Source organism: Strongylocentrotus purpuratus, unplaced genomic scaffold (genome assembly GCF_000002235.5).
Source record: "Strongylocentrotus purpuratus isolate Spur 01 unplaced genomic scaffold, Spur_5.0 spur5_scaffold_5, whole genome shotgun sequence".
NCBI lineage: Eukaryota > Metazoa > Echinodermata > Echinoidea > Camarodonta > Strongylocentrotidae > Strongylocentrotus > Strongylocentrotus purpuratus.
Genome location: NW_022145611.1, coordinates 39,692,907 through 39,753,854, shown reverse-complemented (window position 1 = coordinate 39,753,854; position 60,948 = coordinate 39,692,907). Strand labels below are relative to the sequence as shown.

The 60,948-nt window shown below is 36.7% G+C and overlaps 2 protein-coding genes across 2 annotated transcripts; both read right to left on the bottom strand.

The window, feature by feature from the left end:
• Positions 1-2,648: 2,648 nt before the first annotated feature.
• Positions 2,649-17,707, bottom strand: LOC115929660 (DNA mismatch repair protein Mlh3-like). The gene is made up of 9 exons (XM_030999381.1): positions 17,648-17,707; positions 12,269-16,089; positions 11,590-11,793; positions 10,829-11,013; positions 10,157-10,301; positions 9,338-9,615; positions 8,737-8,839; positions 8,419-8,576; positions 2,649-3,113 (listed from the first exon to the last, which is right to left on the bottom strand). Exons 2-9 carry the CDS (start codon positions 16,077-16,079, stop codon positions 3,060-3,062), a joined length of 4,938 nt encoding a protein of 1,645 aa, XP_030855241.1. The 5' UTR covers positions 16,080-16,089; positions 17,648-17,707; the 3' UTR covers positions 2,649-3,059.
• Positions 17,708-21,189: 3,482 nt separating this feature from the next.
• LOC115929585 (signal recognition particle 54 kDa protein) lies at positions 21,190-36,888 on the bottom strand. The gene is made up of 15 exons (XM_030999080.1): positions 36,774-36,888; positions 31,003-31,195; positions 30,345-30,521; positions 29,786-29,890; positions 29,212-29,278; positions 28,699-28,756; positions 28,129-28,279; positions 27,008-27,156; positions 26,661-26,761; positions 25,957-26,043; positions 25,366-25,439; positions 23,606-23,714; positions 22,936-23,106; positions 21,850-21,945; positions 21,190-21,338 (listed from the first exon to the last, which is right to left on the bottom strand). The coding sequence occupies exons 2-15, from the start codon at positions 31,078-31,080 to the stop codon at positions 21,229-21,231; spliced, it is 1,533 nt and encodes a 510-aa protein (XP_030854940.1). The 5' UTR covers positions 31,081-31,195; positions 36,774-36,888; the 3' UTR covers positions 21,190-21,228.
• Between the last annotated feature and the right edge of the window lie 24,060 nt (positions 36,889-60,948).

Genomic DNA, 60,948 nt, shown 5'->3' with positions numbered 1-60,948 from the left:
GACCACGTCTGTGGACAGTTGAACCTAACCATTCCAAGTTCTGTCGAAGTTCAAGGTTGGTTATTGAAGTGTTTATATGAAGATGTAAACAGTGTCTACCAAACTTCGTTTTCTTAACCCAAATATCATTAATTTAATTCATGGCTGTCCGTAAACTATGGACAGAGGTGAAGGACGGGTGTCCCAAACCAGAAGTTCCTGGCTTAATTGCCGGGCAAGATTCTTTCAGGCGAGAAATATGAACTAATCACACTTGACCAAGACATGCTCGTTCAAAAGGTGATTTATGCACGTCTTCATGTATATGCCCCTGCCCTGCTACCAATTAGTTTTTATCTCCTTTCTCTATGAGATGTCACCTCTCCTTGCTCATTGGGCACTATACTGTTCTTTTCTCTTGGCTGCTTCAAGAAAAGTTGTCTCTCACACTTCTGTTTCTATCTCCCTTTGTCTCTTCACCTTCAATTCCAAAACCTTCTTCCCCCACCCCCCCCCCCCCCCTCTCTCTCTCTCTCTCTCTCTTCGATTACCTATGTCTACCTTAATTCCTGCTCTCTCTGTCTACGTTCACCTATCTCTTTGCATACTGTTGTGTATTTTAATACCCTTTTTCATAGTGTATCATAGTAATAATCAACTATATCGACTCCCTCTCTGAATTTGAGAGAACAACGGAAAGAAAAAATAGTTATTTACGAGTATAACATATACATTCCAAGTGTGCAAAAAGTAGATAAACTACAATAAAATACAATTGACTCACAATAAGACAGAAAAGGAGAAAAATTAGGCATTATTATTTGCGAAACCATAAATATCTTTGCTTTATTTCATTCCACAACCCTGAGGCTTTAATAATTCATGCATAAATTCTGAGCAAAATAAAATAGCATATCTATAATTTTCTTTCCATTTTGAACAATAAATAAACAAAAATAATCATTATTTCAGTAGTCTAGTATGATCTGGCAAGATATGCATACATACACACTAAATTGAGTTTTACCTGACAACACTTCTATTGCAAATCAATAAATGTTTTAACTGTTTTATACTGTCACATTAACATTAGCAAACAAAAGCATAGCATATTTTAATACACAAGACATGAAGCTGTCACAAATGAGTATCTTGGATATTATATCAGTACTTATGTATCATTACCTTGCACTATATGTTCTCCACACAGCAAAGCCAACTACAAAGTACTGCACCTAGATGTCACTACTATTTGAAACACATGTTATACATTACTCACATCCATACCTTAGAAATTCAGCATTTTAGACCAAATGATGATGTTACTGTCTTAGCTAAATCCATTTCACAAACATCCGAATATGTATGACAAGAACATTCAGTTTCTTTCTTTTTTTCTTCTAGTTCTTTCAAAAATTAGAGTTCTAGACACTGAACATTTTTACATTTTCATTTTCTTTAAATGGAAGACATATACATGTATATACAAGTAGATAGCACTACCATGAGGCACACCTGATACAATATAACGGTAGTACAAATCATTTTACTATTGCCCATGAAATGATTTACATGTAAGTAGAACTAGAAGTTTTTCCTTCGTGTAAATTGTATGTCTCTTTAAACTCAGAAATGCACAGGTAACATGAGATAATACATTTAAAGGAAACCTCACCCTGGAAAACAGGTGTAGGTATGCTAAAAGATGAGATTTATTCCTTCCTATTTATGTACAACATTCCTTACGAAAATGTACAAGAGATATATAAATGAAGATATTCTTGGCATGATTTAATGATGTTTAGCATGACATGGACACAGCCATTTTCTTGATAATGTGACATACCAGGCAAACTTGTACATGTTTCATGCACCAAGCTTTAGTTAAGAAGACTTTTTAATTAATAAAATAAAACCCTTACTTTTCAATGAGGATTCTCATAGGTGAGAACATAGAAATTAGACTTGGTGTGAAATATATAACAGGGGAACAATTACAACTCATTTATTCAAGATACCGGTATGAGAAATATAGCTGTTGACAAATCTATTTCATTAATGTGAAACCTTCTCCCCAGAAGAGCGACAACTTTTGCAAACAAGTTTGCGTTCTGATAATTATAGTACATATTGCATAAGATAATAGCAGGTGAATGAAACACATCATTACCATACACACGTGGGAAGGAAGCATCGAGAAATTTGAACACTTTTCAAGAAAATTGTGATGAACATTTCGTGCTGAGAAACTGTACATTATGATAATACAATAAATATCTCAGAATAACTAAAGTAATTTCATGGGGTGAGGTGTCCATTAAGCTAAACTCTGTTCATATATTTCCTGCTACAATATAATTTCCAAAATGCTTTCCCAAGGAGCATGTCTTAATATTAACTTTATGATAATAATGATAATAATAATAATGATAATAATAATAATATAATAATCACACATATTTCTACTGCACACTTTCTGGTATAATACCACTCATGGGGATACAATGCAATTTGATAACAATACTTTAGTGTTATCTTAACCCCTCCCCCCCCCAAAAAAAAAAAAAAAATAATAACAATATCAGACATGTGATTTTAAGTTCCTAATAACTCTGGGTGAAAATGAGCTGCTTGATTCTCCTTTGAAAAAAAAGAACATGTATGCATTTGATACTTTAACATCACTCCAAGAAATAATGGGGGGGGGGGGCTACAAGTGATTGTGTAGTAAGTCAATGAATCTACAGCATTTAAAAGTGAGATTTATCAAACAATTTAAATGAGTAAAAAAAAATTCAAAAACTTTTTTTTTCTCACAACCCTACCCTTTCCCCACCCCCTTGCCTCTAATTTAGGCACATGTTGGTTGTTTAATTGGGCAACCCATTATTTGATTTAGTGTAAAGCCATGTTTTATGGAAAACAATACTGATATTTACCATTTTCTTAAGCTTCTTTTGGTGTTCCAGATAGTCAACACCTACATTGTTAAAACCCTTCATGCTTCATTGAACATTCATATATCATTTCCTTTGGTATCAGGTATACGTTCTTTAATCTGAGATGATATCAAATCATGCTTATGTAGTTGTACCTGATGAGAGATACTTCAGCTTCCAAACTTGTGGTGTAACCTGCACAGAAATGGGAGAATATCCAGAAGAAGAAAAAAAAAAACAGAGTTGTTACATATTCTCTAAGAAGGTAGACAAATGTTGATTTGATAGAGGATTTGTGAATCTAAATTTAGTTTTAGAATAAAAGAGACAAATTTTGGAATGTGACATTTGGATTTTTGTTATATTTTTGACAAATACGATCATCTATCAGACTATTTGTTCTATTTCTTTTTATTTTCCCCTTTTAAATTACATTTCTAATTAAACTCCTGATCTTTGCTTTGCATGCTCTAGTTATCTTTCATCCTTGCACTTGAAACATTAATCCCTAATTTAACTGAAGAGTATGATCATGTACTATTGTGACCAACTGGTATGAAAGCTTTGCTTGAGCTGCTGGATACTGGTACAGACGACTGTATTTTACTTTATTTCTACAGTTTGCTACGACCTTCTCCTGTAAGTTTATATACTCTTAGAGTATAACGGACAGTTACCCGATACAAAGTACCTCGCTTGAGAAAAAATGGATTCAAACTCCCTAATGGTCTTTATCTCTGCTTTTTAGCCTCATGGCAAGAAATTGATACAAAAATAGATAAATTAGGGTTTGATTAGATGCGTATCTCTCCTAATACCATGGGAAAGATATAGAAACATTAAGAGTGAATGAAGATGAACACCCATTTTCCCATCAGTATGATCTCTGGTCGGTTTATCTTCTTTGATGTGTCATTGATTAGTTCAATCTCCTGGACAGATGGATGATATTAATCTAGATGTTAATCTAGATTAGTATCACACTCACAATCTCATTTTCTCACACACCATATGAATTCAAGCAAGGGTTGTGATAAGAGCTTTGGAGGACTGAAGGCTTTTACATCTTTCTCCATAAAGCTACACTCTCCAATTGGCAAGGCAACTATTTACTACAAAAACACTGTAGCCTTGATGACTATGAATGAAATATTTCAATCTATCATTCAAGGTTGTCATTTTCTCACAGTTTGTGCCAATCTGTGAACACAAGGTGTTTCTTTTATGAGAAGTAGCTAGCCTTCAGGGTCGGGATATGCTGTTCTGCACATTATATTCTGTAAGCAGGCGGCAAGCACACAGGGATTGCGATGAATGTAAGTGTATTGAGAAAGACAAGATCCTTATCTTTCAAACTGATGCGCCATTTTTAGGCAGCATGCGCGAGTCTAGGCACCGATTGTCAACAGAAGTGGGTCAAATGACAATAATGAGGGGGAGAAGAGAAAAGAAAATGACACAAGGAATAAGAGATCACAACCAAAGAATAATACTTGTGGTATCATCACATATGGCAGGGAGCAATTCACACACGCACACATCTGCGGTGAGACACGCATGGCTGCTCATCCAAGCCCTTGTCATGCAAATGAAAGGTTAATAAGAGAGAAGAGTAGAGTGGTATGGGGGTAGCTTTGAGGGGCGTTGGGGTGTGGAGGGTGGTAGTCAGGTTCAATGACAGGTGGGTTTAAAGGATCAGTTCTGCTACATTAATCAATGACAAACTATGAGACACTGGAGCCAGAGGGATAAGGAACCCACAAAACCCACAGCTGTGTCAGGCAAATTAAATCATTTCCTGAAGCAACAGACCTCAAATTCATTGCAGAAATAACAATTTGCTTAATCACAGATAATGAATGGAAATTGACTTTTTACTGCAAATAAGTATATTTAGAATCCATAACAGTTATATACAAATAAAATGCAGAATCATTATTAAGGCAGTTTTTCTCTTTCAATTCAGTGATACAACTACAGTACTATGATAATGATACATCACATGTGTCCTTGGATTCAAAGCATTTTTATGATAATGAATATTTTTTTCTTCTTCAAATCTCAAGTTATCCACTTTACATCTTTTGATCAAGTTTTGGTCAGGTGTCTGTATTCTATCCTGGTATTAAGAAGAGTTTTTTGTATCTTCCCTATCACAACAACAGCTTTGAAAGGAGATGGGGAACTACAAGATTTGCACTTATATATCTGACTGGGCATTTCCTTTCCTGATAATTGCAGTATCCTTCTTGGTAATTCCCAATTGTATTGTATTTTTTTGATGCACCACTGCATGGACGTAACCTTTCCTGTGTATTGTACCCTCAAAAAAAAAATCCTTGAGACAATAAAGCAAATAAGCACTGACAAATGACTATTACCATATGGAGCCTCCACTATTAGTCATAAATATAATCAAACAATGCAACTTTCTCCACTGCAGGTGTTCCAATGTGAACTATTTTAGGTTGAACTAACCTCAAAGGTTAATCAAATACTAAATATATAAAGCAAATAAAACGTCTTCTGGTCACTTATGACCTTTACTCCGAATTTGGATAAACTTTACTCATTTACCATGATTTTAATTTTCCTCATCCCTTTCGTATGTTTTCTATTGCTATTTCTAATTTTATTTCTACTCTTATTTCTACCCATGTATTGGCTATCTTTCTCTAAAGTCGTTGAGGAAATCAACCAGCAAGTTTCTTTTCACAATGGTGAATCTCAAAATGAAAAGAATAATTAATTTTAATTTTGAATTGATTTAAATAATTCATTTAAAATTTGAATTTTTGTTGATACAATTTCATCTGCTATAAAACTCTGATTTTTTCCTCTCAAAAGATTAACCTTCATACCCCATTTTTTAAACAGAATATTAATAAACATGCAAATACAGGCATCTAATTTGCATAAATCATAATGAAGCAATAAATAAGCAATTTTTATGAGCAGTATTTTGTATATGCGTGTCATTGGGCCTTCCATGGCCCAGATCTTGGGGGGGGGGGGGGTAAAATTGACCCCCATCCCCACAGTCAAAACTAGCTCTCAGAAAGCCCAGTCAGAATAGAGACCAGTCTAGTCTGAAGAACAGTACCTCTGGTCATCAATTTGGAGGAGTATCAAATACCATGAGGGTTAAAAATGCATGACAATTACTAGAATAATCCCTACCTAAGGAAAGAAATATTCATAAATATGAACCTCAAAATGACGGATTGCATTGAATTCCTAAGTTTCTACACAATCCTTTATCAATTCGGTTCCTACTGCATCTATCTGAATAATAATGACATGATTAATAGTGCTTCATTACTTTTCAATACACTTCAAGAAGTATATCACTGATGGATAACAATCATATATCACTTTATCATCTCTCATTTGACCTTCATTGTAATGTTAGAGGTCATTCATCTACAGTCAAGTGTGAATTCCATTTGACCATTCACAAATCAAACTTATTCTGGACACTGGCGCTGGGGCTGGTGCCACAGCCAGCCTGAAGGTTGTCTTTCTTTATTTTCATTCACAGTACTGGAGGGTCTATTGATAAAGGTGATATACAGGTCAGCCTAGTAAGAGGGGAATCAAAATTGGGGGTTGAAGTTCATTGGTGTGAAAAAGTCAAGAAAATCTCCAAACTAACACATGTGTATAATCTGCTGTCAAGAATGAGGGCACTTTCCAAAATGAGAACCTATTCATAAATGTTCAGTATCTCATGGTATTTCATGGTTGTTGTAATGTCCAAAAATCTATCCCCAGACAATAGCTTTGAGTCATAATCAAAGATGGAGAAGAAAAATTATTTACATACACTAACTCAAATCTTGAAAAGTTCATGCTCTGATGAGAAAAAAAAAAAAAAAATTATAAGCAAGATTTACGTTAGCTAATGTATGAAAAAAATTAATCTGATTCCTATTGTAAATAGAAGAAATCTGTCAATTTTGTTACTCTCATTTCCAGCTCTTTTAAACAATTTTGCACAAGTTTGTAATTTCTAAAGGTAATGACAAATCCTTACCTCTTGTAAGCATACAGTAATATTATTAACATTTTGATAAAGGCTTGGAGCAGAATCTTAAGAAGCATGTACAGGTCATCCCTCCACCCAACAGCTGTTATTTCTTTTATTGTTACTGCTTGTATTTTCATCAATTGTTTTCATTAAAGGTAGTCTGTCTCTTTTACAGACTGAAAATATAAAATCATGCAAATTCTACAATAAACAAGAGATTATACCAACTTCAATTCTCCTCTTAAAAGATTTAAATTGGTAATTACCTCTATGTGGAATTAAATTGATCGTTAGGAATTTTAAAAACAAGTTGAAAAAAAAATATGCCTAGAAGGTAGTCTGATTTTTCAGACCCTTGTACGGCCAGTTGTACCGCATATTTTGTGCTGAGTAAAGACTCAATAAGTTTAATTTTGGTCATTATAAGAAGCGGGTCCCTTTACAGCAAAATTTATCTATGTAATTAACAAATTTTAAAAGGTCAGTTAGTCGCCCAACAGTGTCTGACAGTGAAGTCCAGAGAGTAAGCGGTTTCCCTTGTAACTAGGTCCCTAGGTCACTGCTAACCTTTTAATTTCACAGATATGACATACTCATGATTCCTGCAAAGTTCTTCAGAATTCGATGTTGGCTGCAAAAGGGATACACTACCTTTAAGATATACAACAAAGTCTTTAAAAAGATATATAAAATCACACGGTCAAAAAAAGGTTACACCCAAAAATAGATTATTCAAAAATAGATCATAAAAAAAAAAAAAATATTTAGGGGTAAACTTTTTAGGAGTATTAAGAGATTAAGCTATTAGATACCTATAATTGTTACTACTTCTTGTCTACTTCTATATCAATGTATTACCTTGAATTCTACACAAAACGTTACTCTATTATAAAATGTTCAATGCCTAATGTACATGTCTATTGAAAGGTTGGCCCATGATAAAAACTGTTACCATGTCATCATAACGCAAAGCAACATAGTTTTCATAAACCTTCAGCAATTTTGTGTCATAAAATGATTATGCTTACTATCTAAAGGTCAGATATTTTACATTTAATTTTCCATCAAATGCTATAAAAACAACAAGAAAAGCAGTGTTATGCAAGCGTTTTTTATTCTCTCTTTCCCTTACCTACCGTACATTTCTGTCTTTTCTTGCTCAGCTTCCTTCATTCCTTTTCTCATCTTACTCTGCTATCTCCTCTTACCTTTGTCAGAATGTATTCAACTGTTTGTTAATCTAGTTGATATATTTGTTTTGTGCACATTTATATGTTCTTATGTTATTCATTGTTATCTCCTGCCAGTGGAGGCCAAATTTCTGTGTTTTTTAACATGGACAATAAAATCTGAAATCTGCATCTGAAATCAACAAACAACAGAATTTAATTTAGACTCTCTGCAGTTAACTTTTTTATATTTTTCAAATAGGACAATTTTCACATGTATGATAAAGTTTAATCAACATACCTTCTCACTGACTCCATGCTTTATTTTTTTAAAGTCAAGAATAGGCATAAGTGCTGGACGGCCATGAGCACATTGAAAAGGCAAGTCACATGATGACAGCTGACCTATCAGAGTCTTGCATTCATCACTGTCCAGAGTGTCTCCAAACTTAATAGCACCTGTCACAACAAGAAATCAAAGACAAATTACTTCATAGAGGGGTTGTAGCCAAGAAATTAGTTCACCTACAATAACATTTAAATGATAACAAATAACAAATTAATCGGTTTGGAGATTTGTCAATATGAAAGAGAGAAAAGAAGGAAGTATGATACTTACCATGACAAGCTTGAGAATTGAGAATCCTTGTGATTGTCTTCGGTAGAGATGACATAGCTCCAGATTGATGCTGTATTGAGTCCAATACTTCCTTGATCAACGTCTGGATAAGAGCCAAGAGAAACAAAAAGAATTTGAAATATGCAATAAATAAATAAACATGTTTATAGTGGACTTGAGAGATTAAAGTATGAGGTATTCCCTTATCTTCATATATTTTTCTTGTTAAGTTTCAGAATATAAAATACTACTGCAACTAAATGTATCAAATGGCATCGATTAATCTCATTTGTTTGTTTTCTAGATCATCAAATTTTTAAAAAAATTAAAAAGATGAAGAGAAACATTTTGATAACATTTTTAAAATCACGTACTGCATACCGTCACCTATTAAAAGCTGCTTTATTTTCATGAACATACTTTATCCTGAATATTTTGGGCTTAGGCATCCAACTACATGTACAATCCACACCATAATATCCAATCCCATAGATAGGGTAGGTCGTAATAACAAAATCTTCATACCTGCTTACAAATAATTCATTTGCATCACTAAATAATTTGACTGGTTAACTCATTCATAAGTGATAGCCAATCTCACCTCAGCCATACTGGTAGCTATGGTCTGGCGCCCTCTCTTGAGCTCATTTGCTTCTTTCTCTACCACACATGCTGGTAGATGGGTCACCATGGCTGCACTGTCTCCAGACAATGTGTATTCTATACCAATCCTCTTCATCTTGTGACTGTATGCCTCCAATAATCTGAGCTCAGATGGTGACAGGCCGATACGGAGGGCTGGAGTCACTTCAGAACTACGGATACATCTCGTTTTGTCATTGTCAATATCATCAGTATCAACGCGTGGTGTATACGCATCTAAAAAAATGATTTTGAATCGAGTGTTAACATCGTTTCTATTTAATAAGCAATTTAAAATTGATGTTTTGGGCTTTGATCATCCAATTCAATTAGTGTAAAACACAGAAAATAACAGTGAGTATTCTAAGATTAATATGTATCACCGACATAGCCCACACATTCTGAACCATTTCAATTCTTATAATCGAACATTTCTCTGAACACATATGGAAACCCTTTATAATTCTTTTATTAGTCATGAATCAATAGATGAATAGGATATAAATAATTTGTGAGAAAAATGTTTCAAACACTTTTCTTCAAATTGTCATCCAATGTTCATTCATTTCTTTTCTGCATTTTGCAGTAACGATTTGGAACCTACACATAAATTAAAACTTTCAAAGAAAAGTATAGAAATATTTTCTGTACATATATGATTTTCATAACTGTGTAGTATACTCTGCTAAAATTCAAAGGCCAACATGAAAAAAATTGATCATAAAATCACAAAAAGTTTGGCTGATAGACTTTATATCAGGATAAATCTCACTCTTACCTTGAATAAGCATTTCAAGTCTGATGCGCTCATGTGCAGCATGTTGATCAACCAGAATGAGAAGGTTAGATTCTCCTGCTGGGTTCTTGTCATAATCACTGTTCACCAGACATGCTATGAACTTAGTATCCACCTGGCCAAGGACCTGATTTATCATAGTCACAAATGAAAGGGAAAGAAAGAAAAATATAAGCAATCAATGAGAATCTACAGGCTTTCAGGATTCAATATTTACATGAACTACGGTATTTATACTCATGAAGGGTTAGTATTTTTTTTCTTCTTTTTCTTATTGTCTCTTCATTAAAGGGAATTACATGCTGTAAATATTAAAACATGTCTGAGCATCTTTCCAAGTCACTTCTCCAAATTAAATAAAAAGCCAACTTTCAACAATCCTGAAACAAAAAAGCTGTCAATCTCTTTGGGGTCTTTAGGATTCATATTGTCTTACCCGGTATGTATCCTCTCTGGTATCTGTTGATTTATAAAATCTCCATGAAGTTAGAAACAACTATCTAAAATTTAAAAAATATGGTAATGATAAGAACTTCCAATAAACCTTAAGTGCACTGCCTGTAGACATCTCCTCTTTATAAAGAAAAATACAACCAAACCTGTAAAACCTATCTAAACATACATAAATATTATTTTGTTTGATTAGCTCCTCACCTTAATACTGTTGAACATGGCCTTGGTGAACTGACATGGATTGAGTGAGGATAAAACCTTGGCCTGAAACTTTGCATCAACACTGGATAAACCCTCACTCACATTAGATGTTAAAAATCTACATCCCGTCTCCGCTTGATCGGATTTTAAGAAATGAGGAGCTTCATCGGTTGCACAGCCCTTTCCTATAAAATAGGTATATGATTTGTACTAAGTTTGTAAAACAAAAAATTAATATATATATTAAAGTAACTAAATTTGCATGAGACATAAACATGTTCGGTATCTACAAATAAACTAAATCCCCTAAATCTTAAAGTAGAGAACTGTGAACTAATTATACAAAAATGATATGTCAATTTGATTCAGAAGGATTAAAGGAAAATAACCTTGTGCATTGTACAGTGCTTATTATACAGTAGTGAAACATGCATTTTCAGAAAGACAATCATCTTTAACCCCAAAAATTAGCACAACCAGTTTTATCTTCCGTATGGAATTATCCAAGGATCAATACTAATGATCGTATGAATGTAAGCACAGAAAGTAAAATTAATGGAAGCCATACAGGGCAATAATGCTGTAACTGATCTGTTTCATCATTGTGAATTGTCCCAATTTTAAATATCTTATCTAAAGTATTCTCCAAAAAATTCATAATATTTCACAAAGCACATATGTGCTTTTAGTTGCAGACCAATAAACATTTAAATTTCATTATTTTTCTAATCGCAATTCAGCATGAAAAGCAGACAGCCTACCTGAAATCTGACTCGAATTTCCCCACTTGACCATGGATAACTCATCATCTTCTTCTTGGCTCTCTTCCATCGCAGCATCAATGGTTGCCATGGTAGCATGTGTGACTGGAGGATCACGGGAATGGGATGATTCCTTTTTATCTCGTAGGCTGGTCACAAATGGTGCCGCACTGTGTGGCAGATGCGGATGTGCCAATGTATCACCTGTGTGATTGGATTGCAGATCAGTTAAATCAAATAGAATAGTTTACAAAGATTTCTAAATGTTATGTATGTCTCTTACTACAGTGATTACTAATAACAGTCATAAAATTTACGAGCTGCGTCATGTTTGCCTAGCATAGCAACTTGCATTTTTCTATATTGTAATTCAGTATATGTAGCTGAATAGCTCATATTAAGTGAATTTAATAGCTGGGTTTTGAGAAAGAAGCATCCATAACTTTCAATACACTTGTGAATTAGTCAACTCAAAATTACATACCGTATTCATAACACTGACTTATACAAATCTGATAGTTTTAGACATGTCATACTGAGAGAATCAAAACAGTGAATTTTTGTCCTTTTCTCCTGTGGAAATTGGTAAAACTTATTAATGTCAATTTCAATTTGAGCTCTTTGACCTTCTACATGTATTTCATTTACTAAAGCAAAAATTGTTTATACATTAACTTACTTTTTGTTACCATGCTAAATTGAGTGTCTTCACTGGTCTGCCTTGCTTCATGGTTCTTTCCTGGACCTTCCTCAGGTTTTTCCATAGAGCAGTTTCCATTAAAGCGATTGATAAAGACTTTCATACCCCTTGAAACATCATACACACTGTACCATTCTCTGCTCTCTATCACAAACTCTCCATCAGTGTTTCCTGCAGATGTTATACTGGCATCCATGATTTCCTTTTCAGTTGGTTGGAAGGACTCACATACTTTAGATGATTGTGAAGATTGCTTATTACAGCTAGATATCTCTACTTCATCGTCTCCCACACAGTGTCTGACGTGAGTGGAAGTAACGTCTAGGTCACCAGTGACATCCAGATCATCATTATTCTGGTGTGTAACGGACGGTGATAGTGAAGATGCTACCAGCGCAGTTGACACTTCTGTGCATCGAACATCAGTGCTAATAACTCTTTCTTCACCAGGTTGTTCTGATAAACTGATTGATTCATGAAATGATGTTGAACTGTTACACAGACCTTCATCTTGGTGAGGTATGTAAAGTAACGAAATTGATTCATCTGCATCGATGGTATCCAGAAGATCCATATTTTCACTCACAGTATCAGGCTCAGTAGTCAGGTCTACAATGCTTCCCTTTAACTCATTTTCATTAACGTCTAGCAGCAAGCTTTTCATAGCACCTTGATCATCATCTACAACTGTATCCTCTTCATTCATTAGTTGGATCCCTGGTGCTACAATTAATGTTATGTCTCCTTCCATCGATGGGCATGATGTGCCATCATCTAATGTTTGATCATCAATGTTATTCCTATACAGACCTTCTGCACCCTCAGCAAATTCATATTCATTATGAACACTAAATGGTTCTGTTGCATTGCAGGGAGGTACAGCAACAGGTCTCTGCTGATTTGGCTGTGTCATTACATGTACATCATCTGGTTCTCTAGCACTCTGGTTGACTGCCTGTTTAAGTTCAGCAATGTTGATTTTTGTGCAACCATCAGTTTGACTGGAGGTTTGTGATGGTTCTCTGTCAAAGACCTCACATGCACTTACCATGAATGAAGTGGAGGTCAAGAATTTTCTTGGCATTTCAGCTGAAGCTGAAAAGTTCAATGTACTGCTTTGTGATGTACTGTTTGCGCAAGGTACCACTTTCTTCTGTTCCTTAGCATTGATTAGACAATTGGGATAATCTGCTACCCTCTTCTTTGTGTGTGTCGATTCTAAAATAGAACTTGTTGGAATACCTGGGGCATTACCACTAATTCTTTCTCTTACACAGTACTCTCCTGTAGTGACTTCTGTACATTTATCTCTGCCTGCATCAATTGTGATTTGCCCTTCTGAGTCTTGAACAAGGTGTTCTTTGTGTTTAGCTGGATTACCTTCCTTTTCATCCACACTGACAGTGGAAACATGCTGATCAGCAACATCGTTTTCAAGTATTTCTGCCACATGAAGACATTTTTTATGATGAACTGGTTTGCTATTCTCATCAGTACTTGTATGCTGATGGTTTTGACATACTTTCTTCCTAGAGCTGCTACTTGGTGAACTAGAAGCACCCAAATCATTGTTTGGTTGGTTGGGTCCACTAGATGATGACAGTCTTTGAAGTACATCCATTATTGGGTTCATTTTCTGTTCCTGCCTGTCCTGACATTTGATGTTCAGATTCTCCAATCTGCTTCGGAATCCTGGACTCCTATGCCATCTCAATGCAATTATTTTGTGTTCACTGGCTGAAACAAATTGCAGATGCTTATTGACTTTCTGTTCAGATTTCTTAGATGACTCATCCTTCGCTGCCTTTGTTAATCTCTTCTTCTTTACTGATCTCCTGAACATTGATAGAGAGTTCCTTGCCTTTACAGCAAGCTTGGTTCTAGGGGAAAGAAGATCAGCAACTTTTAGTCCAGAGTCAGTGTCATCTCTTCGTAACGACCTACAGCGAGCATCACAGCACTGGTGTACATCTGACTCAGGTGTTCTTATTTCCACTTCACTGCTGGTTAGTGTCTCCTCACTAGACCCTATATCAAGTTCTGAAGATGATGATGTCAAGAGGGCTTCGCTAATGGTTGTATTTTCTCCTCCATTACAAGATAAGACTTTTGCAGTCACTGACTGCATCTCCAGAGGACTATCACCTGCCTTCCTCTCCATACCAGGTGTTGTTGGCTCAGGTTTAGTTGCCAAGATCCCTCCACAGGGCTGACAATGTGCATCTACAACAGGATCTGTATGGCTACTTGCACAAGCTGGAAGAATCTTTTCCATGTCAGCATGAGTGTTAAGCTCACACTGAGATACTGTTGTTTCCCTTGCATCTGATTGTATGATTTCAGATTCATCCATCCTTTCGGTAGCATCTCCGAATGCATCTGGTGTCTTGTCAGGATTATTCAAAGACACATCTATGCATGCCCCATCACCTTCCCTGTTACTGTCAGCTATTGTCTCTACATCACAAGAGTTCTGGTCATTCACCATGGGGCTAACTTGTGGCCCAGGGATGGTTTGTCTTCTTACACATGTTGATTGTACTGCATTAGTACAATCAGTTGTACTGATGGCATTGACACACACATCTGTCTCCTTTGATGCCACATTATCACTTGATAATGAACCCCTCTCCTGAAGTCCTGTTTCACTTCCTCTCTGTGTTACAGTTAGTTTCATTGTAAGGTGTTCTCTGTGGAGAAAAGATGTAACCAGCTCATGCACACAGGTTACTGCTCCTTCCCAGTCCCTAAACTCTATCAAGGTTTTGGATGGGTCTAACGTGATGTCATACTCACTGCGAGGGCAAGTGATGTTCAACACAAAGATGCCATACTCCACTTGGTTCCCTCCAGGGCTAGGTTGGCAGGTTGAACTTGCAGCGTTGGACTTCATAGTGTATCCTAGCGCTGTGTCTTGATTCTTTCCTTTACTCTTTGTAACAAGTGAGTTACTGAGAAGCTCATTTATGAGTTTGTGAATTTTCGTCTTCAGCACTAATCTGCCATTCACATAAACAAACTGCAAGGACTTGTTACGAAAACTTGTTGTTCCAATAAATCCTGAAACGTTGAAGATTGTGCGAATGTGATTCACCTCTTTCAAGCAATCTGCTACATCCTTGCCGAAGAGATACCCAAATGTTTGAACAATGGATGAAGAGTTGTGTGTTTGTATTGATTTGACTCCTGTGCTGTCATTTCGAAGAGTAAGTGAGATTTGAGGATGGATCAAGGATATCGCCTGGAGTCGCTTGCAGATTTGTTCATACACCAGAGGACTGCAGAGCACCTTGCGCCTCACAGGCAAGTTATAGAAAACATTATGAGCTGCAACTGTTGTCCCTCCACTTGGCCTCACTTTGGAATGCTTTGAGATACCTTGATCTTTTCCATGTCGATACAGTTTGCTGTATGTGACTTCAGACCCTCTGGCTCGTGAACTGATCTCCAGCACTGAAGAAATCTCCTTAATACTTGCCAGAGCTTCCCCTCTATACCCATAATGGGATATGTTTTCAAGATCTTTTGTGTCATGACACTTACTAGTAGCATATCTCTCACCAACATAGAGCATATCATCTTTAGTGATTCCCCTTCCATTGTCTACAACCTGAACTTTACAGTCTGGCAGATCTACACGTACAGCAATACACGAAGCTCCAGCATCAATACTATTCACAACTAATTCCTCTACACATTGGACAACTGATGGCGTGGCTATACCAGATCTCAGCTGATTTTTAACGTCCTGTGATAAGTACTGAATTGGAGCAAGTTGATCAAGGGACATCATGCAGAATCTAAAACATAAAATAAACAGAATAAACAAAATTGAATTTTCAAAGATTTAGAAACATGGGGGAGAAAATATTTTGTACAAGATGTTGTACCATTCTTAATAAACTTTGACACTTAATACCCCAAAATAAAAATAATCAAATTGTTTTGATTGGGCCTGTATAAGACAAAAAGGGAGTTGGTTGCACAATGCTGCACCTTCATGAGAAAAAGCTCCTTTACCCATCTTTGTTCGTGACAAAGGTAATGCTAGTCCAAAATTGGTTGCATCGCGGGTGTTGTGGTTGTGGAGAGTCTGTGATCTTGTAATTAGGGCCAAAGTTATTCAGTACATGATATACCATTTTACATTTATGAAACGTCCACCTCCGTTCTACCGATACCCCAAGAATAATTCTGGCGATCCTTTTATGTTGGTTTATGTATATGACTTTTGTATTGTGTGGACAGTTTGACTAAGCAGTGGAGCAGTAATCACACAGAGGCCTTATCAATGAGTTCGCAAGTAGCTTCAAACTGTCTAGAGGCAAAAATCTTTTAGCGCGACTAAGAAGTACAATCCTTGGTGCAATCTACTTGCTTGGATGTCTAACATGTTCTTTTTAACTTAAAGTTGGGTCTAACCAGACATCCAAATATTTTCTAGGTATCTACTTGAGAAAGTTGTTAATTGTCTGAAAATAATTTGATCGGGTTGCAAATTTTTAACCTCTGTTTTCTTTTGCTGATATTATGGTGAGGTTAAAACTTTGAGAAAAAACAAGTATTATACACTGTAGTTGTAGTCTCTCTCGAAGTCGTCACAGCGGATAAAAAGTCACAGTTCGTAGGGGAAAAAAAATTGCCAGCCGACCGACATCTCACCGACTTCTACTTCTGTATTGATAAGTACACGAGGATCAAGCAAGAATACCGACACAGCGACATATCTATGCATATCTTTCTTGCTTCCTCGACTAGAAAACTCCATCCACCCCCCCCCCCCTCTCTTATAGTACTCCCATCCCTCCTCTCGAGTTCTCTCAGGCTCTTAGTAATCTCACTTCTCCCCCCCCCCCCCCTCTCTCTCTCTCTCTCTCTAGCCCTCCTCTCTTTCTTTCATTCCCTGTTTCTTTCGTTCCCATTTCCTCTTTTTTCTTCCTTTTCTTTTTCTTTCCCTTTTCCTCTCATTTTGTCCCTCCCCCTTTCTCATTTTTCCTGATGGCAGCACAATTTTCACAAAGATATCCTGACACGTCGGGGGGGGGGGGGGGGGACACCCCTCTTTAGCGAGGCCCATGAATGTGGTAAAAAATCCGTAGAAATCTTCTCCCGTTTTGAAAGCCGTAGTAAGGCCAAGGGGTACCGTCCGTCTGTCAGGGCAAGGTTGCAACGTCAAAACAGTATACGAACACAATATTAAGTACGTGGGGACGTACTGCTGTCGGTCAGAAATCTAGGACCTTTGCTTTTGTACAGTTAAATTTGATATTAGATATCTTGATCCAGATCTACGAGATATAAATAGATTCATTATTGGTCCTCTTCACATTAATGAGTTCGAAACCCCAAAACACTCACCAGACACTTTATGACTATGAATATTTCCTCACGGCAACTTTCCAATTTTTGAAATTCGGGACCTCTCTAGGCTGTGGCGTTAGAGGGCAGTAATCATTAAATATTTTGCGAGCAATGAAAAATGTGTTCAATGTTCTCGATTGATTGGAGGGAGGGGTGGGGAGGGGGGGGGGGGGGGCGGGAGCGAAGCAATCGAGAAGAAAAAATTGCTAAAATTATATTCAATGCTAAATCAGTGCTTAGTCTTTAAAACAAAAAGAGGATAATCAACAACGTAATCCTGCTCGATGGATCAAATGGGAATTAACAAGGTACTTGATTGGGTTGGAAGGAGTGGTGGGAGTCATAAATCTTAAAGGCCCACTGCACTACTTGTAGCTACTTGCGCCCTCTATACAACAAACAATGCCTAATCGGTGACCATTGGTCCCCCATGATCCTCTTTTTCTTATGTTAACTGAGAGCCGAGTTGATGAGATAACCACCTGTTCAGTGACCTTGCAGGGCGGTCTAATCCTTCCTGTAAACTATGGCAGATAAGCTTTAAAATATTTTTTTCAACAAAGTAAACATTGATATATGTATTCTCATCAATTCTCATCAAAGCCATGGACATTGGTTAACATATACTTAAGGTTTCTCCACAATGTTTTACTGGATTTATTATGGCCACTAAGTCTCTAAAAACAGAGACTAAAGACCAGGGGCGGCGATTTCTGTTAATGACCGGTGGGGGGGGGGGATGAAATGCGAAATTTTTTACAAGGATGTTATACGAGGGAGCGTAGCGACCGAGCGAGATTTTTTTTGCAATTTTATTAGTCTAAACGCTGCATTCTTGGACCTTCCGGAGCCTAAAAGTGTGTTGCAGTCATTATTCAGTATATGCTATACAATTTGTTTTGCACTTTTTCAAATTTCCAGGGGGGGGGACCCCTAAAAAAATTGAGGGGGGGGGACGGACATGCCCCCCCCCCCCCCCCCCCCCCCGGATCGCCGTCCCTGCTATAGACATTAATTTAACTTTATGCTTGTGTAAAGTACAGTATTCTTAAAACGCCTCCACATAAAATTCAAAATATGAACCAATAAAATAGTAAACAAAATACAAACATGATCTTTTGGTTTTTAAATAAGAATTTTAATTTTCAATATACATTTATGCATGCACCTAAACATACTTCCAATGGAAGTCATGTATATAGTACTTCCATAGTGTAAGGAAGTTGATCAAACATACAACATGATTTTTTCTTGGGACAATGTTTGACAGTTCTTACAATAACCTGTCATGTTCCCACATCTCATATTCCTTATTTTTTTATTGTCTTGTCTGAATATACAAAACGTTCCCAAAGAAAATATAATTGTGAGCAAGTTTTAGCTTATTTTAAAAATTACAGATGCTATACAGTGGAATAATAATAGAAACAAAAAACTTTGGAAAGGAGACAAAAATATAGTGACTGAAACAGAGAAAAGAAAATGTCAATACCAGAATTGCATATGATTATCAACATAAAAACAGATGAATTTTTTATTAGATACATGCTTCAACCTTGGAAATGTTACTTTCGAAATGAAAACAGAGAGAAATATATCATATTTGATTAACTCACATTACCCAATTTCCGATTCATTTGTGAGCATTGCTTTACGATATCCTTCATTCAATTTCCTGTGGGTATTCTTTCCCAAAACATTAAAAAATAAATAAATGTGTGAATATCTTGGGATAAAAGTGATTAAAAGAGGTTTCAAAGTAATAACTTCATTAACGATCAACCCATAAGAAAAATCAATGTGTACATTACAGAAACCCACATAATCTTAAACATAAACTTGAGTTCTGGTAATGCGATTGCATTGTGAAAGAAAAGGTGTGGAATGGATCAGAAAAGTTGATCATATAGCATGTAAGTAATGGTGTGTAATGCAAGGTTCTGGAGTCATCAAAATCATCATAAATTTGGCAGAGTCTTGGTAAAGTAACAATCACTTACACAGAAAGATGTATATGGGACAACACACACGGTGTCGGGGCTAGTACTACCCTGATTTCCTTATCTTTATATGCTCATTACTCAGCCAGTATACATTTTCTTCAAAAATTGTTTGGCACATGACATTTATTTGTAATCTTGAACATTCAGTGTAAGTTTTGTTAGATTCTGTGAGAATTCATTTTCTTTTTTTACCAGAACTCAAGTTTATCTTTAATGGCATTGTGATTAACTGTAATATGACTATGTCTGATATGAAAAGGCCTCAAAAGCATAATCTAAATCCTCTGTAATTGTAAGATAATACAGCTTGACTAGAAAAATTACAGTACTCAACAAACAAAATCACTGCCTTCAGAAAATTAAGCAACTGAAAATGATCAGAATAATCAGTACATTCACTACTAAAGTAGCACTTCAATAAATTGCTTTACCAGTAATAGTAATTGTAAAAATGAAATCCTTTACTGTAAAAGCGTACAGAGAGTTCTTTTTCTTTCATAAGAAAACACACTGAGGCAAGAGAAGAAGCCATCTTAAATTGTGTGATAGGCGTGAAGAAATGACACATAGGAGAGAAGTGAATCATAAATTACTACAAATTCGAGTTCAAAGGTCAGCTTGAGTAAACTTGACAAAGTAAAATTTTCACAAATTCAACAAAATAAAATTAAAAAATTGAGAAAAAAAGGTTTTAATAATACATTGTCATAATAAACATGAGCTTTGTTGAGTGTTCAATTGTATAACTTGGTGATAATAAATTACCTACAATATTTTGATACATATGCATAATGTGATGATTCAAATTTTTGTCTTGAATGTGTTGGTCAAAACAACTGAATATTATGTCTGTGTATGTAAGCCCATCAAAGGATGATGCCAATCAGAATCATATTTTGACAGCCTTTCTCAGAGTAGTCTCAAAACCAGGAGATGGGTTATTTTATACATATACATGGAACAAACACCTGTAAATGTACTCAAGAAAGAAGAACTATCTCATGAGAGTTTAATTCCATACCAGCTAGGAATTGCTTGCCTTTATCTCTAAACCTCTTTTTATTTGCGTGATGGAAGATTGAATTCAGATGTTCTCTCAAGGGTTATTAACTATGAACTCAATTACCATAGTTGATATCTGCTTGACTCTAGCAGTCATGTGTGTTATCTCATGAATAAAACGTGATTCCATTTTGTTTATCTATCACATGGCCAGGACAGAGACACAAGGCAATTAATATGATAGTCATACCCATCCTCCTTTGATGTGTTCACATTTCTCATCATGATTTAAGGAAGTTATGCAAGCTTGTTTTCACAGATATGGGCTCCTCCACAATGTCCTTGCACAGTGTTAATGTGTAAGATGATGGTGGTTCTTTCATTACATCATTGAGAAGTCTCTCTCCTTGCTTCTTCCTTGTGAGGCTACAAGTATGCAACACTAGCTCCTTTCTGATGTCCCTCTCTCATAGTACCTGTTGCAGTAATGGTATCCTTGTTTCGCTGAGTTTCTATTTTTCTCTATTGTATTCATGACTAAAGTTCTGCCCTCCCTCACCCTATCCCTAAGGGCTATTTACCCCCTCCCATCATATTGCCTAGACCTCCCATACCGCCGCCCATACCACCTCCTGCTCCTTGCTGGAATTGTCTCATCATGCTCTGGAGTCCATTCATACCCCCTATATCATGAGAAAACAAAACAATACAAATCATAAGAACAGGGAAGCACAAAGAAGCTTAAAAGACATTAGCAGCAAATAATATTACAGTGCAGAAACATGTATGGTTAGAAACCAAATTATGAACAAGGGAGAAAGTGGTGAGAAAGACATCTTTTCATATTTGTATATGTTTTAAAAATATCAGTTTTATTCTAAATTTGTCTCAAAATACACACACAGCCATGGAAAATGTTGAGACAAAGAAAGTTTACTGATTAAGTTATTTTTGTAATAAGGAGGAAATGAAAGTACCATGATAGCAAGATACAGCTGCTGTAACATGTTATTTATTTATTGATTACATGTATACACAACAAATCATTGTGTTGTCAGTTACAAGCATAAAGTAGTGAGGTTTAATACATTTTTTGTCCATGGTTGTATTTCTCTTAAACACTGTATGTCAAAGCTGTCAATATGCCTATCATTTAAACATGACATACACAGTAATTGAGAGATGGTAACTTGCCTAACTGTTGGAGTACTCTGGGGTCCATAGCTCTTGCTATTGATTGATTGATCTTAGCCATCTGTGCTGGGTTCACGTTCTTGGACATGTCACCACCTAGTATAATAGGAGAAGAAAAGTGATTTTTATATCAAAATCAAACTTAACCCAAACTGCAAAGCCATAGATTTTATGTTGACTTCTCAATATCTTTCTAAAGCCAAGTCCAAACATTAATGCCTAAAAATTGTTTGGACATAAACAGTGAAATTTATTTAAATATTCAATAGTTTAATGTATATTAAATATTTAAATATATTTTAAACATGTATAGAAAGACTGCTTCAGGAAGACAAAAAAATTGGTTATTTGTAAACATGTGGTCTCCATGCACAGCTTATTCAACAATAAAGAAGCAATGTTTAAGGAAAACTATCTTTCTGCACAGGTGATCGATAAAAGTGTATAAAGTGTATAACAAGATCGGCTAAAATGAGATTTTGAAATATTATGAGCTAAATCCAGTGCCCCTACAACAAAGAAAAATATTGTTGATCATTCTGGTTATAACAAGCAATTTCGCTGCTCTTTATGCATACGACAAGTCATTGGAGTACTGTGCAAGCAGTGCAAGTGCAGTGAACGATGTTGGGCGTGCCTAGCCTGAGTGCTGGCTATACGTACGTCCGGTACGTTGGAAGCAGTATCGAAGCTCTCATGGACAGTACATTGTACTTATGTATAGTGTACGGACACTTCACAGACATTACTTTCCAAGCATGCTTGTTCTCGATCGCGTGCAATTAAGAGTGGAGGTGTGACTAGAACCAAGATTATGATTGGAAAGTCAATTGGGTAAGAAGGCAGTGCACGAGCACAACTAAGACAGGAACATTTATCGGAGAGGCCGCTAGGATTGGGTTAAACAGTCAGTCTTACTCGGAGGTGCATAATGAAACATTCAGGAGCAGGGGGGGGGGGGGGGGGGACGTGTACAGTGATCGGATAATGACAGACTGAAATATTGCATCAATTTTCTTTCTTTCTTCTTCTTTTTTTTTCCCTCTTTAAAAAAAAAGTGCAAAACTCTTTTCTTACCTGACTTACCTTTGAAGAGTCCCTTAATGCCTCCCATCTTCTTGACCATCTGAGCAAACTTCTGGTACTGTTGAAGGAGTTCCTGGACCTCCCTGACCGAAACGCCAGATCCTCTGGCCACTCGCTGGACTCTGCCTGGACATCTCATGAACAGTTTGGCACCCTCTCTACTATCAAGCTCTGTGGACAGAATGTTACAGTCACAAATACTTTACATTTGCATGGGGAATCGTGAAGGTTAACAGAAAACAGTGGTAGATCCATAATTCTTTGCTGAGGAGTGAGAGTCCCAAAAATCTGTAATGTCTGACAAGCAACAACAAAGATTTTTACATTATTACATTTTCTACATTTTACCGTCCAAAATTGTGTCAGAGGGAGGGGGCATTTTGGTAAGTATATATATTTAATATAAAAATAATAATAATAATAATAAATAAATAAATAAGTACAACATAATGAAAAAATAAATAAAAAGAAAACCCATTCAAAGAAGAAAAAAAAGAGATTCTTCCCCTATTACAATTCATACTCTGTGTTTCATCAAAAGCTTGGTTGAGAATAAAAAGATGTATAATATAGTTTTGAATACTTTGTATAAAGTCATGCCTCCAATTGTAAGCTGCATATGATCCATGCTAACATATTGACCGTTGATCTTGCCTGTCAGACCACTTACCTTCATCCTTCATACTGTCCATCATGGTCATCAGTTTCTTGAGTCTTGCCATGGACTCTTGCTCATTGCCCTTTGTCATGAAATCACTGCTGAACCCTGGAATCATACCCTATAGATAATGCACAACAGACAGCATTATCATTACATGAATAATGCATTGTTTACATAGAGTAAGACCGCCAAACTTCGGACACTTTAGACAAAACAGGGGAAAACATTAAATTCTTTTTTTAATTATTGAAAGATCAAATATACTATTATTGTGCAAATACTGTTTATGTATATCATGAAAAGAAAATTAGTAAAGGAAATGGAAAACTAGAATTATTTACTTACCCGCCGAACCTTTTTTCATGCCAAGCTTCGGACGCACTTGCCAAGCTTCGGACGTTCATGAGTAGCGCACGTATAACGCACGTATAGCGCATAGCGCACGTACAGCGCACGTATAGCGCGCGCGCTAAAGTGCGCATTCATCGGAGGTTTGGAAACCGGATCAAAAATGGTACGACGGGGGTAAGTTTGACTGCGTTGATTTCATGAAAAAAGTATTATTTTCTCGTTTTGGGTAGATTTATTTTAGGTAGAACTATCAGAAAGGTGTTTTTCACAACACTCACACAATATTTTGGTGCTAAAATCTTACCAAAGCGCTATTTTTTCATAGTCAAAATGACACTCAATGTTGCCTGTCCGAAGTTTGGAAGAGCGCCATCTTCTGGTAGGGGTACCTGTATAGTACCCCTAGGTCCGTGGTAACGGCCGCCATTAGAAAATGTTCGCGATAGAGTGAAAAAGTATCTCATAAGCTCCCATAATTTTGGCAGAAACCATGTGAAATATGCCAAGGATTTGTTTGTAATCGATATATTGAAGGCTCTATACCTTAACTCCCCTGTTAAGGGACTGTAAAAATCCAGGTAACCTGAAATCTGTCTCTGAATTCGATGTTTTTTGTGAGTTTTGCAGACAGCAACCTGCCCTAACTTTCTGTACTAACGATGTAGGTTAGTAGTAGTATCAAATGCATGCAAGTTACCTGCCTGAGCTAGGCTCATATTTTGCGTTCGAGCCGTTGAAGGAATTTTTGTCCGAAGTTTGGCGGTGTCCGAAGTTTGGTGGTTTTACTCTACTGTTGAATAGCCCTGATGAAATCAGAGCTGCAATATAATCCCCATTTACATAAAACCCTAAACTTTATTTATTTCGAAATCATGCATGATTGTGTTTACCTGAGAGCACATCATTGGATTTTGATCAATATTAACTTTCCTAGCGCTTAGTTGCAAGTTAAATCAGCACACTAACTACTTGGATTATTGATGATTTTCATCATTATTCTGAACACATCTAGAAGCAAACTACTATCATACAGATATATCCAGTCCAGCATTCAATAGGTGAATAGATGAATTGGAAGAATTTTTGTTCAGTGAATTGATGAAGAAAAAAAAAGTGATATAAAATGTGACATTATGTTGTGCAAATAAAAGGGGAGTGCTGGAGGCATTTTATTCATGATTTAATGTCCACTTATCCGTATAATAATAATAATTATTATTATAAACCATTCTTGAATAGCAAATAACGTATTACATAAGAATGTCCCTCTGTTCTATGGAAGAAAAACTTTACATTAGACTGAAAACTTAAATTTTGATCAACTTGGCTCAGGGGCATATAATTGCGAAAATATACACCGACATAGAGGGGGGGGGGGGGGCACATTCTGAAGAGCATTGACACGTTTGTGTACATACCATGATTTGTCCAAAAGGTCCCATCTTCATGATATTCTGGAACTGTTCATACATGTCACGCAGTGTGAATTCACCTGGAGAAAGATACATGAAAGAACTTAATAACAAACCGCCCCTAAAAAATCACAAAGAAAATACATTGATTTTTTAACACATCTAATTGTACAACATTTAGAAAGGTTGATGCAAATATATCAGGTTGTACATGAATGAACTGAATTTCTATCATTTACAACACATGTTTTATATGCAAGTACAATCATTTCAATATCGCAGGATTCAGTTGAAGCTTATCAACACTAGTGTGGCTAGGAGGGATTAGACCACACAGCGAGGTCTCTGACAGGTGGCTATCTCATCAACTCAGCTCTCAAATAACATAAGAAAAAGAGGATCATGGGGGACCAACAGGCACCGATTGGGGAAGTTTTCTTTATAGAGGGAGCAAGTAGCTACAAGTAGGACAGTGGGGCTTTAAAAGAAACATGTCACATAAGATTACTTGACAGACTGTTCAGATTCATACTAAAATGGATTTGTTTCTGTTTTCAAACACTTAAAATAGAAAGAGAACATTCTCTGATTGCTTACCATGTTTGAGTTTGTTGATGAGTTCTTCATTGTCATCAAGGTTGAGTTCACTGACCTTGTCAATGAGACCCTCAATGTCACCCATGCCTGAGAGAACAAAATGAAAGAATGAAACTGTATGCATTAAAAGAAATCAATACCTATTTTATTTAAATCCCCTGAAACATTGTCAGAGATCCAGTAAAAACAATCTCCCCATGCATTGGCCCATTTTAAATGTAAAGAGTAAGTGACTGTGATGAGGTCTTCAGCACATAGTATGTGCCAGCTTATATTTAATTACCCTTATGGTAATCAGTTTAATCAGTGATATAAAATTTGCCTTGACAGACAAAGCACAAAGCTTCTATCCAAACATTTACAAATCATTATTTTCCATTTCAAATAGCTGTTAATATTCGCTCTTTTAAAAAACTTTATTTAGAATCTAAACTCTTTTTAACAAGTATCTCACAAGATTAATTGAAGAGCTTTTCCAACTCTCACAATTCAAGGTCTTATGAAAAGAATGTTTCTACACATACTGCAACTGCAAACATGTAAGAGGTTTACAATCAGATTAACAGAGAGAGAGAGAAAATAGTATGATATAGCTGTGAGAGGAAATGGATATGTAGGACAAACCATCTTGACAATGAAATAGCAATATATTTCTAATTCAGTGATGTGTAACAGCTAACGATTCTACCAGGAGAGTGTCATACCCAAGAGCTTGCTGATGAAAGGCTTGGTCTTAAAAGGTTCAAAATCATCGATGTGCTCTCCAGTTCCTATGAAGATGACAGGACTCTTTGTTGCAGCCACACTGCAAACAGATTTAAAATACATAACAATTATCATTTTCACAAAAATTAAAAAAATCATTGAAAATAAATCAACAAAAAATCATGATAACAAATGTTATCATTTGAGTGCATAGAACCCTCAGATATCTTGTTTAGAAGAACTTTAAAACATCCAGGGTTTCTTTAATCACTGTTTCTTCTTGTTCGATCTAAAATACCAGTCTTATAGGTATTTAAAAATACATAATTTATATTGATCTACTTACGCACTAAGAGCACCTCCTCCTTTGGCATGTCCATCTAACTTTGTGATGATGACTGATGCAACGTCCACTTTCTCCTTGAAGGCTTTGGCTTGACTCTCACAAGCTTGACCAATGGAAGCATCCATTACGAAGATGATGTTATCAGGACTCTAAATGTGTGTATAAACATGGAGGGGCAAGTCACTTTATCATAGGAAACACAACATTAAAGATAAAACACTGTGCATCTACAAAAGCATTCTAGAGTCACTTTGTTTTCCAAGACATACTGATTCATTTAGTTTGTTGTAGTCAACTCATATCTAATTGAAAGTCAACTCATGTCTAATTTAAAACTCAGAAAATATCGGTTCAGTTTAATAGATCTCAATTCATATGTACTTTTTACAAAACAATCAAAATGAATAAGCACTATGAATATGACTGACAAAGAAAGCGGACAAAATATACAGTTCCTCAGGTAGACAAAGGAACATCCCTTCACTGCTATTATGTAAAAATGTGTAGAACAGGTGTCACATGCATATTCACTTTTTAAATACTCGCAGTGAAGGGATGTTCCTTTGTCTACCTGAGGAACTTTATATTTTGTCCGCTTTCTTTGTCAGTCATATTCATAGTGAGGTGTGCTTATTACATAGTTATTCATTAAATGATATATCAATGTGGGCCAATTGTCTTTGACTTTTTTGTTTGGTAAACTTTAGATGAATGAATATAACACTGCTAAATTGATCTTTTGTAATTCATATGTGAGTATAATATATAGAAGTTAATAATAATAATAATGATAATAATCTTTTAAAGTCCACTCCAAATTATATTAAGTTAAACCGAAAATGAGATTCTTTTTGCCCAATTGATCGTGAGCCCGGCAGCCACTAAGCAGCGCCAGATCGACGTTGCTCTATCCCTTATTGTTCAGCGCCAAACAAGGTAGCAGCAACTCCCGTCTTTTAACGTCTTTTGGTATGACGCGGCAGGGGTTCGAACCCACGACCTCCTGGTTGTGAGGCGGACGCTCTACTGACTGAGCCAACACACCGGTGTATCACTCTGACCAAATATACTCTACTCTAATGTGATCATGGTCTCAGCATTATGGAACAGAACTAGCTTACCGTGACATTTGCGACCTGCAACATTTCCTCAAAGAGTGAATCTTCTTGTTTATGCCTTCCGCTAGTATCAACGATGATGATCTCAAAGTTTTCCTTCTTAAATTTCTCTACTCCATCAGCAGCTATAATAACTGGATCTACCTCTGTATAGCTGATAACACAGGGGATTTAAACAAATAACAATGAAAGTCTAGTATACACTTTTGATCATTACTTTTTTTATACTTTGATCTTTCATATGTATTCAAAAAAATGTTTGAACATCTAACTTCAGTTTCCTCTTTTTTTATAACTAAATGTAAAGAATCATCAAGGAATATTTGCCTATTATTGATTTTAAAAATTGAATAAAAAATCTGGATAAAAAGCAAAATCAGTAATCGACAATACCGTTGTGGAGTGAAATGTTTCTTATTTCCCTTATTTCATTTTCTTTTCATCAAATCAAAGTGTACATGGTAACACAACTCAAGTGAGGATAACATGTGGAAATAAACATATCTTGTAAGGTTCATATATTTGGTAAGGAAGTATTTTATAAGTTGACAAGCAATCATATATCGCACTCACCTGCCATAGAATGGTATCCTGGCTTTTGTAGCATTCTGTTTTAACTGATCAAAGGCACCTAAAATAAGACAGATAGGTATACAAAATAATCATACCAGATTTAATTTGCTTGTTTACATGTTTTATAATTTATACTTGAATCATCCGCTTATTTTTAGGTTAATAAATCATGAATAATAATTTATAAATGCATATACACATAATAGAGTACATTGCTTCAGCCAACATTGTACAAGTTGGCTCGAAGGATAATTACCGGTACTTGTTCTTCTGTTCTATATTATGTGGTAGAAAGATTTGTTCAATTTTATTTTTTATCTTTGTTCTTTCAATCCTTTTAAAATGTTAACAAAGTTAGTTTCCATGCACATGACATTCTGTCACTGAGATACACACAACGAAAATCCCTTCCAAGAGTTCTTTACATTTTCATAAAATAAATACAACAAATAGTAATCAAATAGTAGCGGGAAAATCTTTTATAATAAATAAGAAGAGTTCTGATGAACTTACCTGCTCGGAATGTATCTGCACAGATAAGAGCCACTTTCCACCCTTTCTTCTGATAGTAGTAAGCAAGCTATCAATGAGATAAAAGTGAACAGGTTATTATCATGGGAATCGGATCCTCAGAATAATCTTGGATCTTATAACTTATATTTGATGCCTAAAGGTATTTAGATTGCAAATGTCTATTACACCTAGAAGGCTAGAACACACATTACAATCATATCTATATTAAATTCAGCATTTTAAACTGAAACGATATTTTGGCTTGATAATTTTTATGAACATCATATCAGAACATGTGTATGACATTAGGATTCAATCAACCAAGATTCAATCAACCAAGCTTCCAAGTACAGATCTGTACATACCATTACACTAATGGTCAAGTTGAATAAAAAATAAAAAAATCTTTATTATCGCATGATACAATTTATCACCCAGATATTAAACAAAGCTTTCAAAAAAGCTCATGTGATTTTAATGAAATAGTTAAAGAAATACTGACACGATAACGGAAATAGTCTACTGACAGAACAAATTGTGCAATACTCCATATTAATCTGACTCGTCTAATTACCTTTGTGCAAGTTGTTGTTTTACCGCTTCCCTGTAGTCCCACAAACATGATGATGTTGGGCTTGGCTTTGGTTGGAGTCCACACCTTCACTCCGGGATCCACAAGCTGTCCAAAATCAAACAAAACATGAAATGAATTACTAAAGTAATGGTTCTAAATAACATACCTGACACTCCCAAATAGAAACAGACTATGTGTCTTAAATATCATTTGTTGGACACCATCATAAACACAACTAACTCAAGCTAATTAAAGTCTTATATTTGTAACAATTGTACAACAGAAGACAAGAATATAAAAATACTCTTTTTAATGAGTATCAAACGACACATCAACTTTTCAAGATGCTCAAAAATTGTTACATTAGTCTGTTGGTTGTACAAGACATACGCCTACTCCTGTGACAATGGCTTCATGGTCAACTCCATAAACTAACTTGAACTCTGGATCCAACACTATACCTACATTTGCAACTCTAAACCTATACCATTGATGAAATGAAGCCTGGAGCAATCGTCACAAGAGCAATTATCCAATCACCCTGTACAATGTACATTACCTTGACAAGCTCCTTGAAGACTGCAGTCTGGATCATCTTGCGTTTGTTGAGACCAGCTGCCATCTCATCAAAGTCAATGACAGATTTGACATTTTCTTTGAGAGCTTTGACAAGTCTGATGTTGACATCGGCTTCCAGAAGAGCCCTGCATATTTCATTGAGCATGGAGTTGAGTACCTAGATGTAAAAAACATTGATAAAAGGCATTTTTAAGCCACTGTGCTACACAGAGTTTTGGCACAATTCTAGATTATTCTGAGTATAGTACATTTTGCACAAAATAATGCAATATGCCTATATCATAGGCTATATATACAAGTAAGTTCCCACATTTTTAGTTTCCATACCGGTAGTTTGTTTTGAGAAGTACTACCCCCTATACACATTTTATATTATATTTACTCACAAGAGCATATTTTAACATATAAGTTTTAAAATGTGAGATTATGATCTTGTTCATTGTTTAACTTTTTTTGAACCAAAGGTCATTCATAATTTTCAAAACAATTTTTGACCTTTCCTGAGCTAAAACTAAAGCACTCATCGCTGCCATATTCTATCTTTTTTACAAAGAAGAATTAAATAAAACACATTACACACATCTGTATTGTAAACATCTTTCTTGTACTTTAATTCATACCAACTTTCCTATACTCACATCTTCATCGATGATGGTTGCATTACTCAATGATTTTAAGGCTGATGTGATTTTCCTTCCAAGATCTGCTAACACCATCTTGAATGAGTTTAAGAATGCTCACAATGGTTTAAAATGTCTTGGACAAACTCCCACTACTTGCTTGTCTTGGGCCGTTTCGTAAGTATTGAAGGTAACAATATGAGAAACAGATCTGTATTGAGGAAAAGGGGAAAGAATACAGCATATTATTACATTATTTTCACACAAACAATAAAATCACAATCTAGTATATCTATGGCTAATAAAGTAATATGTGAAGACTAACAATATGGTAGGGTATTCTGCAGTGCAATGAAGCCGAAAAAGGGGACCATGGGTGATAGGGGACCAATGGTCACCGATTACCATTAGGCATTGTTTGCTAGACCTATATTTATAGAGGGCGCAAGCACACATAGGTGCATCACTATCCTGGCTGTGTAGTAAAAGCTGTGCTTTTGATTCTCAACATTTCAAACTTCACTGTACAAAACTCAACTGATTTCACTCAAAATTGGTACTTTAGTGACAATTGATGACACCTAAATAGCAGTAACATTCAACATTTCAACTTACTGATGTTAAAAAGAATAATTTAAAATTAAAATTGTAAGTCTAGTGTCAAACTTTGCTTACAGCTGCATCGACATGATTGTGTACAGTCTATGAGATATTGTGTGGTGTGTATATTTGTGTATAGACTTCTAGGTCCCTGCCTCACAGCATGTATGCAGTGCTAGAGGTCAATACGCTTTAGCATAGACCGAAAGCTTCAGTCTCTAAACCGTCGGTTGTTCCACTGAGACTACGTCTGGCTCCACTAGACCTCCGGTTATAGAGACTGAACGATCGCCTATGCCAGCCTATGTTGAAGATATCACGGCTAGATTTTAGCCGTTAGGCCCCTCCCACAAACATGACAAACTTGCCACGGCCGTATTGTTATGCCCCCAAAATCCCCCAAAATGTCATTTTACCTCGTGCATATCCAATTTTACATTAGGCCTAGGCTATAATACATCGGTTCCACTTACTAACTTGATGGAAATAATCCGTTTAATGGTCCCTTTTAAGGAAATTATGGGTCAAATTCGACATCCATGTTGAAAATCTTGCAAGCCGTGTTAAACTCTCGCTGCCGTCAATCTCATCCCTTCTAGTCTACGCCGAAGGCAAAATGATTATGAAGGAAAAACTGTGATAACGCCATTACGAACGTTTAGATGGCGCACAGTTTTTCCTTCATAATCATTTTGCCTTCGGCGTAGACTAGAAGGGATGAGATTGACGGCAGCGAGAGTTTAACACGGCTTGCAAGATTTTCAACATGGATGTCGATTTTGACCCATAATTTCCTTAAAAGGGACCATTAAACGGATTATTTCCATCAAGTTAGTAAGTGGAACCGATGTATTATAGCCTAGGCCTAATGTAAAATTGGATATGCACGAGGTAAAATGACATTTTGGGGGATTTTGGGGGCATAACAATACGGCCGTGGCAAGTTTGTCATGTTTGTGGGAGGGGCCTAACGGCTAAAATCTAGCCGTGATATCTTCAACATAGGCTGGCATAGGCGATCGTTCTGTCTCTATAACCGGAGGTCTAGTGGAGCCAGACGTAGTCTCAGTGGAACAACCGACGGTATAGAGACTGAAGCTTTCGGTCTAGCTTTAGCATTGACTCTCTATGCTTTGCTGGAGTGGGCGCAAGTAGCTACAACTTCAACCCATTGAAACGTGTGTGTTAATTCTACAACACACGTTTCAGCGGTGTCTGGTCAGGTCGCCCCCAAGCCGGTCGCCTCCTATACGCAGTCGCCTCCTATACGCAGTCGCCTCCTAACGTAGTCGCCCCCAAATTGTGTGGTCGAGTCGCCTCCTATACACAGTCGCCTCCTATACACAGTCGCCCCCTATATACACAGTCGCCCCCTACGTACAAAGGCAGTACGCTAGCGCAGCGGTCAGAAGCAGGTTATTTAATGTAATGATGTCCACCTTCTTCTAGATAACTATTTTGTGCTAAAGTATAATGTGATAAACGTTTCATTTTATGTTGATGCAACAGAGATTTACATTCAAAGGTTTTACTTTTTATAATTGTACAGTAATACTCTTCTCATTTCGACATTATCAGCCACTGGTTCTCTGTTTCATTCCCTAAACTAAATAAAAGGTATGTGAGGGGGGGGGGGGGGGTTAGAAAGTTGGACGTAGCCTGTATAGACCGTACTGTATTCATTGTTATGATATTTGTCTCTCCTCCTCCAATCACTCCCTTCCGGCTTTGATTTTGTTCTTTAGTTTTTTCTCTTTTGGTGTGATTATATCTTTTCGCTAAAGTATAATTTCAGACGTATACCATCAGGAATATGTTATAATAATTAATCTCAAGGAAGGGATGATGCCGGGATACAAGCAAATGGCGGAATAGACAACATTATGGAAGATGAAGATGGACATAGAGAGATAGGGAGAGAGAGGGGTGGCGGGAGATAGAAAGTTGGACGTAGTCTGTACTGTATTTATTATTATGATAATTGTCTCACCGACTCCCCCCCCCCCCCCCCCCCCCCCCCAGCTCATTTTTTTCTTTAGTTTTTCTCTTTTTGTTTGTTTATATCGTTTGGCTTAAGTATAATATCCGACGTATATACCGTCAATATAGCATAATAATTTTTTTTATTTTTATTTATCAGTTTGAATTAACAGAGATTTACAGTAATATTCTTCTCATTTCGATATTATCAGCCCCTCGTTCTCTATTTCGTTCCCTAAACTAGATATAAGGTATAACATGTGAGAGGGGGAAGGGATAGAAAGTTGGACGTAGCCTGTATACTGTATTTATTGTTATGAATCACTCCCTTCCGGCTCTGATTTCGTTCTATAGTTTTTCTCTTTTGGTGTGATTATATCTTTTCGCTAAAGTATAATTTCAGACGTATACCATCAGCAATATGTTATAATAATTAATCTCAAGGAAGGGATGATGCCGGGATACAAGCAAATGGCGGAATAAACAACATTATGGAAGATGAAGATGGACATAGACAGAGAGAGGGAGAGAGGGGGAGAGTGGGTTGGCGGAAGATAGAAAGTTGGACGTAGTCTGTACTGTATTTATTATTATGATATTTTTTCTTAATCCTTGTCTGAATTCAGTTTTCCCTCACCGCGCTGACGTTTCATTAAATTATTAGAGAATGGTTTTCGACTCTTAATCCTTGTCTGAATTAAGTCCCCCCCCCCCCCCCTTCCGCATGAAGCGCGGAAGCTTTGACGTTTCATTAAATTATTAGAGAAAGAACAAAAAAGACGATTCGTTGTACCGACTCTTCATCATTGTTTGAATTATCAAAAATGTTTCTTTGTTATTATTATTGTTTCAGCGTTATCCTCCGCGCGCTTTATAATAATGAAGGACAAAAGCGCCGCGACATAGTAATAAGGTATGTATTTGGAAGAATAACTGCTTTTTATTTGTGCACAGATAAAAGAAAAGTGACATCTATACACAAAATAAACACAAATTATTAGACAGGTTAAAATTGTAACCTATAGTGCTTTCGAATACTTGAAAAGATGAGCAGATGTCCCTTACAATATTCATTAAACAAAATCACGCACTTATATATATATTATATATATAATGAATTGAGAGTAAAATTAGATAACGTTTCGTTCATTTGGGTTTACTGCCGAAAGCTTTTATTTCGATCTATTTGCTTCATAATAAATTAATATAAGTCATATCAATTATAGCTCACTTTTAATTCAATGTAGAGACATTCTCTTCTATTTCTATTTTTAAACTTTTACAACTATCTCATGACGACACGTTCTAGTATGGGTCTTGTAAGTAGTGAACACAAACTATATGGGATTAAAAAGGGATCTGAAAATGCTCTAATTTGCTTGCGTGTACAAATTATACTTGAGAAAAGCTAAGAAAGCCAATCTATTAAATCCTTATTATCTCTATAGCCTGTGGATACTCCCTTAAGTTCCGTCACTAAGCCAGCCAGAACGATTTATTTATTTATTTATTTAAAATGGTTTATTTCATTAAAAAACATTCGCGGCCCGAGAGCCGAATCAGTTTCTTTTACAAAGTATACATCAGTGACAAAGTAAAATTACACATAAAAATTATGCATGGTAGCATAATGGTAGTAAAATTGCAATTCTTTTGTACATAATTGTGCTTCAACGACCTTGGCAAATTGCTTGGTACACTCTGAAAACTGAAATGTTAAATCACAATTTAAAAGGGCCGAGGAGTGACCACTCTTTCAAAATGGTAGATTAACACTTTGAACATGCTGGATCCAACACTATAAAGGTCGAATCTAGCAGGTTAAAAGAAACAATCTGACATTTTAAATATTTTGATATTCAAAAGAATTAAATGTTTTAGTTGGAAAATGCGTAGCCAGATGGGTATGGTTATATGGTATGGTTATGGTGTTTTCTTCAATAACAGAAACAAAGACAACAACAGAAACCAAATCCAGGAATTATAAAGTCAAATAGATGCTCCAGTGATTTAAACAGATTATACATTGTAGGCAAAATGCAGAACATTGTGTATTTGGGCCAATTTACTAAAAGGTACATGTAGAATATGATATTGCATAAAAATAAGATAAGTTTCGCATAAAAAAATGGGTAAAAGTTTGCCATTGTAATATTCGATATAATGTGCATCATCTTGGGAATTGTTAAAAAGTCAAACAGGATTTTATACAATTAAAACTGATTTAGTTTAAAAAAAAAGTAAAATTCTATATTCTAACCCTAGTAACATTATTAAAAAATCCATTCACATGTCATCCTTTTATTTAAGAACTTATACCAGAGAAAGAGAGAGAGAAAGAAGGAGAGTGAGAATAGGGAGAGAGGGGGGTGGGAGAGAGATAGGGAGAGATAGAGGGAGAGAGAGAGAGGAGAGAGAGATAGAGAAAGAGAGAGAGAGAGAGAGAGGGGGGGGGGGGACAAAGAGTGAGAGTAACAAGACAGTGAGCTAGCCAGAAGGCCATGAAGAGGGTCTCCCGCTTCGCAGCACAGCACTGACAGAGAGGAGACAATAATATTGAGAGAGTGATCGATGTGTTAGTACGTAAGCTGGTGGAAACTTATCCTCGAAAATATGCGTTACAATGGAAAACTCGAGGAAAATTTTCAATATTTAGTAATATCATAGAACTGAGATGCCAGGAAGTAAAAATGGCTTGACTTTGAACTTGTAAAAGACATCAAATTAAAACAACAAATTAGGGGGCGAGCTGACCAAAAAACTGGGGGCGAGCTGACCAAGAATCCCAAAATCGGCAAACAAAATCGGGAGGCGACATGACCAATTGAGGGCGACTTTGTAAGGGGGCGGGCTGACATTAGGCGAGCTGACATGGAACCGTTTCAGCGGGATAGTCAAGAAGTTAGACTTATGACGGTTTTGAGGAACGGGGCCCTGGCCGCTTTGACTTTAACTTTTTAAGCCCAAGTCATAACTTTGCTTCAAATGGCTTTATAACACTGCACTGCGATTGCGCTTTCTCATCAACATACTATTATTTACTGTAGTCCCACAAATTAATTTTCATGTCATATGCAACTATTTACAGTTGCAACCAAATTTATTCACAGCTGTGGTACCTTTTCGACAATCATCTACTCGTGGTTCATTGCAAATCACCAATAAATAACGGGAAAATATGTAATTTATCAAAAAGCATAAAAACATACCGGTTAGATAGAAGATTTGCACATATTTTACACCAATATTTATCCTTCCTTTTTCGATCTTGTCAATGCAGTTTATTCACTACGTGTTAATGTTATGAAGGCCAACTTGATCGTAAGTGGCGCTATATATCTCAACTTGCTCGAGTCTAGTTGACCGCTGAGCAAAGTGGGTTTTTTTTCCCTTTTTTTTCTGGGTTCCTCTGCCACCTTCAATCGTGAAGATTCTTCTTGCAGATAAAACACGGACTTATAAAACTAACTTGAGTGTTTCATGTGTGCATCAGCTGTGGTAGTGTAGTGTGCATGAATTTTTACAGGTGCTTTTTGGTGCAAATGAAATACTACATCGTTGCCTTCCATTAGATTCTGATGAAATGCTGGCAGTGATGGTGACATCACTGTTTCCAGTGGCAAGTTGATCCATGTCTCTCACTGTTCTTGGAAAAAGGAGTAAATGTGGAACCTGGTATTTGAGTTGATTAAATTCTTTTTTATGTAAACCTTTTATCTTTAGAATTGTAAAACTTATCGTAAAATAATTCCAAATTTTGAGATTACAATTCTACCGCCGGGCACTAACATTTCTAAAATAATATATTTCAAAGAATGTATGCCGAATGTGTTCATCCCTTACATTTCATTAAATTCCATTTGACTTTTGTTGGCCTGAATGAAGTAACCATATTGGAAATGATAATAAATAAGATGAAGCAGACGTTTTTTTATAGCATTATCCTAACCATCAAACTTAAAACTCATGTATATAACCAGCCTTGTGCTACTTTTCTTGAAGACTTTATGTCCGATAGCTTTGTAACCTCGAAAATTACGCTTTTCAGATTCTAATCCATGACAAAAAATGAGTGATAGTGGAAACTCATGTTTACAAAGACTGAATGGATCTTAGAAACCTACGAACGATAAGACCGTAATAAACGGTACAAAAAATATTCATCTTCTTCTTTTTATTTTAAATGACATTCAATATGTTCTTTTTGTGCAAACAATAATGAAATGAAATAAAATCAATCAATCAATCAATCAATATCAATCAATCAATGAACAAATTGGAACTTTCCGAAAGTTTTCGGTAAGATTTATCACACTTTGACTGATGTTTGAAACATCACTGAAGTTGATCTCTTCAAGTTTGACTAGTGCTGTAGACTTTCCTTAAATTATCCCATCTCTTGACTGATGATACACTGAACTTTTTTTATCAATGATGGGGAAATGCCATGTGTTCGAAAATATTTACCATCATCTTCATTTTCCTGCACGTTGTGCCATCTTAACTGATTCTTATCAAGATCGAATGGCTGCATTCTTACCTCGTAAGATAATTGCTCATAACAATAGCGCTTGAATCATTTGACATTACAAGCAAATAGGCGTATCAGACTTAGGCCTAATAACTTTTTTTACGATAAATTCATAATTCTATAGTTTCAAGTGGCTACAAAAAATGTATGCAATATTTTAAAGATAAGAAAATGATAGCAAGCACACGACGAAATTCAGCTCACTAAAGTAAAAGAAACTACATAATGTTATTATTAGTGAATCAAATTAAGAAGAAAAAATAAAGGTTACCGTGTGGTATATCAACATCACCTACTTGTTGACCGATCGTAAACAAAGTAAAGATTTTAACTAACTACTTACTATATCACGTGCATTGTATACTTGCACTGTTACCTAATAAACTATTCTGAGATTGTAAAGAAACGATAATTTAAAATGAGAGTATACTAAACAAGGCAACCAAATCAAAGTAACCTCGACATAAAATTCTGATACACAATATTACGTGACCATTTTTTTCTTTCTTTCTTCTTCTCCTATCATTTCCATTCACTCCTTGCCCCTATTTTTTCCTCCCACAAATTCGGTTAATGTCTTTAACATTGACATCCTTTTTGCCATTCTAGTCGGCTTATCTCCATGACCTGGCTGAAATTAATATCAATTTAGATGAAAAGGGCCTTCCTCACGTAATCAGTGGAGTATATTAAACAGCGGTCTGACCCTAATATCGTCCCTGAATTACGTAACGTCTCATAACAAAGCGCTCGTCACGCTCAAAGTCAAAGTAAACTCTATCGCGATAATATTTTTTTCCCTTCATAAACCGTCCCTATAACGGGCAAAAGGGAGAAAATAAGAGCATTGTGTGAGTCTTTTGATTCACGAGGTCACGTGTAATAGAGGAGTGAGGTCGCATGGCTTAGAAGAGAAACACGCTCATGGACATCAAACAAGGGGTAAAGATGGATAAATCCACACACCTCTTCATCGCCTAGCTGACTCGCTCCCTCACTCCCCCAAAAGAGGAGGGAAGTTATATTTGTAACCTTGCTATTTACTTTTAAGAGTTTGGAGGGCAGTGCACTTCCATCAAGATAATAATTCATAATTTATAATAATTGCTACATCATAACAGGTTAACATTATCAAGAGAAATGTTGAGGCCAAAGCATGCTGTGCTAGAACTTAAGGACATTTTGGCACGTTGGTCGTGTTTGATCAAGAATAAGAATAACATTTAAAAAAAAAACGAATTATTCATTCACACAATGATCATCTTATAAACCATTATAATTTCCTTTCTCAACTTCTTCCGATTGGTTAACATAAAAACGAATGAATAAACCAAAGTCGCTGGTTTTCCATTTTTTTGTATAATAATGGAGCAAAACATCCATTCGCTGAACACGCTTCAGCTCATGATTTTGATAACAAAATAGATTATTACTAATGTGGGGCAGGGGGATGCTAAATCATTAAACCCACTGAAACAAATTAGACCTCTTCAATAGCAACTAAAGACTAAAAATTACCCCTCCTCCCCCTCCCCCCTAAAAAAAAGTTCCGTGACGATCCAAAACTTCCCTTGACCCCTTCCCATTTCTGGCTAACAGGCTCTCATTAACAGGCATTTTCAAGATAGCTAATTATTGTTCCATACATCAGGATAATTCCGATTTTTCATCGATATTCATGGTCGATTTGTTTGATTAAACTCGAGATACGTTTATTGTTAGTTAACTCGTATGCCTTTTCCCATTTAATTGAGGTCGACTTCATTTTCCCCTCCCAATCTTGGGTTCTTGTACTTTCTTTCTGAGAATGTTCAAAGCATTCTAAAACTTATTTTCCCCATTATGTAAGGTGACCTATTAATTTTCAGACAGCCTTCTAAAAGTTCCACTCACTCGTTCGGATCACCTCGCGAATTTCCGCACGAAGGATACTTACGCAACCAATTAAACAATGGTTTCCAACTGACCGGACGACCGGATTGGCCTATGTAATTTATGACCTGACTTTACGCCTCAATTCCCGCCAAAACTATTGCCCAAAATTGCATCTAAATTTGACCGATGCCCTTGACTGCAGGTGGTCTGCAATAGGGAAGAAAAACATGAAAGGACACTACTCTATGAAAAGTTACACAGATGTTGTACTTTTGTGAACCCATGACTCAATAAACCATCGTGAGAGGTGCTCATTGAGACCAAATGACCGTTGCGAAACTTCTCAATGTTATATCACAGAAGTGATTATCATTGTGTCTTTTAATGACTATACTTAATTCAACAATTACCTATTGTGCCAGTATAGCCTTAGTAGTTCAAAATAATGGTCAGGTTTCAAGTGTCCGCCGCGGCAATGAATGTCCTATGATGGGCTACTAGTAGGCCTATATATTTTATTCAAAGTTCAGGCGGAAAACTTTATATGAACATTACAGAAAGACGTGGGCTTCCAACGGATATTTTTTTTAGCTCTTTCCATCCTCGCTAACAAAGTTATCTAGATACTCAACAACCAATACAGTGATTACCGCAAAATTGGACAAATTTTTAGGGTGGGGTGCAGGCGCGGATCCAGGATTTCTTAGGGGAGGGGGGCCCAACTTTTTTTTTTTTTGCTCCCGAAAATTTGAAAATCGCGCCGGCCGAAAAGTCGCTCAGTGGGGGGGGGGGGGGGAGGGGGGGGGGGTACAGAGCACAATTTTTTTTTTTTTTTTTTTTTTTTTTTTTTTTTTTGCTCCCGAAAATTTGAAAAAACGCGCCGGCCAATAATTCGCTCAGCGGGGGGGGGGGGGGGGGGGGGGGGGGGGGGGGGGGGGGGTGGGGGGGGGGGGGGAGTAGTGAGCATATATATTTTTTTTTCAATTTGCCCCCCCCCCCCCCCTTGAGCGCCAGGGGGGGTGGGGGCCAACCCCAAAAAGGTAAAAATCACGTGATTTTACATGATTTTTTTTTCTCAAGGGATCCGCCACTGGTGGGGTGACTGTCTCCAGGAGCACGGCGTACCTGAAATGTTGTCGCGTCCAGGGCATTGTGGGGTCATGTCCGATATTTGACCAATGAGAGATGACCTGAGGTCAAGATGGATGTCGGTATGTCTCAAGGTAGACTGTAATATGGTAGGTCAGTGAACTCACACATAATATGTGTGAGTACGTATGAATGTCACGTCTTGCTTTGGCAGCGGTCACAATCATCTTTGAATGAGCAGGGGCGGATCCAGGATTCCCTTGCAATGGGCTCGGGAGGGATGCAAGTCCGACACAATCTGACAAGCATGTTGGGTCTAAAACCGTCCCCGGAGATAGAGAGAGAGAGAGAGAGAGAGAGGAGAGAGAGAGAGAGAGAGGGGGGGACAGAGAGAGGGACAGACAGACAGACAGACAGAGAGACATACAGACATATTACAGAGAGACAGAGAGTGAGACAGAGAGAGAGAGAGAGAGAGAGGGGGAGAAAGAGAATTAAGGAGTTTCACTGAACTGCTTCAATAATAGATACAAATTAATGTTAAAAAGACAAGAAAGAAAGAGAGGGAAGGGGCACATTAACCAGGGCCATTTTTTGTGTATAGTAGATTTTGCCGGTGGATTTTGCCGTAGCCATGTAAGCGCCCTCTGGATCCGCTATCGAAAAGGCATCATGGTGATACTCTACCTCTGCATAGAGATTTGAATATACATAAAAACAGGTTACAACAGAAAGATTTCAAACATAGAACAGAAAGAAGGAACAAATCTACTTGAATATAAGAAAGGCTAAGAAGGGAAAAAGGATGCAGTGTTTCCATTTATGCATATGTATTTCATATTATGGTCTTGTTCACTGTAGGTAGGGGTTACTCTCTTTTTTTTGCATGATTGAAAGTGGCGCTCAAAACTTATGTAATCGTTACTCAAATATGCTTTTGGCGTTATCTTTATAATTATCTGGGTTATCAATTAACATTTTCCTTGAAACGTTGTTAGGACCATCATTCATCACAATAGAAATGCACTTTTCCAGACCCAATTCCGACAAAAAAAATCTCATCATTGTCTTTCCAACATGCCATACATTTAGAGATCACATTGAAGCTGATGACCAGATGTAATTGTACGAAGGCACTTTCGAATGGTCAAGGCTAGGCTTTAGTCAGCTTACAGTCAAATGTCCCTTTGTCCTCTTTGTGGTCACTTTACGAGTAATTGGTTTGTAAGGATTTTTTTTTGCGTAACTTAGCTAAGTAAATCATTTTGCCGACTTCGATTGCTGTTTAATTATTACATTGTTTTGTTTATTGTCTTGTGTTTGTACTGTGCTCATAAGATTACTCAAATCATTTTGCTGTTCGGCCTCTGAAACTTAAGAAAAAGTTTGATCAAACCAAACATTAATCTAAAAAAACTTAGTCACTAACATGCTTATGGAAGCCATAGTTTCTGAATTTAAAAGAATTCGTGTCACTGTCTGTTTTTGAAATATTTTAGGCGTAGCTAACCCTTCTGGATAATAATGTTAAGGCATTTATTTTTAGATAAATCTATCACTGGAATTATGTGGTGGATCGTGAGGGAGTTATTAATATATTTTAAACAAATAATTAGTTTTTTTTAATTTGTTTTCTTTGTTTAAAATCCGTTAGTGCGTTTGGTAGATACTTAAAGTTTATTTAGATAAAGGCCTATATTCTAACACACGAAACGATAGTACTTCGCCTAAACTAAAGCATTAAAGAAAGAGATTTTTTGTACAATCCAACATTTAAAAAAAAAAACTCAAATCTGTTGAGTAGTAGGCCTACATTAAAAAATTGTATCTTTTATTTCCAACTGGACTCAATAAAGTCATTTCTGTTGCACTAATTAGTTATTAGAGCCCTCTGTCCCCAAACATACCCCTTTAACATGCTAATGTATTTATTTATGTATACACAATTCCCCAGTCCCAGCAAAATAAACCGATCTTTTTTAATTTAAATAAATGCTTTTATTATCGAGGTTCATCTAGATTAAAAACAAATACTTTTTGTAATAATCTTTTTTTGAAAAAGAAATCTAAGCCGTATATGAGAAGTGAAAGACTGGGCAAAGGGGTGGGGGATGTGAATTAAATACCTGAGTTTATTATCTTTCTTAAAGTTTCTGGTCATCGTGACTATCATTGACTGTATGAAGAAGCGGGTCAAGAGGAAACATTTATCAGCCTCGATGTTGACCGCATTGTGGTTATATCATCCTCTCTCTTTCTCTCTCTTTCTCTCAATCGTTCTTTGTTAGTTATTGCTTTCTCTCTTGCTTTCTCTCTTCCTCTCTCTCTCTATTTCTCTCTCTCTCTCTCTCTCTATCTCTCTCTCTCTCTCTCTCTTATTCATCTTTGGTAGTTATTGCTTTCTCTCTTGCATTCTCTCTTCCTCCCTCTCTCTATTCTCTCTCTCTCTCTCTCTCTCTCTCTCTCTCTCTCTCTCTTTTTCATTCTTTGGTAGTTATTGCTTCTCTTGCATTCTCTCTTCCTCCCTCTCTCTCTTTCTTTATCTCTCGCTCTCTCTATCTCTCTCTCTCTCTCTCTTCTCTCTCTCTCCTTACTATATGTTCTGTCTTGTTTTCGCTTCCTGCCTTCTTCTTCAGAAAATTATCTCGTTCTCGGACGCAACCAACGCAAAATGGTTTTTGAATTTACAGTTTTGTAACCATACAGCTATTACATGTCTAACGCCTTTTCTTGATTTTCTCGCTATATTTATATGTATGTTTTGATGGATCTTTTGTAAGTGCAGGTGCCTATTTAGGTCTCTTCATAATTACCCCTATTTGTCCGAAAAGATATAGTTCATCATGATTTTGTTAAAATAACTTTTAACATTTTTTCTGTTCTTCTCTTTTACTCTTTATCTTCTTTTCGTGTTGAAATTCCTCCTTCCGCTAAAATATGGATTGTGTCATGTCACGTGGAGACTTAGTCATACTATAAATTTTAATGATGGGTCAAGTGTCCAGTTCAGTTTGATGACCATGGCCAAGATGTTCCGCAAGTTGAAGGTTAGAATGGCCTCTATATTTTATCCGTCTCAATCTTAGCGGTCAAGTCAAGGCCTTGGGTAATCCATTATGATAAAGTTATGCGATGTGGTTTACTTTATCAAGTCCGTAATTAAACAATTTCCATACCAGCGTCTTTGTTTTTCTGTTTTTCCCTCTCTGACTTTTTTATGAACTGGGCCACTAATCTTATAGGTCACCACTGGACATTGGCCAGTTGTTCAAGATTGACCTTAAAGTCAGACAATGACGAAATTTTGTCAATTTTGTGAATGAACATAAAGGGCTTGTTTACCAAATAAAGATTAGAGCGACAGAGCATAAATGAAAGAGAGAGAAAAGGAGAGAGAGAGAGAGAGAGAGAGAGGGAGAGAATGTGTTTGTCACAAGAATTATATGGGGTCAATTTCGTAACTGAAGCAGTAACTGTAAACTGCAAGTGCACAAATTAATTTCATGCCATCCCTATAACAGTGATGTGAAAATACATTATGACATTATGAGATTTACGCCCTAATAATGAAAAATTTACATTAAAATACATAATTTTTATAACATAATTACATAAACACATAATTATACAAATTATTAACAACAATGTACTTCGTTTAGTGCATCTTCTATTTTTTCCCCACCAGTTTAGATGCCAGTGATGACGTCAGTATAACTTCCGACCTGTTGCTACACCAAATTTCAAGTAGTCACCAAATATGCCATTGGAGAGATAAAAGACTGAAGATTGTATTCATACAAAATCGAAAGGGAAATGAGACAATATGAGTGGCGTAATAAGTATGAGGGGGGGGGGAAGTCTCTATATCCTTATTTTATACGTCATGCAAGATTTAACTTTAGTACAAATTTATTTTTCACGATTTTTTAAAATCTGAGAACGGACTTCTAGATAGGTAATTTCAAATTTGAAAACTACGAGTGCGTTGCGCTCTCATAAAGGAATTTCATAAAGATATACAAGGAAGAGCGTCATCTACTGTTGATATTTCGCCATTGATTCCCCTTCGTCATCTCGGCTGCAGATACACCAGACGAGATTAGTTCAGACGACAGACTCGGCGGGGGGAATTTGTACTCTAAGGTTTCGTGTGCGACGACTCGTTATGCAACATTATGCAACCTTGTGAAAAGAAGAAAATGAAGTACAAAAATAACGATAAAAGAAAATGAACTAATTTATGATCTAATTAATGTGCAATATCGACCTACATTATCAAAACTGCTATTTTGCTAATTCTTGCGTGCACTGCACAATGATACAGATTAAGGTAATAAATAATAAATAATATAAAAATATGGTCAAAAGAATCAGTTAGTATAATAAGGGCATACTATGACATCTAATTTTTAGAGATTAAAGCGGAGTATATCATCACATAAATATTTCCAAAGTCCCTGAAAAACCATGACAATCCCCCTATTTTCATAATGATGACATTTTGTCTTGAAATAAAGATTATTTATGCATACACACGAACACACTCTAGGAAGACTGAAAAGACAAGTTAATTTTTCTGTTTTTTCTTCAGAGCAATTTTCTTTTAAACTTGGATTTCCGTCAAAGAAATTTTATTGGTTTAGATGTCGTACTGATACAACATATACGTTTTACATATCGAACACTAAGTCCTTATGCAAAAAGTAACTGTAGTTAGATAAAATATGGCATCATTTGCTAATCCCTTGCCACTGCTCCTAGGATGGGGTCTGGTGTGATACACATTCCAGTTGTTAAGGGGGGGGGGGTGAATTTCCAAACCACTCTTTAAATCTGTCGTCTTGCTCTCAAGCAAGCGCCATTATTTTTGCTCATTAACCTTTCACATTTCCCGAACATTTTCTTTAAATTTCATGATGCTGTAACCCTCCTATTCTTTTTCGGGGGGGGGGGGGTTCGATAATTGTTAACCAATAGGATATAATTATTTGCAATAACTGATTGACTTGGTTCATGATTTGACCCAATTATGCCCTATACAATTTCTTTTCTATTTTCTCTAAATTTTAATCTACAAAACTGAGGGCAGGATCTCGATAAATGATTAGTCAGAACACTATTCATTTTAACTATGTAACAAGATGAGTGTGTTTACAGTTATACAGGCAATATACCAGCAGAAATTAGGACAAAACTAAGGTTCACTCCCCAGTGATAAATCTAGTCTAGAAAAGAAAACACCTTTATTAAATTACTGAAATGAATACAAAAAACAGAACAAATAAACACACACAATTCTGAGGAGAATTTAAGGTGATAACAAGGAAGACTCAATATTAGAGAACAGTTTGTTAAATCCTGAAACAGAATATTATGCATAAAATTATAATCTTTTATTTTCGCAGAAGATGTCATGGGGATGGGAAACATTTTTAAAATCGGCATAAATAATTTTGATAGAACTACCACTCTCTTATTACTTTTTGATTAGTTGATCGGACAACAAAGAAAAATAACTAATAGGCAAATTTTAGATTTAAACCAATAGTCTAAGTTTTGTAATTATTTTCGACACAAAAAATTAACCGATTTGCAGATGCTTCGTTAAAAAATCAGTTTGTTAACACTAGAGTCGAAGCTGTGATAGATTTTTTTTAAAGTTATAATAAAACCGTAAAATAAGTAAGAAATTAAAAAGGAATGAACAATATTAAGAGCTGAAGCGAAGACGTATTATGTGTGGACGTCGTCTTCGACACGAAAAGGGGCTATAATAGTAAACCGATTTGTTTGAAGTAACGGTATTAGATATACCGCAAAAAGTGAAACATGAAAGGATAAATGATAAATGAAATCAAAGGAGATCTGGTCTTTGATGATAGACTACCGACCATGGTCGCTGTGACTTTGGTATAGGTTTAAATTTCATTTGAAAAGCCCTTGGCCTTGTGCAACCGTGTATTTCACGTTTAGTGATGTAATTTAGATAACATGAAGGGTTAGTATCAAGTTACCTTGAACACAATCAAATGAACTTACATACAAGCATGGACCTAAAAGTGACTGTGAAGTACTGGTTTGTAATTACAGGATGGTAAAGTCTGCTGGTTGGCTGCTATAATCAGTTCACTAGCTGCTTATTTCCCATTTCTTCATGATGTTTTTTCAGTAATTACTATAATATCCTTTTATATATTTTCATTAGAGAAAAACTAAACCTAATGTTGAGCGAGACTACTTTGTAACAAAGGATAATACATCAAAGTTATTGTGTCCTAATTCATATCACATCCAGTGGCGGATCCAGGGGGCACAGGGGGCACGTGCCCCCGGCCCAAAAAAAGAAAAGGAGAAAAAGGAGGGGGAAAGAAAAAGGAGAGGGGAAAAGAAAAAAAGGGAAGAGAGAAAGAAGAAGAAAAGAGGAAAGAAAAGGGGAGAGGAGAAAAAGGAAGGGAAAGGGAAAGAAAGAGGAGAGAAAAGGCGGAAAAAGAAGAAAATAGGCGGAAAGACGGAGGAGAGAAAAGGGGAAAAGGAGAATAATGAGAAGGGAAAAGAAAGAAAGGGGGATGATATTATAAGAAGGTGTTTTTTCTACGGGTAAGGGGCGGGGGGGGGGGGCATGCAATTTAAGTCGAACATGACTAATACCAAAGATTTTATCTCCTTTATAACTTCTAACTTCTAACTTATAACTTAGTCTCGAATTAATTTTCCGAATAACCTATTCTAAGTGCTCTTTCAGCATGCAGATTGTCCCCGCCATTAATCCTGCCACAGTTGCTGGTTTCAGTGTCATATTATTTTCTGTCATCCCTGTGGCCGCGAAGTTTCTATCCGTTTCGCCTACATGTAATGCTTATTGCTTCCAGTTTGCAAAAGATCCCAGTGGCGGATCTGTGGGGGATAGGGGAGGGGTTAGGGGGTTTAACCCCCCCCCCCCCCCCCCCCCCCCCCCACTTGGGCTGCCAAGTGAAAATGTGATGTGAATAGAAAAACGCCATCATGTGTCCAGACCCACACAGTATCCGCATCGTCATTGGGTATAGAACCCACCTTAAACTGTTACTTAAGTGATTTAAAAAGACGTTATCATGAACTGCTTTTATGGTCTCCATTGTGTTAGTATATATATGCCAGGAAAACATCACTTACGGGGGTTCAAAATAGCCCCCCCCCCCAACAACAACAAAAAATCGCCTCGCCGCTACGCGGCTCGGACTTCGCGGCTCGTGGACGATGCTCTGCATCGTCATGGGTCGAACCCCTTAAACTGTTACTGATTTAACTGCTTTTTATGGTCTCCATTGTGTTAGTAGGCCTATATAGATGCCAGGAAAAAATCACTGACGGGGATTCAAAATAGCACCCCAAAAAATCGCCTCGCCGCTACGCGGCTCGTGGACAATGCTCTGCATCGTCTTTGGGTCGACCCCCCTTAAATTGTTACTTGATTTAAAAAGACTTAATTATCATGCACTGCTTTTATGGTCTCCATTGTGTCAGTAGATGCCAGGAAAACATCACTTACGGGGGTTCAAAATAGCCCACCCCCTCCCCCCAACAATAAAAAAATCGCCTCGCTGCTACGCGGCTCGGACTGCATCGTCATTGGGTCGAACCCCCTCATACTGTTACTTGATTTAAAAAGACGTTATCATGCACTGCTTTTTATGGTCTCCATGTGTTAGTAGGCCTATATAGATTCCAGGAAAACATCACTTACGGGGGTTCAAAATAGCACCCCAAAAAATCGCTTCGCGGCTCGTGGACGATGCTCCGTGTCGTCATTGGGTCAACCCCCCCCCACCCCCCCCCCCCCCCCCACCCCCCCCCCCCCCCCCCCCCCCCCCCCCCCCCCTTAGCAAAAAGCCAGATCCCATCATCCGCCCCTGGATCCCTATCTTATGAGGGGGTAGGAGAAAGCAATTTTACGTCATTATTACTCCAGGAAGTGCCTGAAAATGCACCTAATGTGGTTCTAAAACTGCAAATGCTTCCTACTCAGGGAGGGGGTTCTGACCCCCTCCCACACCCACCTCGCTTGGTCTCTCCGCTCCCTCGCCGCTGACGCCTCGCTCCATCGTTTTTCATATATTACACCCCATGCGATTTTGTGCCCCCGGTAAGAAATTCCTGGATCCGCCACTGACATCACTATATAGCTCAAAATAAAACAAGAGAGCATTTTATAGTGTCTATGAATAGTTCATTCTAAATGCATCACGATCCTTACACCATGATTTATTAAGCTACGTGGAACTATTATTCTTGCAGGTATGTAGTATTCGATACTCCGAGATCTAGATCGATCAACACCACCATCTCATTTTGATTTTCAATTCTCTATCTGCAGGGTAGTATCTTACTAGTACTAGTATTATTTTATGAACAAAGCAGTGTTTGATCAATGAAAATTGTTTTTAAAAAGGCTAATTTTGTATATATTTTGAATATCTTTCTTCTGTAAAAGAAAATTTACGAATTTATTTTTGACTTGTTGCTGATTTAACTTTTTGTATTCACTTTGTTTGAATTGTACTTCTTCTGTTTGGAAAAATAAAACATTTCATTACAAAAAAAGATAGCATTTGTGACCATCATATTTTGACTCTGGTTGCCCCCTCCCTTAACTCCCAACACCCCTCCCGCCCATTGCACGTTTACCACCAGGCATCTAACATGGATTAAAACCATGTAAATGACAGGTGTCCCGATCAGGGCAACTTGAACTGATCGCAAGGTAAATGTACTCTGAAAAATTGAGTTTGATATGAAAAACGTTACGACTTGGATTTTTTTTAAAGGTGGCCCTAACTCAGACTCAGAATGCTGTAGGCACATTTGAAAGGCACCAAAGGCTTTCTTGAATTAAATTCCGAGAATTCGACCTTGTTGGCGGCAATTAATATCAAGTCGGTTGAAGGCGTATTGCTGGCGTGTTGCTGGTCACTAATAATAGTAATACTGTCAGGCTATACCCGCTAATGACCATAATAAATCAAAATGCGCGTTATTGACGTGGTATAGTTTTAAGCGACGGGGCTGTGGAAAATATCGCATGACCCGACTTGAAAAAAGACGAAGAAGAAGCGGGATGAGGGGGGGGGGGGTGTTCATTTATGCACATAATTATTTAAATTTTCTGATAACTTTGTAAATCATTCCGTTATCGTAGTGGATAGGAATCGCCGTTGTATTGATGTGGTTTCTAACTGTTTGACTATCATAATTAAAGAGAGAACAAGGAGAAAGAAACAAGAAATAAAGACAGACGGAAAGATACATACAGAGAGAGGGGTAGGGAGAGACAGAGAGGGGAGGAAAAACAAAGAGAGAGCGAGAGAGAGAGAAAGAGAGAGATAGAGAGAAGCCGAAAGAGAGTGAGAGAGAGAGAGAGAGAGAGAGTACGATAATGGGTTGTACTAGGTGTGCCTGGGGTCAAGTTGTAAGAGATTTATTCCCTTTAGGGAAGTGAAAACCACGACTGTGCACATATCTAACGGTCAAGGTTGTCATACTGGACATTTCTGCCAGGAATGGCATGTGTCCGGTGAGGCAACATGGACTGGTCAGTCGCCGGTTTGATGAGGTCATTTCAGGTTATGATGACGCATGGCTATCGTGATTGACCGTTTACAATGTCCACAAATGATTTACGATCGACAAGTATGCCCGGTCACCGGACAATGCAGAAAATTAGATAAAAATGACGTCCGAAGACCCTTGATGAACAATTGTATTTGTTTTTTCATTACTACCAGAAATGAAGAAGAAGAAGAAGAAGAAGAAGAAGATAATGAAAGCTTCTGTTAGACTTATTTATTTAGGCTTACAATGCTCATAAATAACATAGCCCCCCCCTACTCCTATCAGTGGCTTAGCTGTGGCGACCGAGAAGGGGAAATGCCCCCCCCCCCCCCTCATCTTTTTTAAAAGGGGGAAATAAAAGAATAAAATGAAGACGAAGAAGACCTCACCAACATCTTCCCCCAATCGCTGATACACTAGAAAGTATCCTCACCTAATAAAGGGCTGAAGAGATCAACTTTTAAACAAGCTAGAATAAGTGTTGAGCTCCAGCATGTCAAAAGCTTAATCTATTATTTTGAAAACGCTGTCATTCCTCGTTTTCTAAAAGGTGATTGCCGTTTTACTGTTTAGAGTCCTTGTTAAAGGTTCTAGGACATTTACCCCCTGGACAATCACGCCGGTCAATTACCAGCGGGAAAATACCCCTAGGACAAATGGACAACTACCCCCCCCCCCGGAAATTACCAACAGGACAATAATTCCTTAGAACAATAATTCCCTGGACAATAAAACACTAGGACAATTATTCCCATTGTGACAAAAATCCCCCAGACAATTATCCCCAGAAAATTACCCCCTTAGGACAATTATTACTATTCCCTAGGGCGATTACCATCTGAACTATACTATAATCATCCCTAGGACAATCGCAAAAAAACACTCCCACACACACCCACACACACACACAAATATATTATACACACATACTGGTATTGTAGATTATACAAGAAGAAATAATATTTTTATTTCAATACGACAACAAAATTATACACAACTTGAAGGAAATTTTAAATTTTGGAATAGATTATGGATGAGGGTCCATTATACATACAAAGGCAATTACACGATCATCTGATTAGGAAAATTACAGAGGATGCATAAATAATGATATATTACTTTACTCGGTGAAAAATTGCGGGGGAGTGGTAAAGCCTCCATCGGATTGCATAAATAATTAGATTATCAGTCAATAAGGGTAATTATTTATCACCCAGGTCCGCGGTAGTTGTGACGATAGGTAGTCATCAATCCGGGGGATAAGGTATTATTGATAAGAGGGGATTTTCTTGATGATAAGTGTCCGATGGCAAGTTTGCTATGTGGTTGTTATCCTCAGGGTGTAACTGTCCCCGGGGGGGGGGGGGGGTAGTCCTAAGGGTAATTGTTTAGGAGAATTATCCCAGGGGTTAATTTTTAAGAGAATGGGGGGGGGGGGGTAATTCTCATCGGGCGTAATTTTCTTTGGGGTACTTGTCATAAGGGGTAATTTTGTCTTGAGGGGATAATCATCCTATACTATGAAGTAATTGTCCTCGGGGCAATTGCCCCACTGATAATTGTACAGTGTGATTGTCCAGGGGGTAATTGTTCTGATATGTTTGTTAAATAGCATATCACTCATGTGGTAAGCCCGGAACCCTGCCCTAGGGTGCCAGTGCCCCCTCAATCGTTGGTCCCACTGCACCCCCCCCCCCCCCATGTTACTATAATTATCTTCCTGAGGAAACTCGTTATGCCATCAGAAACAATACTGAGTATTCAATAGTTATCAGAAGAGTTATCGGCAAATTATTGAGTAAATCCTAAGGATTTGATAGGAATAGAGAACTAGCATAATTATTGAATTTATGATAATTACTCGTTATACTCATTTAGTCTATTCTTATATTCACGTAAAAAGTTAGAATCATTAATTAATTTAAGCCTATCATTAAAGAGAGAGAGAGAGAGATAGATAGAGAAAGAAAGAGAGAGAGAGAGAGAGAGATTAAAAAAGTAAAATATACCTACAACATCATGTAATATATTGGCTTTAGCTTTTAAATACCCTCACAGCAACCCAAGCAGTACTTGTCGTTAAGTTTGACCTGTAAAAGAGGTAATATGATAATATCATGGCGAATTACAAGGGTATAAGATTATGATCTAGTGCAAAAACATTATCGTACCATTATGTCCTTCAGAAAGATTTGACCTGAGTTTTACTGCTTTAGCTTATGTAGTGGCGCCACATTTTAAAACACCAAACCGACTCCACTTTGACTCCACTTCAGTCCATCTTCAAAACGACCGATTCTTGACTATTCGGGATAAGGCTATTTCTTGTTCGTTCTGGTGTCAGTCTAGTAGGTGTGACTTATGTGTTACTCCACAGTGAATGCAATCCGTGTAATTGAAATGTGTATGCACACAGATACACAGACATAATTACATATTTATATAAATATATATATAATATATATGGGAACAGTTCTGCCCTAATTTAATCCAAGTTTGTACCGAGGATGCTAACCGAAGACTAACCGAAGACTAACGCACGACAGACTTTCAATGTTGTGTGAGCCTCTTACGAAATATCACATTCATGGGCCAGTCGTAGGACAGTCTAGCGACAGTCGTAAAGTTTTTTGACAAACAAAAGTTATTCTGGTATCCACAACAAGTCCTATTTATCATGCGATAGTCGTAAGATTATCGCAAGACTAACGTAGGACAGACTCACAACAGCCACAAGACATAAATACCACACAAAAAAAACCGTCGAACAAAAAGGTTGCATGTCCAATTTTGCCTCACGATGCCAAGACGATGCCACGATGCTCAATATTTCGTGGTGCTGTCTTGCGATGACCCCCGATGACCCACGATTTGCCCAAATTTGCTGTCGTGTCGTGGCAAAATGTGTCGTGCATTGGTTGTTGTGAGCAGGCCCTTTACCTGCAAGAATAATTGGAGTGAACTATATACCCCCGTGCAGGTGCCTTGCAGCTGCCGCACGATGTCTTATGGTTTCGTATTGCTGTGTACTACGCCATGCGGCTCCGCAAGTAGTCCGTGCGATGTTCGCAGGCAGCCCTTGCAAACAACTAAAACCAACGACTGGCTGCACGTTTCACGGGCGCTCATAAAAAAAGTAGCCATACGCAGAGGGAACTGGACATGTTGGAAAACTTTCTGCTGGCGCTTGAGTATTCTACGTGCCTTAAAAAAACGTTCAAATCCGTGCGTCTGACGCAAGGATTTTCTACGAAATCCGTGGTAGAGCAGACCTGGATTCGATTAACTATGGAAACAGTTTTGTTTACCCTTTCCAGTTATTTCCACAACAATGAATGCAGTTTAAATGTGTTTTAAATGTATATACATGTACCTGTTATACTAAAAGCAAAACACTTTCAGATAATTATTCACTATATTGTTTCATTCATTTCTAGCACTGTTCAGGCATGCATGTATAGGATATACTATACAGAAAATACACACAAACCAAAACGCTACATAGAAAATTGACATTTTTTTTGAGGAAGAATAATAATAAGCTCACTCAAGAACCACTTGCGCTTGTGTTTATGAATTTGATTTGTGTTTCAAATTATGCAAACATTATGCATGTACTAAATCCAAATCTAAATCCAGATTGTGTTCATGCAGTGGATTAGGCTTCGTCGTCAAACTTTAGATGTCATGATGAAGTGATATTCTATAACAAGAAATCGTATCAACATTCATAAAATACAATACATGGGATTTGAACGGTGTATATTTAATTAATTTAGAAAAGAGAGTGAATGTCCTTGGCAAGAGTTTGAAAAATTCACTTTTATAAAAATATACATGATTTATCTTCTTGTCGGAGTTTGACAACAGAAGAAAAGAAGGGGGCGTCGCTAAATTGAAAAACTATCTGAGACCCCCGTTTTCTTTCCTTGTTTAAAATGTCGGCGCCATATATTTGGTCCAACACATTTTCTCCCATTCAGAATAATCAAGCGACGCCCCAAGAGATGATAAGATGAGAAAGCAAAACATTTTCTAAAGATCAGAACAAATGTAAAATGTTCAATAAAATTGGGAGAAATAGAGTTATTATTGATAACTAATGTTGTCGCGTATATCATTAAGACACCATCAAATTCAAAAGGAATGAGAATAATTAAGAAACGGATGAAACAAACCGAAATAGGAAAGGTATTTACTGGAAAATGGTCTACATTTACAATGTCATGCTTTTCTAGCAGCCTTCGTGGTCAGCTTTTGTATGATTTCTTTTTAAACAGCTGTTGAAATAATTAAATTTTGGGTCAAAATAAACTCATTTAAGAATCCTTTTAGAAGATAAGATAGAGATGACAGAAAGTGATGAAAAATAATATAAATCAAACAGTAGTATAGGAGATTAAAATTATGATTGAGAAACTGAGCCAAATCCTTTTCTATTTCTTTATTTTTGTTTTTATACCCATATCTAGGTGAAATGAAAATGGATTTAAGGAAGAAGATTTAATTGAGAACGTGCCGAAAGGTAAACCATATCAATGATTATTTTCAGTGAGAAGGAGTGGGGGAGGGGGGTGGGATACAAAAGTATAAGATCTTTTAAACTAAGCCTGCACGGAGAAATATTACTGCGACAGTGAATAACAGGAGCTATATCGGAAAAAGAGGAAGAAGGCAGAAAAATAGAGAGAGAGAAAAACAAGAGAGGGAAATTATTTAAAAAAGTGAAAGCGAGAGAGAGAGAGAGAGAGAGAGGGGGGGGGGGGTAAAGAGTGAGTGAGAGGAAGAGAATATTTGATAATAGAGCTGCACCTGAACACATGATGATATACAGAAACGTAATTTGACAAATAAGGATTTCTTTAATCAGAATCCTAAGGCGATACTACGATATGAAATAAGATTGCAACACAAATAAACAGCAGAGTGGTTTAAATCTATATCCGACTTTCCTCTGAAAATCGCAGTAAGCTCCAGAATTCATTGAAGCAATACATATTTATGAAATGAGCTTAACCTGCTGAGAGTATCAAGTTTTAATGTATACGTAATTAAAAAGCGCAGAAAGAGAAGGAGAACAGATTTAAATTTTGAATTTTAAATGGGAGGCGGAAAGCGAGGCTGACAGATCGCAAATGGATTCAGGTAGTCGCTTTCTTTGATTAATGCAATGGGGAGAGTATTTTAATTTTATTGGTTTGACTTATGTATTGTTTGCAGATCTCGTATAAGTTCGGGCGTCTCATAAATTGATTACTGCCTTCCAAAATCCCTACTCTCTATCAAATTTTGATCGTGAAATTGAAATCAATTCCAAGAACCAAACAAAGACAGAGATGTGGGTACGACAAGATGATCACTAGTAATACAATGAAAAAGAAACAAATTTACATCAAGATATATAACATTTCAAAATACAAAGAATAGGAGAAAAATTAAAAGTGTAATTTAGCATCGGATTGCTTTTAGCCTACATAATTATAGCCAAGACTGTAAGAAATGTATGGATCAAATTACCATGCAATTAAAGTAAGATTAAATTAAATTGTATCCGTGTCTTATACCTCCACTATGGGTTGGCATGTATAGGTTATCAAAGATCTTATTAAATCAAGTTTCACTAAACGCAATGATTGTGCTTCTACATTGTCAGTCCTCGTAAGGTTTTGTTCCAACCATTATAGTGTTAGAATGTTAAGTGTGGTAGCTTTTAAAACGTATTAATGGCCAGTTGCTTAAAGAGAAGATTGAGTTCTGGGGAGGGGTGAAAAATAATTTGTCAGCGTTATCATTGTTATTATGTAAGTGAGAAGAACATCTTGGAAAAATTGTTCCATGAATAACACGGCTCTTCAAATGCATCCATATTCAAAATATGACAAGTAACAGCTTAAAAATGAGGTCTGATTTTTATACCACATGTTTGTGTATAGTCTTATATACATCTTTCTGTGTACAGTGCTTGTTACTTTAACAAGAATGGGCCAAATTTCTTATCATTTTTATGAATCCAGAATCTTGCAGTACACACCAATTCAGTCAGATCAGTCATTTTGACATGTTTGAAAAGGAGCAAACTGGCAGGTCTCGTTAAACAAATTGAATGCAACATTTGAAAGTTTTGAAAATGTATTTTTGATAAAATCTAACGAGCAAAGATGTCATCATGATGTCATCTTTTGTCATCACTTGCTTAGCCCAATTATCATATTTATGGTTGTTATAAAAGAGAAGCCCTATAAATCATGTTTACGCTATAAACATTAAGGCAGCCGCTAATTATGTTGGGTAGTAATTCATAGTCATAGGTTTTCGTCATGGTACTTAAACCGCAGCATATTAAGGTCATTCGAGGCATTTCTTCTTATACCGCTACGTATTTACCTCACCTTGGTCGCGTGAGGCAGAAAAGCATAGATGCCGTCGTAGAGATTCGAACCTCTTACCTAGGCGCACAGTCCATCTGCTTGACGATGACCATACCTCGTATAACATGCTAAAATGAGCCGGTTGGTTTGACTTTTTGTTGATGTATTTTCTCCTCAACTCGGGTTAATTTGTTGTCTTTGGAATGCGTAAATAGTTACAATGAAATGGGAAGGGGTAATTTATCTATCACGGCGAATACCACCCTGCCCTTTTCCTTGGTTTGAGTACACTACTTCTATGAACGGTTTGTGCCTCTCATTTGCCAAGTATGTTACACCTTACAGTGAAACTGTTCGCCTTTGCGCTGGACTAGCCTCCTGGTGCCATCAATTAGAATATGAATCATGAAACCTATCAGTTTACCCTCAATGATCACACCTTCAAATATCCAATCATATACATTTGTTGCAGTGGGAAGATGATGTAGGAGATCAAAGGCACTGCCTAATGTCATAAGACTTTCTTACCATCATCCCATTTCTCTCTGAAAAGGGGAAGAGACCTGAACAGAAGAAGAACAGTCAGAGGGAAGGATAGGTAAAAGATTCACAAATAGCGGACATAATAATGTCTTTTGAAATATATATATGTTTATTTTTTAATTCGAGATAATTATGATACGAAACGAAGAATCGCTTTTGCACGGTCATTTAGTATGCGACGTAATTATGTACAATAGTACATCACCAAAAACTTATATCGGATGTATCTATCATGATCTAACCATGGACCTACTGCGATCTAACTACATGCGATATAGATTACATGCTTCCTGAGTGCTCAATTATGCTGAACATCATTGCGGAAGAGTTGTTGGATATCATATGAATGACATAAATACTGGTACCCTCCTTCAAGAAGTTAACAATCAAGGTTAACTTGTGATTTATTATATCATTTAGATAAACATGGTCTGAAACACTCAATCAAAAATAAACAGACTCTCGGCTTGATCGATCTTCAGATAGTGTGAGTATGGTATAACTTATTGTCTGAAAAGTATGTATTGGCCTTTATTCGAGACTGAATTCGGATCGGAAATGTATTTATAGCAAAGTATGTTTCTATTCAAATAACAGCAATTATAACAGTGTGTCTGTAATATCTCCCAAACGAATCGACCATAATTAAAACTCTTTAACATACTTGAAAATGTACAGCTTTCTTAGACTTTAACTACCCAATTTACTCAAGGCATCTCACTTGTAACCGAAATTCATCATTTTTTGTAACAGAGTGTGAAAGTGATTATTATTTAATTTCTTTGGGGCGACAATTCGAGATAATTGTCCGAATACCCATGAAGCTAAACATTTGGTGTTCATGGAATATTTGACAACTACTGTACAGAGATACAGGACTATAACTCATGCATCCAGGCAAGGCGATGATCACTGATGATAAGAATGATGATTGAACACAACTATACACCTGAGCCTCTTTAATATCTCTCTCCCTCTCTCTCTCTCCCCCCCCCCCCCTCTCTCTCTCTCTCTCTCTCTATCTCTCTCTTTTTCTCTATCTCTCTCTCTCCCTCCCTCTCTATCTATCTCTCCCTCTCTCTCCCTCCCTCTCTCTCTCTCTCTATATATATATCTCTCTCTCTCTCCCTCTCCATCTCTATCTCTCTCTCTCTCTCTCTCTCTCTCTCTCTCTCTCTTTCTCTGTCTCTCTTTTCCACCTCTCCCTTCTCTCCCTCCTCTTACTATGTATTCTTCATGATTACTGTTCTCTTTCGCCATGTTCTTATAAATGTACTTTAATTTATTCTTTGATTTAGATTTCGAATAACGTAATAGACAATTTAAGAAATTACCTTGATTCGTTTCGTCAATAAATATATATATTACTAAATAACTCTAACTAATCTGCGTTCGTACTTCTTCATTTTGTTATTGCTTTTTATGATTTCTCAAGATAAATTTAATGATCCGAACTCCTAACATTCACACTCCACGTCAACACTTTTATCTCTCTCTCTCTCTCTCTCTCTCTCTCTCTCTTTCTATCTCTATCTCTCTTTTTTCTGCCCCTCCTTTTAGTTTTGGTATATAACGTCTCGCTGTACCTCTGCTCGTCAGGTCACAGCCGACACTTGTTCGCTATAACGTGTTAGTGGGCATCAAAGGCTTCTTCACCTCCATCATCTTCACAGGCGGTGTTACAACGCGCCGGGCTAATGAGCTAATCTCTCTCAGACAACAGCCTCATAATTCATGATGTCTGATTAGGAAAGGACTACAAATCCTGCCCAGTTCATGAATCAACAACTTGATAACTATTCGTCACAAAGAAATAATTGTTGCCATCTAAGAAATACAAAGAAAGAATAGAAGGGGAAGAGGATGTCGTTTGCATTTTAGTATTTTCTGTATTTGGTTTTTAAATTAGTGTGGGTGTGTGTCTGGAGTGCCATTTTATTGACTGATGAACTGAAATATCACACCGGTGACATGTACAAATAGTTATTGTATGATATTAATTCTCTTAACGGTGAAAAGACTCTAGGTATGCATGTATACTAAAGTGCATTGTGTGTGACGGTCCTGGTTCAAGTACTAAAGACCTACACTGTATTAAATCTACCTGGCAGTTTTATCCCGATATTGGAAAAATTATTTACATTCTAGTAACTAGAAATAAAGAAATAAATATATACTGCAAATATTGTTCGTCGAACTCAGTGAAAAGTGATTCTCTTTAAAACATAAAATTATACGGCATGAATCGCTAAAAGCATACACTCAAATGACATTATATGAAAAATGGTTTCTCAAGATATTATCATTATTCAGGGAGTAATATAATTCGATATCGCTTCATGTTGGATATCCAGTTTATCAGCAAGTCAAACAAAGCTCACCTCTCAGCACTGATCATGAATAAAATATAATCCAATTGCCATCGCTCTTAGGGATTAGCCGATTTCTTTATAAAGCGCTTGTCTTACCATGAGCATACGTCAGCTATGGATTCTGCAACTACCGTATGGTTGCGTTAAAAGACAAATCGAGGAACATTTGGGGAAGTGATTTCTGACATAGCGAATCTGGCGCAGGAAAGAATCAATTTCCACCACGGTGTACTCATGAAAATTCACCAAGACTTTTACCTAAATCTTGAGTAATTTGATTTGGAATTGGAAAACTATGATTCGAAAGGTGTGGTAGCTCATCATCGAATAAATAGAAACTTTCCGTTTCTTTCAGACTTCAGTCTGAAGACTTAAATGCATGTCACGTCACAAGTGCAATGATATAGTGGAAATAATGACACGACACAACACAACACGACACAAATAAAATGAATAAACGAATGACTGAATAAATGGATAAATGAATTGAATATAAAAGTAAATAGATGAATAAATGATCAAATGAATTAGTTTATAAATTTTTCCCCTGTTAAGTTTTGTTCATTTTCTTTTATAAAGAGCATATTAATATTGCTTTTTTTCTTCTTCAATATCTGGAATGTTTTCTATTAGGAATAAGTAAACAAATGAATATTGATGATAATAATAATAATGACAACAACAGCAATGATAATAATATCATTATTAATACTAATTTTTAAAAAATAACAACAACAATAATAACAATAATAATATTATTAATACATATAAAAAATAATATTAATGAATTATTTAAAATATACCGACAATCGCATTTCGCAGCTTGAGGTTGATATTAATATCATCTTTATATATTAGCATATGTTATATCCATCACATTGCCAGACCTTCCAACAGGGCGTCTGTACTGAGAGCTGAATGGTCAGTAAGAAGGGCGGGAAGCGGGAGGTGTAATAAATTATTTGGGAAGATGAGCAATAGACGCTCTGCACATGAAATGCCCACCGCGCCAAACTCT

Excerpts from the sequence above, each read along its gene's own strand:
- LOC115929585 (XM_030999080.1), bottom strand. The coding sequence starts at position 31,080 with ATGGTGTTAGCAGATCTTGGAAGGAAAATCACATCAGCCTTAAAATCA. Across the intron at positions 28,757-29,211 it reads TGCAGATACATTCCGAGCAG|GTGCCTTTGATCAGTTAAAA; the intron begins GTAAGTTCATCA and ends GTCTTATTTTAG. Across the intron at positions 21,339-21,849 it reads CAGAGTACTCCAACAGTTAG|GGGGTATGAATGGACTCCAG; the intron begins GCAAGTTACCAT and ends CTCATGATATAG.
- LOC115929660 (XM_030999381.1), bottom strand. The coding sequence starts at position 16,079 with ATGTCCCTTGATCAACTTGCTCCAATTCAGTACTTATCACAGGACGTT. Across the intron at positions 9,616-10,156 it reads ACTTGAAATGCTTATTCAAG|ATGCGTATACACCACGCGTT; the intron begins GTAAGAGTGAGA and ends TCATTTTTTTAG. Across the intron at positions 8,577-8,736 it reads CAATTCTCAAGCTTGTCATG|GTGCTATTAAGTTTGGAGAC; the intron begins GTAAGTATCATA and ends TTGTTGTGACAG.